Source organism: Mesoplodon densirostris, chromosome 7 (genome assembly GCF_025265405.1).
Source record: "Mesoplodon densirostris isolate mMesDen1 chromosome 7, mMesDen1 primary haplotype, whole genome shotgun sequence".
In the NCBI taxonomy this organism is placed as follows: Eukaryota; Metazoa; Chordata; class Mammalia; order Artiodactyla; family Ziphiidae; genus Mesoplodon; species Mesoplodon densirostris.
In genome coordinates this window covers 10,561,347-10,630,642 of record NC_082667.1, presented here as the reverse complement: position 1 = coordinate 10,630,642, position 69,296 = coordinate 10,561,347, and the positions used below count along the sequence as shown (strand labels likewise).

The window sequence follows — 69,296 nt, the reverse complement described above, 5'->3', positions numbered from 1 at the left end:
TCTCACCCAAAGTCAAAGCCAAAGCCTTCACAGAGGCCACAGGCCTTCCGTGGTCTGCCCCCTGCCTTTCTCTCTCTGGCCTTGTCTGCTGCCAAGCTCCCCTTTCTCCCCGGGCTTTCTGTGGCTCCAGAACACCCAGGCACACTCCTGCCCTGGGGTCTTGGTATTGCCATCCCCTCTGCCTGGAATGCATTTTCCCCAGATGTCTGTCTGCTTGGTTTGTTCCCTCTTCCCGTCTTTGCTCAGATGCCATCCTGTTGGTGAGGCCTCCCTGGCCACTCTGTTTTAAATGGGGTCCTCATTCCTCCTCGTCTCTTCCTTGCTTTATCTCCTCCACAGCCTGATCATTGCCTGACACACCGAAATGCGTTTTCTTGATGATCTCCACTCACAGGAATGCAAGTTGCACAAAGGCAGGGTTGTTTGTCTATGATGTTCACATTCATAGCCATCCCCAGTGCCTGGGCACACAAGTAGGGGCTTAACGTTTGTTGAATGAATACCTGAATGATGGAGAAGACTCAAGTTCTGGCTGGTGCAGGTAAGGGGAGTGGGCCATGGCATGAAGGATATTGTCCCTTTCCTTTTTGGCCAAATGAGGGAGTTGGACTAGACCCTCAGGAGCTCACGAACCATGGGAATTGTGTGCATCACGGAGCGAGTTCCAGCCTCCATGCACTTTTCTGGGATTAAGGTCACTGGCTTCTTACAGACTTTTAACAGAGCATGTGATCTCCCAGAGGAGCTAAGCACCCTCCCAGCTCTGACATTTCGTTGTTGGCTCTAATACTTGCAAATCCTTGCTTTCTAAGAACCTACGAGGCCAGCATTCCATGATCTTATTCAAGTCTCAGCAGCCACAGTGGCTCCAAAGATCAGTAGGGGGGCATGGGCGGGGATGGGGAACCAGAGGGGCCTTGGCAGGGTCAGTGGGTCAGGTGGCTGGGGTGCTTGTGGGGGCACGGGAGGGGCGACAAAGGAGACTTCTACATTACACGTGCTGTTTTCATCCTTTTATTTAAAAGAAAATAGATTTAAAGCAAGTATGACAAAATGTGAGCCATTGTCAGCGCTGGATTCTGGGCACAGGGGTGTTTATCACAGAGAGCTTTGTACTTTTTCTATATTTCAAAAATTTATTTTAAAAATAAAGATTTGGAGGTGGGCAGGACAGTTACAGCTCATGATTAGGAATGGAGAGGCCGTTTTGGGGGGCCGAGGGGCCTGTTCTTTGGACATTTTTCCAGTGTATGTGAGCAGAGGGGCTGGCCGGGATCTGGGCCCATTCCTGGAGCTGTCAGAGCCCCTCCCTGCTCCAGGTTTCAGTTTCCTGCCTTCCTGGGGAGTGGGGAAAGGTTGAGAGGCCCCGTGCTGAGGGTGAAGCTAATTCATTAGTGACGCCTTGACAAGGACTAGGCGCCCGCAGTGACAGTGTGATTCATCAACACGATTGCCCCACTGCCAGCCTGCGTGGGCCCGGAACGGCAGTACATTTTACCTTTACTCACTGAGAAGGGCCTGGTGGGAGGCGAAGGTACAGCATCTACCCAGAGCAAGAAAAAGACTCGGAGAAAGAAGAGGGCTGGTCCCCTGTACCCTTGAACCCAGGAAGCTCTGCCAAGCCTGGTGCTGGCGTTGCAGGGGCTCATGCAGTTCCTGCCCATGCTGGCAGAGCCCAAGAGGGTTGCCTGGTGCTGGAGCGCCAGCTCCGAGCATGTGGTGAGCGGGGCTGGCTGGGCTTCCTCCTCCACAGCAAATGTTCCCTTGGGGAAACTGCTGGGGGGAGGGTGGGCAGGAGGGGGGCGGGAGGTGCTCATTCTTATCCCGGCTGCCTGGCTGGGTTTTCCTCAGCTTTCTGGTGTCTGAGGTGTCACCTTTTCCCAGTTCTCCCAAAAGAGTAGAAGGGAGAAAGTTGGATTGGGGCTTAGGTGGGGTCTGGAAGGAGCTTCAAGTTCCTCTGGCTGGGGCTCAGAACTCTCCTACATCCCAGATCTGGTGTCTGGGCCCCACTTATTTTCTGCCCGGGTCTTCTACCTCAGCTTGCATCTTATCAGTCTTCGTTCCAGGATAGGGGTCCAAGGCTAGTTCCTGGCTCAGACCAGTACCCGTCTCTGTGTTCACCCCATGACACCCCTTGCCTGATTACAACTACTATTGCTCTGGTTTGTTTACTTATCCAACACACAGATATCGAGTATCTGAGAAAAAGATGCCAGGAGCAAAAAAAGGTACACACTGAATAATTCCATTTATATGAAATTCAAGAGCAGGCAAAACTGATCCATGATGATAGAGGTCAAGATCATGGTTGCCTCTGGGATTGACTGGAAGAGGCAGGTGTGAGGGAACTCCGAGTGATGGAAATATTACAAGGGTGTTTACATTCGTCAAAACTCACCAGACTGAAAAAACAAAAACAAAACAGACAAACAAAAAAACTCACCAGACTGTACACTTATGACCTATGCATTTCACTCTATGTAAAGTTTGCCTCCATCTTTTAAAATGTTGATAATTTTCATGGAACGACTACTATGTGCCAGACCCTGTGCCAGCAGGGAAGGAGACAAGCTTACCTGCCCCAGCCAGCTTACATTTCAGGGGTCATAGTTTTCATCCTCTCCTTGCACTGGCCCCTGCTGTCTGCCCTTGGGCTGGCCTCCTTCCCAGATTGTAGTGGAGATGGGAGTGGGGGTGGGTCAGAGGGCAAGATGCTGTCTAGAGGTCTGTCCCTGCAGCCAATTACATGGTCACACCCACCAAGGTGGGAAGGCAGGATGGAGGAGGCCTGGAGCCTGCAGACTTGACTTCCTGGCTGTACACTCTACTCACTGTGTGACCTTCAGCAAGTTGCCTGCCTAGTCCCTCTGGGGCCACTTTCCTCATCTTTCTTATGGGATTAATAATGCCTTTGTCATAAGAGTTAGACTGAGGCTCTGCTGTGAGAAAATTCATGGACAGAGGTGGAGTCATTGTTTCCATTTATTGGAGTGGTACTTGGTTAAGAGCAAAAGTTGGAGAGTCAGACTGCCTGGTTTCAAATCCCAGCCACCAGCCAGCAGGGTGACCTTGGGCAAGTCACCCAGCTTACATCAAACCTCTCAGAGCCTCAGTTTCTCCATCTTTAAAATTGGGGCAATGAGGGTACCTACCTCATAGACTGTGGCAAGGACTCAGCGCAATGCTTTTAGCATAGTGCTGGGCACATGGCAGGCTGGCAATAAACCAGAGGGAGTGTTTCGACTGGCAGCTCTGGCAGGAGGGCTCGGAGCAGGAGGGGAGAAGTCATGGGCAAAAAGCTGTTGGTGGGAGCGTGTGCAAGAGGAACAGTTCCAGAATGAGCGTGGTCATCACTGGTGGTGCTCAAAGGCGCTCGTGTGCGCCAGTCCTCCGTCCACCGCAGCCACACACCGAACTTGAGCATAGCTGGAAGGACTCGGCAGGAGAGCGGGGTGTGAGTGCACGAACCAGGAACCTGCTGTGCACTGCGGGTGCACTGGGCGGGGAGGGGGGCGGAGCCAAGCTTGGGTCCCCGCAGATCCTCAGCTGTGACCCAGTCTGAAAAAGCCCAGAAAGGAACAACGGTCTGAGTTACTATCCTAAAGTGACCCCAGCGGGAAGACTGGGCGCACGCCGCTGGACACGAACGGCCGGCAATGACGGCGCCCCTCAGTCCCTCCTCAAGAGCCACTTGTCCAGAGTCCTGGGTCGTGCGCCGGCGTTTCCTCGGTCCTTGGTTCCTTCTTCTTGGACTTGCAGCTCTGGACGCACACAACCGCACACCAAACGGCTCGCTGTGGCTGGAAGTGTAGACAGCGTCTGTCGTCGGGTCTGTTCTGGCACGGTGCCAGGCTTGCGGACAGCGGATCTTGGGTTCCCTCGGCGAGCGCTGGCTCCGGGGCTGGTCGGGTGGGAACGCGGGGCGCGAGCCCCGGCGCCCGGACCCCGCTCTGGTGGCACCTTGGCCCCGCCCCGCCCTCCCTCCGCCTCATTGGCAGCCGCACGCGCGTCGGGGGTTGCCAGGGCAACGGGTCTCAGCGTTGCGAGTCAGTGCTAACCTGAGCCAGTCGGCCTCCGGCGGAGGGAGCAGGGGAGGCCGGAGGGCGGACGGCGGAGCGCGGCGCGTGGCGCGCGGCGCGCGGCGGCTGGGCCGCAGGAGGGCGCCTCCTCCCGGCCAGGCACGGCCCCCCTCCCGGCGCAGGGGCAGGCCGGGGCGGGGGGCCCCGGAGCCGGCGCGGCCTTGGCCCCGTCGAGGAGGCCGGGGGGTCGCGGGGGCGGGGCGATGCCGGGCGGCGGCGGAGGCCCCGGCCGGGGCCCGTGACCATGGGCATAGCCGAGTCCACGCAGGACGAGCTGCCATCGGACGCGGAGGAGCAACTGCGCAATGGCGAGCAGCAGTTGGAGCTGAGCGGGAGGCGGCTGCGGCGGCTGCCCAGCGCCGTGTTCGCGCTGAGCCGCCTGCAGAAGCTGTACGTGAGCGGCACGGGGCTGCGCGAGCTGCCCGATGAGATCGAGGAGCTGCGCGAGCTGCGCATCCTGGCGCTCGACTTCAACAAACTCGAGCGCCTGCCCGACGGTCTGTGTCGCCTGCCGCGCCTCACGCGCCTCTACCTGGGCAGCAACCGGCTGCCGGCACTGCCCGCCGACTTCGCGCAGCTGCAGAGCCTGCGCTGCCTCTGGATCGAGGGCAACTTCCTGCGGCGTTTCCCGCGGCCGCTGCTGCGCTTGGTGGCGCTGCAGTCGCTGCAGATGGGCGACAACCGGTTGCGTGCGCTGCCCGCGGAGCTGCCGCGCATGACGGGCCTGCGCGGCCTCTGGCTCTACGGCAACCGTTTCGAGGAGTTCCCGCCCGCATTGCTGCGCATGGGCCGCCTGCACATCCTCGACCTAGACCGCAACCGCCTGGGCGGCTTCCCCGACCTGCACCCGCTGCGCGCCCTGCGCGTTTTCTCCTACGACCACAACCCGGTCACTGGGCCCCCCCGCGTCGCCGACACGGTCTTCCTTGTGGGCGAGGGCGCCGTCGAGCGCATGGCCGAGCGCGACGAACCCACGGCCCGGCCGCCGCCCCGGCGCCCAGCGCGGGCCTTTGAGGATGAGGAGGAAGAAGACCTGCTCATAGGGGGCGGGAGCTCCCGGGCTCTGGGGCCCCCCGTGGACAGCCTCTGCGCCCTGGAAGCAGCTCCAGGACTGGGCACCTGAGCCTGTGCTCTGGGTGTTGGGCCTCCGCCACTCTGGGAGGAGGGCCTCTGGGAAGGTTTGTGGGAACGGTGGGTCCCTACTTGAGGCAGAGAAGGGGTCTCTTTGGGCAAGCTGCCGGGGACAGGCAGGCCTGGGGGCCGTCTTCAGACATTCCAGGGTAGTGAAAAGACTGCCTACTGGCTGGTCTCTGGGCGGATTTCAGGCCAAGAAGTCCCGGTTCCGTCCAGTTCTTATAGCTCCGTCTGGTCCCTGATAGAGTCACTGACAACACAGTAGTAAAGGCACCAGCTTCTTCCTGGAACCAGGGTCACACTGACCATGGAATCATCCCCTTGGCTGAGTCTGGAAGCTCAGGGCACCCAGCAACCTCCCTCCTCCTGGAGTCTGGGTCTTCTAGGTCCACCCTTTCTGGTGCAGGAGCCGCTACCTCTGGAGTGGACCACATGCCTGCTTGAGGCAGAACTGCCCCCAGAAGAAGGCCTGGCCCAGGGGCAGGGGCTTGGCGTTGGGGCTGGTGCCCAGGACAGACAGGTGTGGGAAGCCGGGATTGGGGCCCTAACACCATAGCTGCCCTGTTCCTCCACCAGGGCTCACGGTACATACCTCCCTCCCCAGGTCCCCTAAATTTTGTGTGGGGAAGGGGGGACTCAGAAGGCAAGGTCTCTGCCCTTGCTTTTTATTCTGTTCTCTTCTTCCAGCTTGTGCCTGGAATCTTGCTGGGAAAGAGAACATTCCCTCCCTTCCCCACAGCCTGAGCCTTCCAGCTGTCAAGTTTGAAAAGAAGCCACTGTGCCTCTAGGGCCTCGTGCACTGGAGAGAGAGGCTCTCTACTCTGGGCGGCTGCTCCAGTGTAGCCACTGCCTGTACTCTCCATTCCCTTAAATGGGCACCATCAGGGTGGCTGGCATGGCGCGGGGCATGGGACGATCACTGTGTGCCTCCACTCCGTCACCAGGACAGCCTCCGGGGCTGAGGAGTGAGGCCTTGCTCTGCAGTTCCCAGGGCCAGATCTTTCCCGTCCAAGCAATAATGGGAGGAGGGCCCAGGGCCAGGGCCACTCAGGGACACTGTCGGGGGCAGGGCCCCCCCAGGGTAGCATTTTCTTTAGGAAGAAAAAAAAAACTGGCTGTAAACATAAATTATATTTCTCGGAGAAAGAATGTGCGTTTCCCACATGCCTGTTTATTTATAAGCCCTGGGAGCACTGGGTCCCGTTGCTGTGGGGACTGTGGGCTCCCTCTGGCACTGCCCTCTGTCCATGTGCTCCAGCTCTATGTCACAGTGGCCCCGGCCAACTGTTGTGTCCTGTCTGGGGAACAAGAGCTTGTCTTCAGTCACAAATGGCTTTGGCTGCTCAAGACTGCTCTCTCATATGGCTGTATCTTACTCTCTGCTACCTGGCCACCGCCCCTCACCCCCAGTCCCCCTTCCTTGGTCTTCTCCAGCTCAATTCTCAAATTCCTGACTCTTAATATGTTTCTGAATCTCAAGCTTGGCTGACCTTTCTTTATTCTTTCACTGGCACTGACCCCCATCCTCCCTGTCTGACTCTGTTCTTCCCTCCTTCCATCTCCCTGGCTCCATTTTCCTCTCTCTGTCTCTCCCTCTTAGTCTTTTTTTTTTTTTTTTTTACTCAGTCATTACTTTCTTCCCTCATTGTTCAGGAAAAAAAAGAAAGTATAAATATTTAAAGAAAGAGAGAAAATTGTAAACCCGCAAGCCTAGAGGCCCATCTCCCTTGAGAAGATGCTGCCAGGACACCATCACCATGGCAACAGGGATGATGTCATGCAAGGCCCAAAGGTCAGGCCTGGCCCAGCAGCTCTGCTGGCCACTGGGCTGGACCTGGGGGTTAGGAGGAGGCTGGGGATAGATCTGAAGGAGTCAGCTTGGGAGAGTGAAGGCCTCCAATGGACAGAAAGTGCTCTTAGGGTGGGAAAGATTGGAGGCTGCCTCCTTCTCAAGGAGGAAGAGAAAAAAAAAAAAAAAAGGGCTTCCCTGGTGGCGCAGTGGTTGAGAGTCCGCCTGCCAATGCAGGGGACACGGGTTCGTGCCCCGGTCCGGGAGGATCCCACATGCCGCGGAGCGGCTGGGCCCGTGAGCCATGGCCGCTGAGCCTGTGCGTCCGGAGCCTGTTCTCCGCAACGGGAGAGGCCACAACAGTGAGAGGCTCACATACCGCAAAAAAAAAAAAAAAAAAAAGGAGGAAGAGGAGTGTGGGGGTTGGCTGCAGACCTTGTCCCTCCCAGGGCTCCTCAGGTGCCCATGCTCCCCATGTTGAGGCTCCATCAGGGCCAGTGGTCCCTCCTGGGGTCTTGGAACTTGCAGGAAGGAACTTGAGTTCTTAGTCACTCAGGTGGGGTAGGAGTGTCAGCCATCCAGACTGTCCTCTTGCCCTGTGAGTCCTATGATGGCATATTCCCCTGGGCCTAGAATCAGAAGGCATGGATTTCAGTCCTGGGACTTCCCCGGTGGCACAGTGGTTAGGAATCTTCCTGCCAGTGCAGGGTACCTGGGTTCGATTCCTGGTCCGGGAAGATCCCACATGCCGTGGAGCAACTAAGCCCATGCGCCACAAAAGCCACAACTACTGAGCCTGCGTGCCACAACTACTGAAGCCTGCGCACCTAGATCCCGTGCTCCGCAACAAGAGAAACCACCGCAATGAGAAGCCCTTGCTTGCCGCAACTAGAGAAAGTCTGTGTGCAGAAACGAAGACCTAACACAGCCAAAAATAAATAAATAAAAATTAATTTAAAAAAAAAAGAAAGCATGGATTTCAGTCCTAGTTCTACTATTGACCGAGAGATCTTAAGCAAGTCATGCCCCTCCCTGCCCCCCAGGCCTCAGTTTATCCATCTGCACACAAGGAGCTGGGTTTATTTAGAGCTGATGCTGCAGCTCAGCACTCCATGCAACCTGGTGTTTGTCCACCTTCCCTTTATGCAAATCTCAGAGGTAGGGGAGGGGGTTGCAGGGGAGCCACAGTTATCCTGGAATAACTGCCAGCCCAGATTCCCTTCCCCTCTCTGGTCTGTTTCCCTGTGCCTCTTCCCCCGTTGCACTCGTGCGAGGACTCTAGGTCCCGGCAAAGGCCCTGTGATAAGTCCCCCTGGGCCCTCCCGAGGCACACAGGGCTGTGCCTTTTTGCATTGTCAAGGACGGCACCCTTAGCCACAGCCGCTCGCCAGCCAAGCAGGGCTGCTGAGGCTGAGTTTCTCTGCAGGGAAAGAGGAGAGAAATGTGTTAGAGGCCCGGGAACCAGCTCTGCTGCTTGCTTGCTCTTCACATCAGGAGCCGCTTTCTCTTGGGAAGTTAGAGAGTTGGGTTAAAGTGGGTGCTGATGCCTGGTTTGAGAGCGCTATTGAGGGTCTCTGTCTCCATGTAGAAATGGGGGAGACTAGGATAGGAAAGGAGCTGTTGCCAGGGAAGCTGGGCGTCACAGCTCTCCTTGGTGATGAAGAGAGAACTGTATTAGGAGTCTTAGCTCGCCTGCTCCCCACCCCCATCCGCCTGCTGGGGACTTCTCACGTGGCCTTGGGGGAGCAGGGAGAAAGGGAGACGACTTTTGTAGGGGCACTTGTTAACAGTGACCACATCGATAGCTCCGCACGTTGTTGGGGGGACGGTCAGGGGTGGGCGGGCCATGGGGGAGCAGGGCAGAGGCCAAGGGAGTTGGCAGATCAGACCAGGAAGGCAGGCTGTGGGGACTGTGATGAGACCAGAGCAGAGGCAGCGATGGGGCAAGGGACAGGCCTGGGGAGGTAAGTGACTTGCCCATAAATGGGTGTTAGGTCTCCTAACCCAATGCTCAATCCGTGCCACAGGAGATCCTCTCTGTCCATGGCTGGTGGTCAGGTCTGGGTGTGGAATAAGTGGGAATCGTAGCCTGTCTTCCTCCCGGGGCCTCCCAACAGCCAGATCTGCTGGCCGGCGGAGCAGCAGAGATTGGATCCTTTCCTGGCTTCATTACCGCCATCCCCCTCTTCCCGTCCACACTCAGGGGCTTCGGAAAGCCGGAGAACAAGGTGCTCGGGACCTGGGGGCCCTGCCCAGAAGCATCTCCCTCGCATCCAATGCCACCACATCAGCTTGCTCAGCCATCACCCCAGAGCTTCCTTAAGACACCTGGGCACTCTTGTTCTGAGGATGGACATTTATTAGCACACCCGAGTGTGCTGCACGGAACATGTATTCAGACAGGGATCCCTGCCCAGGGGGGCTCACAATCTAAAGGTGACACCACACATACACACAGGACACAGACACAGAGAGCGGGGCATCTTCAAGGGACACAGATGGTTGGGGAGACACGCGCTGGGGCATATGGGGCGTGTTCAAGCGTTGTCCTTCTGGTTGTCTTTGTTGGGGAGGGAGAGGGAAGCAGGACGTGGCCTTCCAGAAAGCAGCGGAATCCAGGAGGGACTTGCAGGAGAAAGAACACCAGAGGGCACTGGTCCCAGACACAGGGAGGGATGGGGAGTCTCTGCAGGCATGGATGAAGAGAGACCCCACGAAGTGAAGGCAGGAGAAGGCAAAAAAGGCCAGGAGGAGGCCTGGAGCCCATGGCATGGGGCTGCCACCTCTGCCAGGCCGAACTGTCCTGCTTTCAAGCCTAGTTTTTCCAGAGCGAGCCTGAACAGAAGTCCTGGCAAGGAGTGCTCGTGTGAGGCTACCTCCCAGACCCTAGGGCTCCCTCCAGTCTCTGAGCCAGAGATCAGAACCTTTTAACAGGACACTGAAACCAGGCTGTCGGAAATTCATAGGGCAGAAGGGGAGAGGGCGGGCAGCTTCAGGTGGGGGTACTTAGTGCAGGAGGCACCGTGGCCCCTTCACTCGGAGTGGGCAGGGGACACACGACAACAGAGGGCACTCATTTCTTGGGTGCCTGTAACAGATGTAGCACCTTCCTTCTGAAGCACCCCGAGAGCCGCCAGGCCTCAGCTTCTCCTGGGCTGTGTGTGGGAGGGAAGGGGAAAGGGCTGGGATGGTTATTGCTCTTTTGTGGATGGAGGGAACTGACACCAGGAGGAAGGAACTAGCTTGCCCGGGGCCACTGTGTCTGGAGAAGGAAGACACTGGGGCCCAGCTTCCCAGGTCCTCAGGTTAGGACTGGCCTTGGGTGTTTTTGAGTTGGAGAGACTTTTACAATCCTAAAGGATGAAACCAGAAAAGGATGGAGAGAAGCCACAGGTCCAGCCAACAGACCCAGAGCTTCGCAGGGAACAGAAGGGGGAGGACGTGCTGGCCTGAAACCACAGTGGCCCAGCCAGTGTTCGGGTGGTGGTGGGGAAGGTGGAGGGTCTCCCTTTGGTTTGTCTGACCTGCCTTGGAGAGGGCACTCTCCAAGTGCCTTGGAGGGTGGTTCCCCTGGGAACTGAGGAAGGGGATGTCGGGCTGGGTGAGCTAAAGGGGCACCCCTCAGGCCCCGAGGAGACTCCACTCCCAATAAGCCTTGCTTGAGGCCTCATCCAGGGGGTATGGCTGCTCCTCTGCTTTCTGGGTAGCTGGTGGGCTCATATGCTCAGCCTGAGGATAGGCTGGAAGGGCCTCTTCACCCGTGAAGCCAAATCCCAAAGGTGACAGGTGAGGGGAGATGCAGCCCCAGGCTCCCCATCCCCTCACCCCACTGCTTCTTCCCCTGGAAGGAGAGGGAGAGCTAGGACCCACGGAGGAAACAGCCAAGGCCCTACTTTTTCACGATCCTTTATTAATCAGAACAGGCCTTGCCACAAAAAGCACGGCCCATTCCCACAAAAATATGATTTTGCAAAGAGGAAATCTTGCTGGCTTAGAGGGTGCGTGTGGTGGAAAAATTTTGTATGATTCTTTTTTTCCTTTTTTTTCTTCAGTTTTCCTTCATTTCTCTTCGCTGCAAATTTTTTTGTGATAGTGGGTTTTTGTTGTTGTTGTTGTTTTTATAAAACACTTGCACTCAAGGACTCAAACACAATACAAACAGCGACCACCAATCCCCACCCCTGGGACCCCAGAGGGGCTGGGGACTCTGGGGGCTTCCCTTGGCTTTTTTTGTGGCTGTTTTCCTTGTCCCTTCCCTGGCGTCTGGCGCCGGTGGGCAGGTGCGGGGCTCTGGAGCAGGTGGAATCTGTACAGCAATTACGTGGGGAGATGGTCACAAGAAAGGATACCTGAATAAGATAACGACTAAGTCCAGGGTGCCCACAAAGATGGCAGATGACCGCTCATGAAGGGACCGGGGACACAGTGGAGAAGAGATAGATGGGCCCAGGCGGGCCTCAGCTATCCCTGGAGGCTCTGTGGGGGGAGGGGAAGGCGGGCCTTGCCTTCAGGCTACGGTAATAATACTTTACTCACGGGTAGCACCTTCAGAATCCTCCTGCCTCCACCCCGAGGTCAGGTGACAGCGGCCTTACAACCTCCCCTATGAGGTAGGTGAAGTATTATTACCATCATTTTACAGATGGGGAAACTGAGGCCCCGGAAGTGTGGGTGATTTGTCCAAGGTCCTAGGATGGTGACAGGGCACGAGGGCCCTCCCCCCACCCTCAAGTTCCCCCTTTCCTTGTTCTTCTATAGCCTTAGACCGCCCCCGCCCTCACCCCATACCGGTAACCCGCTGCTTCCCTTGCTAGCCCACCCAGCCCTTGGCCCACTACTTGCCACCCCTCCCCCGCATCCCGGAGCTCAGGGTGCCCGTCGCGGTTGGAGAACCGCAGGCCCGGTTCATCGACGTGCCTGGGTGGGGTCAGATTTGGAACAGGCACGGCCTGGAGACGCTCTCTTCGTGTGTGATTGGCTAAGAGCTTCGGGGACCGGGCTCGGAAACCGGGGATGCAGTTGCCCCGCCCACTCAATGCCAGTTGGTTCAACCCCCGACTGCTCTGTAGCAGACACCGAGGCCTGCGACTGGGCTCGCTCTCCCAGTCCGGCGTGGAGGGGCACAGGATTCCAGCGAGGGATGGAGGATGGCGGATCCCCTCCGCTTCTCAAAGCTTCCAACAACACCCTTTCTTCGCTTCCACTGTCTCCGGGGTCGCTGCCCTCCCGTCCCCGCTGGGGGCTGGTTCCCCAGCCTGCCCGATAAGGACTGTGCCGTTGGGGCAGACCCCCATTTTAAGCAAAGCTACAATATGGAAAAATTGGGATTTACAAGGAATGTGGGTGACTATTTGCTTTACGTTAGCACTCTTCACTCTACAAAATGATTCACCTACTTTGTATGATATTCCTCTAGATCCTTGGGGTTAGGGAGTAGGGGCGGTGGGGGGTGGTGAGATTCTAGGTTAAGAAACTTTTGATACGGGCAAAAATGTGAGCGTCTACTGCACAGAGCAGAACGCTCAGCTAAAAGGGAAGTCTACTTAAGGAAAATGTTTCCCGACTGCCTATGCTTTTGCCGTGCTCAGTGGGGGACCCTTTCCAGAGTCTCCTTCCTGGGGTGTCAGACCCATCTGGGGTTGAACTGTGCCCCCAGACCTCGTCCACAGACTGTAGTGTCAGGGCGCCACCTCGCGGTGTGTGCCAGGAATGTCAGGCCCAGGCTCGCGGACCCCTGGATTTGAGGCTGTCACCAGCTGTCTTGCATCAATACCGGGACCGGCGTGGGGGTGAGTGGGCTTAAGCAGGGATCATACCGAAACCTGCTGCCTCCACGGGGATGCCAGTTCTCGTCTCTGCAGTAGCTGAGGCAGAGGAACCGCAGCTTCTTTGTGTGGGGGCAACCTCAGAACTCACAGAATCCTGGAATGTTCCCTGCTTCCTCTGCCTGAAGGGACCAGGAGGGAAGGTGAAAGGAAAGTCCTGGAGAAGGTCAAGTGATGGAAGATCAGAGACCACGACGGAATGAAAGGGAAGGTCTATGAGCACAGGGGATGGAGGGGTGGAGGTGCGTGGCTGGGGAGGTCTGCACAGAGACGAGGAAAGGGAAGGAAGCTGGAAGGCGTGGCAAACGTTGCCAGCATGGCTGGGATACAACATCTGGGAAGGCTGAGGGTACCTTTGGATGAGGGTGTTAGGGAAGAGACCTAGCGGGGGCTTGGGACCCCTGAGACAGAAGGGAGCAGGGGAGTCCTGGTGGAATGTGATACACACAGTGGGTGCCTAAAAGGCATGAACTGATGTTCAAGAGATGAAATTGCTGGGGAAGGAGCTAGTGGAGAGTTCTGGGGAGGCGGGGGTGGGGGAGGAGGAGGCAGCCCAGCTCTCAGCCCAGCCCCTGTCGGCCCCCTCTTCCCCACCCCACCCTTCCTCCATCCCTGCCTCTCCTCTCCCACCCCCCGGCTCTGTGCACTGGCTTCTCAGCCTCCAGCCCTAACTCACTTCATGAAACCCTACCCTCTCTGCATCGTCTTCAGCACTGCGGGCCCCAGGGAAACAGGGAGCGAGTTCCCCCACCCGCACACACGCACACGTACACACACACGGTGGACACAACACAAGTACACAGGGCTGCGGCTCCAGGACCCCGGAGCGGGCTATATACTATCCTCGGCATTCAGGGCCCAGCCGGCACCTGAAACTGCCCTGGAACAGGCCTCTCTTGGTCGGGCCGGGGCCAAACGCCTCGACCTCCCCTCTCCTGGGCCCACGTTGGGAGCTGGGGAGGGGGCGGCCTTTCTCCACTCCAGGCACTGCCTTAAAGAAAACGGGGGACCGTGCCCACCTGGCGGGCCTCTGGAGGGATCTGCTCGTCTGCCCGTCTGGCTCTCGTGCTCCGCCCCCCACTTCTTTAGTATCGGCAAGTCAGGAAGGAAAGGGGCAAAGCAGGAAAATGGCTCCCAGAGCCCCTCCACCAGAGCTGGACCGGTGGGGAATGGGGTTGGTTCTCCCTAGAAATGGGGCTGGATTCCTGGGACCCCTCCCTGGCCGAGCCCTCAGGATCCTTCCCTCACCCACGGCAGGGGGGCCAGGCCAGGCATTGTGCATAAAGTGGTGAGGGCATGATGGGGACCCAGGCCCTTGGCCCCCTGGGCCTCCCTTGGCCCCATTCAGGCCTTCAGCTGGTGCCACTGAGCCACAGGCTGCCGGGGACGGGCAATCATGTCCTTCCAGTGTTTCACCTCCCCGGGCCCACTCTTCCAGGACAGGTAGATCTGGGGAGAAAGGGAAGAGGACGGCATTAGTGGCATTCTCTGAGGTGTTGCCCCTGTGTCATTGTGGAAATGGAATGTCAATGGTGGTGACACTCCATTTCCACAATGGCCTGTGATCATGGGGACCAAGGGGCTTCTGCCTGCAGTGACATCCTACCCCACAGAGGCCACCCTCTCTTCCTTGTTGTGCTTCCCCTCGGGAGCCTGGGTATGCCTGGCCCTTCCGAATTAGACTCCCAGACTCTTTTGTGGTTTGGGATTGATGGGGATGGAGGCAGTTCTCTCCCACACCCTTCCCTCCCCCACCTGTTGGGCACGGCCTATCTCTCCTTACTGACAATCACTCCCACCTCCTGGGCACTTACTACACACCAGACACTGAGCTAGGGACTTTATATACATAGATCATCAAATCCTTACCTGTGAGGCAGGTATGTTATTATCCCCATTTTACAGATGGAGAAACTAAGGTACAGAGAGTTAAGAGACTGACCCATAGTCACAGGATTTATGAGTGGTGCAGAGGGATTTAAATCTAGGTCTTTTGGGCTCTATACTATCGGCCCAAGCCTACCTCCCTCTGTGTTAGGGGCCTCACAACCTCGGAGGGCTGTGTGCATGATCCCCGGGCTGACACCAGCCTTGTGACTGGCGATTAGCTAAGAGCACAGGGCTCTCTAAGCTACCCAGACCAAAGTGAGAACAAATCCACCTTCACCATGGTTCAGCCAACAGAAGGTAGGACTGTTTCAAAGGGAGCTATAAGTGGTATCCAAAGAATACCCAACTCCAAAAGGCTAAGCTTCAGAAGAGCTTAGAAGGAGGTATGGTTACTTGGCCTGAGCTCATCAAGGAAGGGCTCAGCAGGTCCTGCTAAGAACACATAGTCCCACTGGGGTGTAGGTGATGCTGTCCTGGGGACCTGTCCCACTTGTGACCACAGGTCGGCAAGTCATACTCCCTGGGCCTTGCTAGATGGCGGGCAGGGCCAGCTCTCCTCTTTGGGGCCAGCTGCTTCTCTCCCACCCCCAGTAGCTAGGTTCTCCATTCCTATCTGTCTGAGAGGTGTCTCCACCTCGGCCCCCTTCCCTGTGGGTGCCCAGGTCACCCCTTCCCATTTCCCTCATACAGGGCTGTGCCCTGAGTGATCCATGTTCTCCCTTCACTTGCTCCTGGCATCTACCCTTCCCCTCCGCCTGCCCTGATCACTGGCTTCCTGCACTGTTCCTGGTCAAACTTCCAAGCCTAAATGGACACACATGCCCTTACTAAGAACTTTTCAAAAACAACTTTCATTATAATAGTAGCTAACATATATGTTCCAAGTTCTGAGCTAAGCATCTCACCTGTGTTATTTAATCCTCCCAGCACACTGTGAGGTTAGGATTGTCTTACTCTCATTTCAAGAGGAGGAAATGAGGCTCATAAAGGTTATGACTGTTAAGAGGTGGAACTGGCACCTGGATCCAGGTAGTATGACTATCAAGCACATACTCTCAACACTAAGCCATAAACAAACACAGGAATAGACATTTCAAAGTAGAAAAGTGGATGCGTTTATGTCACAGAATCGTATCCTGCAAAAACTCAAGGCCAGGCATGGATTTGGGGTTAAAATAGGATGAGGAGAGGTTACTTTCTACAAGGAGAATGTCCATGTATCTCAGGCAATTCTTACGCCACCCTGTGAGGGGCTGTAGGGTTGGTATTAGTAGCTCCATTTATAAATGAGAATGCTGAAGCTCACAGAGGCAAGTGACTTGCCCAAGGTCACTTAGGCAAGTGACCTTGGGGAACCAAGATGAGGTGGGAACCAAAGCCAGGTCTTTGGAGCCTGACTACAGCTCTCAATACTTGCCTCACGCAGCTCGCCCTCTACAGATGGGACGCTGGGTGACATTGCTCCGATGTCCTTACCCTGTCAGAGGGTCCTGTCCAGAAAACCCTCTTCTGGGGATCCAGGGCACTTTTTCCTACCACTTCCTTCTTTCCCTGCTCTTCCAGTGGTCTGTCCTGAAGTAGTGGACCCACAGTAGGACACTTAGGGATAATCTCGTCAAATCCTCTCATTTTGAGATGAAACGGAGGTCCTGACAGGGGAAGGGACTGACCCTCTCTCTCCTGCTGTCCAGCCCTGTGCTCACCCACTACCCCGGCTGCTTCTTTGGAGAACAGACCCTTGCTGGGTGGCCCCCTACCTTGCCAATGACGTCGTTGCGGCTGAGCTTGTCCTTGTCCATGACGGTGATGATGATGGTCGTCTCCCTCAGCTTCTCCGTAGGGATGTCGAAGGCAAAGGACTCGTTGAAGATGGGGTTCAGGTTCCTCTTCATTGTCACCGTCTTCTTCTTCTCCACCCGCTTGTCCTTGTACATTAGCCACACCTTCACATAAGGGTCTGGGGGACAGGTGGGGGAAGGGTCAGAGGAGCGGCGGGGGGAAGCTGGGGCAGGAGGGGTTGCGTGTTTTCCCCAGAGGGTGAGGAAAGCCCTAAGGAAGGAGGAGGGGGATCTGGGGGGTCAGCAGATGGAGGGGCCGCAAGGGGCCTTAGCCATCACCTAGTGCCCTTCCGTGAACACGAATGAGAAGACTGAGAGGCCAGGTCTCACCCGAGGTCACGGACGAGTAGTGTTGGTGCTGGGACTAGAACCCAGGTCTCCCCACCATCGTGCTCGTTTTCTTCCTGATTCTGGGAAGGACAGTATCCAAGGTGATGCTGACCCTGAGGGTGCTCCAGAGACAGCACCAGGGCTCTAGGGTAAAGGAGTTGGGACTGGAGGTGGGGCACGGGGGACAAGGGTGAGGGCCACAGCCAGGACCCTGACGTCCACATGCAGTGAGACTCCCGTGCACCAGGACCTCCCTGGCCCGTCTGCCCTCTGCTGCGAGAAGCGCCAGCACCTGACGTGCCCCCGATGTCCATGGCTTTGAGGTTCCGGGCTTTGATGATGTTCACGATGATGGAGTTGGCAGAAGGGTTGTAGCAGAGAGATAGGAGCAGCTCCCCTCGGCTCCCCTGGGAGGGACAAGTGGAGGGGTGAGGCTGGGCCACTCCTCTCAGCTCCCCTGGGAGGGAGAACAAGAGGGCTGTGGGGACAAGGGGAGCCCCCCACCACCCCAGGACCCCTCCACTTGGACCTGGGTGCTTACCCGCCCCCTCTGTCTGGCACGGATGCGCACCTGGTCTCCCCTCATCCGGCAGGTTTGGGCCCTGCTCCCCAGGTTCTTTATCACAGCCCAGCCTCCCCTGAGATTGCGGGTGGGAACTCTGCTCCATCAGGCCCGCCCACCTGCCCGGCCCCACCCATAACCCTCCCAATTCCCTGAGCTTGTGAAGGGACTAGGACCGGGCCAGGATCTGCCAGCCTCCCAGCCAGGACCTGCAGGTGGGGCCTTACACTCCCATCGCTGCATGGCTTCAGATCCTTCCAGAAGGTCTGCATCTGGGTCAGGTCCACCTTGTTGAGGGGGATGGACACCTCCCCGATGGGGTCATTGCGGCTGAAGCGGTCGTAGTCCAGGACCTGGAGGTAGAGGACTCTCTGCACCACCTTCTCGTAGGGGAAACCTGGGAGACAGACAGCACAGGGGAAGAGCAGGACAGAGTGGCCACACGGGGCCGGGGCAGGGCAACGCGCCTGGGCAGGAAGGCCCTGGGAGGAAGGGGAGGGCTGGCCCCGTGTCTTCTTGCTGCCACCCCACCTGGGTGCAGCCGGCAACGCCCACGTTCAGACCTTCCTGAAATGTTAGCAAGGACTGTCATGGTCTCATCTGTCTCCCTTGACAGTTCCGCGAGGTGGATGGGATCTTGTCCATTTTATGGATGAGGAGATTGAGGCTCCGATGGCTTAACTTACCTGCCCAAAGTCCCACAGCCAATAAAGAGCAGACTGGGACGATTCATTCACTGGTTCATCACGTGTCCGTCTTGGCGACTGGGCACTGGCCCCCTTGCTCTCTGGGCAGCCCTGCCACTGCCAATCATCCTGAGACAAGTCTGGGCAAGTGGCCCTGCCTGAGATGGCCACCGCTGGCAGAAAGCAAGCCCCAGGAGGACTCAGGGCAGAGGGAAATGGCAAAGGCAAAGAAAAAGCAGTAGACGCCTGTCCTAGGACTCCGCGCTTCCCCTTCCTCCTCCTGCTGATGCATCAGCCAGTCCTTCCGTCCTTCCTCATCGACCGGCAGCTGTCCCTGTCTCCACTGCCGCCTCCCCATCCAAGCCGCCGGCACCTCTTGCCTAGAGAGTTGCAAGAGTTTCCAAACAGCCCTCCCCGCTTGTGTACTTTCTCCTACAGTCCCTTTTCAACACGGCAGCCAGAGTGATCTTTTAAAAATAGAAATCACATTATGATACTCTCCTGCCGAAAGCCTTTCAGTGGCTCCCAGTGCACTTAGAATAAAAGCCGTGCGCCTTGTCTTGGCTTCAAGTCCTTCCACAACTTGGCCCGCTGTCCTCTCCCTGCTCATCTTGTGACCGCTCTTCACTCAATGACTGAACTCCAGCCACCCTGGCTTTTCCTGCCCTGGCCCCACCATGCCCCGTCCTGGCCTATCCTCTTCCATCAGGTCTCAGCTTTCTTTCCTGACGTCCCAGATGGGGTCAGATCCCCTGTTTTATACACTAGCACTTTCCTTTCGCAGCACTTATCACAGGCTGTACTAGAGATTTATGTTTCCTTGAGTCTGACTCTCCCACTAGGCCAGAATTTCCAGGAAGGCATCTCTGTCCTCAACCACCGGATCCCAGCATCTAACACTGTTTCTGGCACATAGCAGGCACTCGATTAAATATTTGTTAAGTGAATCAATAATTAAACAAATGAATAAATGCCCATGAAAGGGCATGGAGTGTGCTGGGCTGGAGCAGGAGATGAGGCCAGAGCGGAGAGCCAGGGGAAGGAGCTTGGATGGGATGGTAAATACTAGGGAGCCGGGGAAGGTCTGAAGCTGGAGTCACGGCCTTGGGAGGCTTAGTCAGAGGAGGGGCTGGCCTGGGGGGACAGTGGGTGCAGGCCAGCCTGGAGGCCTGAGGTGCTGAGATCCTGAACCAGGGTGTGAGCAGGAAGAAGAGAGGATACTTACTACCTTAGCTCAACTGGTGGAGAAGATGAAGGGAGAGGAAGGGTTCTGGAGGATTCTCGCACCTTTTGCAAAAGACGCTGGAAGCACAGTTACCTCTCACCAGAGCAGGTGCACTGGAAGAGGAAATCCTATGCTCCTTCAGCCCCCAGACCCTGAATTCCTTCAGGGCCTCTTCCTCATATTGAGGGGGGTTATGGGCCATGTCTTGCTCACCTCGGAGTACCCCAGGGACCTGTCCAGGTGACTTTTTTTTTTTTTTTTGCCACGCTGTGTGGCTTGTGGGATCTTAGTTCCCTGACCAAGGATTGAACCCGGGTCCTTGGCAGTAAAAGCACGGAGTCGTAACCACTGGACTGCCAGGGAATTCCCCAGGTGACCTTTGGCATCCCTTCAGGTAAAATGCATGAGGACAAGTGTTCTGGAAAGGTTGAAGGCTCCAAGAGGTCCCTGTGCCTGAGTCAGCTCTTTCAACACCAGAGGAGGCAGTCTCTTATCTGGCAAACTCCTATTCATCCATCAGAACCCATCATGAATGGCCTCTCTTCTGGGAAATGTTTTTCAGTGCCACCAAGGGGAGTTTATATTGGGTTCTTGCAGCATCTGTCATGCAATGTATGGCTTAATTATCTACACATCTGTGTCCTCCAAGGAATGCCTTGAGGGTCACAATGGTGCCTCATTCTTTTCTGTACCCCAAGTACCCAGGACAGTGCCCAGCCCATACTTGATGCTGGGTAAATGTTTGCAGAAGGGATCAGTGGATTGGGGCTCTGCCCATGAATTTCACCCCACCAGCTGGCTACATACACCTGCACACAGACAGCCAAGCCTCTCACTGGTTGTGCCATCTCTAAACCTGTTCCCATGCAGAACTGAGGAGGGAGAAAACGAACAAGCACTCACTAGCTCACCCTCAATGATTTATTTAGTGGGTGAACTGGCTGTCACTGTGCCAGCTGAAGGGGTGAGGTATCAAGTGGCTGGTACACCAGATGGGGAAGATTCCTGATTCCCTGGGGCACACACTGTAGGTTCTGAAGAGCCAGGGCACCAGGCATTTGGTGTTGTAGGGATTTATTCTCACTGGTTGAACACAGCTGTCAGGAAAGGGTAATGGTTTCTCTAAGTGGGGTCCAGGCACCCAAAGGGCCTGAGACAGAAATCACTCCCTGATCACACACCCAGTCTCCTGGTTACCTTGAATCCTCAGAGACAAGAGATAAAGATGGGACTGCAGGAGAGAGGAAGGATATTTGCCTCTAGGACCCCGGGGCATGGTTCAGAGCTCTTGTTCCTGTGCATCTGGAGGGGCCTGTCCCAAATAGGGGGAGGGGTCAGAGAAGGGGAGCCGATGGAGTGTTTAACAAACTGGTATAAAGTGTTTTCTGGGTGTTGTAAGTGCTTTTACAATTCACTGAGTTGTTTAACCCTCACTAGTATCTTTATTTTACAGATGGGGAAACCACGGCACAGAGAGGTTCAGGAACTTGCCCCTGGTCACACAGCTGGTAAGTGGCAGAGCTGAGATTCAAACTCAGGCAGCCGGGGCCATGGGAAGAGCCTGGGCTCTTACCCACTACGCTATGGTCGCTGCAGGTGCCCCACCCCTGGATCCTGTGGCTGCCTCCCTTCCTTCCTGCACGCCTGAGGATGGGTCCTGTGTCCGGGCCGTGGCCCAGCTTCCCTCCTCGGCCTCTGGCTGTGATGCTGGCCCCACTCAGCCCTGTCCTCTCATCCCAGCTGGACACGGTACGCAGCAGGTTAACCGGGCCGAGTTACTCGCCCGTGTGTGTTGGAACGCGCGTGTGCGCGCGCCTGTACGTGTGCGTTTGTGCATGTGGCCACGTGGAGTGGGGAGGTTTGGGCGGGGGGGGTGGAGGAGGGGAAGAGGGGGACTCTGGGGGCAGGGGCAGCACAGCCTCACCTTCAAAGAGGAAGGTCTCATTCCAGTGGGGGTTCAGGTTCTTCCGCTTCACCTTGGTCTCTAGCTTGTGCTTCTTGTCTGGCAGCAGGTAGATCTTGACGAAGGGGTCGCTGGTGCCGCTGAAGTCCTTGGCTGGCAGCTCCTGGGCCTTCATGATCTTCACGGTGAGCGTGGACTCCTGGAAGTTGTAGCCGACGCTGAACTGGATCCGGCCCAGGTTCTCTCGGCTGCAGCCCTCGTGGACCTCGTCCTCCTCAGAGCCTGGGGAGAGCTGGGGGCGGGGGGAGAGGCAGGCAGCGCTGGGGAGGATTCTGCTTCCCTGAAGCCCCCTCTGCAGCCCAGCAGGGTTGGGAGGCCCCGCTGTGCCCAGGGCCAGTCCAGCCGCCTCCTCCCCCTGGTCACCACGCGGGGCTGGTGGTGGCACATCCCACATTCAGATCTGGGTGAGGATGCTGAGGTGGAGGGCAGGTGCCTTGACCAGGGTCACACAGGGAGGGAGGGGCAGAGCCGGGACAGCCCCTGAACCCCAGAGCAGTGCGCACCCCGCTTCCCAGCCTCTCCTCGGAGCCCCGGGTCTGCTTCACCTCCCCTGGTGCATGCTGGGACCCCCCCCCCAGCCCCCTCGTCCATCTTTCCACTCTTCCAACAGCCCTGCGGGGTCCCCTGTGAAATACACCGACACAAAAACCTGGGCTACAAAACAGATGAGGGCGATTGTTCTCACCTCAAAAGAGTTTACCACGGTATTTCTTTGGAAAGTGACTCTGGGGTTCTGAGGATGATGTGATTTACAAAATGAGAGAGGCGAGTTTTCAGAAGCAACGTCTGTTTGTGTAAGGCAGGGACACTAAGAGTACAGATTCCCAGGCCCCATCCCTGGGGAGCCTCATTTGATGGGGCTGGGGTGGCCCTGGGCGGCAGAATTGTGTAATAGGAGCCTCAGATGACAGTACTGCAAACCAAGGCTGAGGACCACTGGAAGGGAGGCTACACGTGCATTCAGTCCTCATCCCCCGGTGGCGGCACTTGAGGCGACCCAGCAACCGACAGACGTGGGGGGTTGCATGGTGTCCCATTCCCAGGAGGATGTTGAAAAAATAGGAGGTAATTCGGGGGAGGGCCTCCCAGCCAAGTGTTTCCAGCTGTGTTTGCTCGTTGGGGACACCTGGTTAGGTTTTAGAATCTTGCCCATCCCCCAGCCACCTGGTGGTTAATAGATAACTAATAAGGACCTACCGTATAGCACAGGGAACTCTACTCAGTACCCTGTAATGACCTATATGGGAAAAGAAGCTAAAAAAGAGTGGAGATATGTATACATACAACTGATTCACTTTCCTGTACACATGAAACTAACACAACACTGTAAATCAACTATACCCCAATTAAAAAAAAAAAAAAAAAAAAAAAAAAAGCTCCTGGGCTTCCCTGGTGGCGCAGTGGTTGAAAATCTGCATGCCAATGCAGGGGACATGGGTTCGAGCCCTGGTCTGGGAGGATCCCACATGCCGCAGAGCAACTAGGCCCGTGAGCCACAACTACTGAGCCTGCGCGTCTGGAGCCTGTGCTCTGCAACAAGAGAGGCCGCGATAGTGAGAGGCCCGCGCACCGCGATGAAGAGTGGCCCCCACTTCCCACAACTAGAGAAAGTCCTCGCACAGAAACGAAGACCCAACACAGCCAAAAATAAATAAATAAATTAAAAAAAAAAAAAAAAAAAAAAAAGCTCCTGAGGTGATTGGGTAAGAGCCAGGGTAGGACTCAGGGTACCATATTTATGACAAAACCGCTGGTACCGGTTTGCTTTCCCTCCTTCCCCTGCAGGAGACTTCTCTGTGCCCTCCCCCTTCATCCTGGAGAGGTGACCCCAGGCTCTGAAATACTACCTAATATAGATGATAAGAATGTGTATAGTGTGCCCCAACCGCGGCGGAAGACTCTTACATCACCTCTTCTTACTGAATCCTGACAACAGCCGGGAGAGGCAGTTATCACCGCTCTCCAGCTGAGGAGACTGGCTCAGAGAGGTTAAGTCACACGTCCAAGATTACACAGCAGTATGGACTCTCTCTGACTTGAAAGCCCACCCTTTCCACCAAAACAGGCCCACATCCCAAGAAATTTTGAGACTTCCTCCTGCAAGCCAGTGAGGACTCAACTGCCCTAGACGAGGAGCATGCAAATCACACTAACGGTCGTAACTACCCTGCTCCTTGGACTGTGTGCTTTGCCCTCCTCCACTCCCTACAACATCCTGATGAGGCAGGCACTACCGTGCTCCAACTTGGTTGGGGGCACAGAGAGATAACTGCCTCAAGTCGCCTGTGACTAAGAGATGAGCCCGGAGTTCGAAACCAAGTCAGCGCCCAGCCACCATGAGTGCCCTTCCAGCTGCCCTCACTCTCACACTCAGATCTGGGGCTTCACTAGCCACACCCCTGGTCCTGCCTGGAGGTGGAAGAGGGGCTGAGCTGCCTCCCTTGCTCTTCTCACAGTGGAAGTGGGTCCCTCAAGCCCTGCCCCTTGGCGGGATCCAGGCAGCCCTGCAAGCTCCACCCAGGCCCGCTGAGAATCTGGCTTTCCGACCCAGATCCAGTTTTCCCCTGGTGCTCCTTCCTTCTCCTCCTACCAGCCCCACTCTCTTTTAACCTCAGTTTTTGCATCTGTAGAATGGGACCATGAGACAGACCTATGTTATGGGGTTCCAGGGAAGGTTAAGGGGGGGGTCTACATCACTTTCATGGTCCTGCTCTGTGGCCTGGCGCCTGCCACTGCTGGCCATGGACTGAGAGTCTGGGCATGCAGTCCCTGCCACGACCACTTGCCCCTCCACATTCCTTCTAAAGTTGGGGTGGAGACCTTGGTGACTGGAGCTCAGGTGGCCCCAGCCTCACCTGAGGCTGGTCACTTGGATCTTGGTTCCCAAACAAGGTAGTCTTGGGTGAGAGGCCCAAGCTGGGCCAGTGGACTTCACCTCAGAAGTGGGCAGTGGCTCTGTGCCCACCCCCAGCCTTCCCAAACCACAGCCCTGAGCCTTAATTAACCAGCTGGGGCGGGGCCTGGATCTGTTTCCATGGAAACCAGGCTAGCCACCCCCACCAAGGGCTGGAGGAGGTGCTGCCTGAGCCCCAGCTCCAGCAGAAGTAAGCAGGGCAGGAGTAACTCAGATGGGGATGCGGCCCAGCCTCCTCTCGGACCCCTCTCTGTCCCCTCGGTCCCTTTGTCTGTAAGGCTGCGGGTGCCTGACTCCTGTTTCTCCACGCCTGGGGCAGGGAGATCAGCCGATGGTTTACTTCTGCCCTGTTCATCTTCATCATCACTATTAATGCCAGTGACCCAGCTTTGGCCTAGGGCTAGGCAATTAGACCCTGCCTGCCCACCTCTGAGCATCTGCTGAGCACGTGAGAGGGCGCTGGGGCCTGCATTTCCTCCTTCTGCCTGCGGCTCTTGGCTCCCCGCCGGGGGCAGCAAGGGGGAGGCAAGCTGGCTGGGAAAGGACTGTCCCTTCTGGGAACCTGGCTACCAGGAAGCTGTAGCCAATTAAGAGGCTGCACAGAGAGGCAGGATGGACTGTGGCGATGGCCCGTCCAGAGGAGGATGGCCGGGCTGATCTACATGGATGGGGGAAGACAGAGAGGAGGTGGTGGAGGACCAGGCACTCAGGGCCCAGGGGGCAAGGAGAAGGGGAGAGGTGGGGAGGCCCAAGGGAGACCAGATCTGGAACATGGAAAATCTGATGCTCTAATCTGCATCCGAGAGAAACGCAGATTTGGGGGCTCGTAGCAGGCTTGCTGACTGGGAATCTGCATTTTAACAAGATCCCCCAGTGATTCGTGTGTCTATCACAATTTGAGAGGCACTGGGCTAGAAAAGAGGAGTGCGGATGGATGGTTAGAGCCGGCCGAGCCCTGAATGGCAGGAGGGTGGGGCCTGGGGGTTCCGGGGGCTCCGGGGAAGCTGGGGGCTGCGGTGTCAGAGCAGTGGGCAAGGGGCCTCTGAACTGAATGTCAGGTCTGGCGAGGGCCTGAGAGCCCACCGAGCCCCCTTGCCTCTCTCTTTGGGAGGAAGGGGGGAGACTGAGAGGAGGGAAGGGGGAAGAGGAAGGGGGGCCCAGGTCCCAGTAGGAACCTAGCAGGCACCGGGTTCCCACCCTCACGTCCTCGCCCAGCCTTCCTGGAAACTCTGGGCTGCCAAGCCTGTGACTGACTCTCGCCTGAAATTTCCAGCTGCCAAATCACAGAGTGCTCGCTCGCCCTGGGGCCTTGGTCCCTCCAGGAGCTCTTTGGAAAGTACAGATGAGGCAAATGGCTGTGACTCACTCCTGCCACCAGGGGGCGCCATGTGAAGCCACAACCTCTCCCGTGGTGAAAACACCCCAGATCCATAAGACAGGGATCCCGGGAGGCTGGGGTGTGGACAGGAGAACCCCAGCACAGCTGTCCCCTCATAGGGACTAGGACCAGAGGGGTTCTCCTCTCCTGTTCTCTTTGGGCCTCAGCTGGCACCCCAGCCATGAGGATTGGGAATGGTCCCTGGGATGGGGATATGAGACCCGCTCCACTGGGAGCGCCACCTGAGACCACTACTCAGTGAGATGCCACTCCAAGAGAGGGGACACCTTCCGCCCCCAAGTCCTCGCTCCACTAGCCTTTCCTTCTAGGATCACATAGCAGGTTTCCTGGGCCCCTGCTCAATCCAGAGACTGGAGGAGGATGGGAATTCTTAGTCTCTCTTGACAGATGACCATGCTGGTTCCCCTGCAGGACTCCCACGCTGTCACCCATCTCCACACCTGCCCCTCCCCCTGCCCCGGGCCTCCTGCCCTTCTCACCATGAGCATCTCACTGGTGAGGGAGTTGACGAGATCTGAGACGGAGGAGTGAGGCTCGGTCCGGCGGTCGGATTCATCGTGGGGCGTCTGGCCCGGCACTGCGGCTGTGTTCACTGCCTTCCCTCCCGTAGGCAACCTGGGGGCGGGAGGAATCCGAATGAGCATGGACCTAGAGGTGGGCTGGGCTGGGCGCCACGGGTCTGGGTGGCAGCAGAACCTTCTGAGACCCAAGTAGCTGCCACCTCCTGAGGGCCAGCAGGAGCTACGCTTTTGTCCATGGGGAGCAGGGCCGTCCCCCTCGCCTCTGCCCCAGCGTGATCCGGCTTTGACTTCCCCCGGCAGGTGCTTTTTCGGCCAGTGTTCCCACTCCTCCTGTTCCCCAGAAAATCCCCCACCCTTCAGCCCCTGCTTGCATGGTGGTCTCTGAGCATCCTCCCTCCCCAGAGGCTCCATCCATCCCTGCTTGACCCAGCCTGGGAGGCCGGAGGGGAGGCTGCCAAGACAGCGTGTCCTCTCTCCGCATCATTACCCTAGGCAAACACGCCCAGAGCACCTGTCTCCTGGAGGCCCCACCTGTTTGTTCAGGCTCAGCGGGAACACGGGTGCCCTTTAGACACGAGACTGACCAGGTGAGCTCAGGACCACTGTCCGCACAGCTCTGTCCAATAGAACTTTCTATGTCCACCCATGGTTATTGAGCATTTGAAATGTGGCCAGTATGACCGAGAACTGAATTTTCACGTTTGTTTGACTTAAACGAATTTAGATTTAAATAGCCACCTATTGGACAGGGCAAATCTACATCCACTTGCCCAAACCCGACCCTTCTCCCACTCTGAGGACTACACATTTGATAAGGCTCTCGCCCAGGGTCAGAGAAAGACAGGGTCCCACCGAAAAACCCAAGATCTGACAACTCCACTACAGGCCCTGTGTGCACCCCGGCTCCACGCTGTCCCCGGCAAGCTGGGCTCTCTGGCCCAGGGGCTGGGTGGTGAGCCCAGTCTCCGTCTAGCTGGGGTTCAGGAAGGGGGCATTAAAAGCCTGCCCAGGGACCAGGCTGGAACACCCCATGAGGAGGAGAGATGGGGGCAGGCAGCGAGTAAGACAGGGTGATGGAGAGCACAGGGCTCGGAATGGGCTACAATAGAACAGCTTCAAGAGTACCCGAGCCACAGACTCAGAGACACACACAGGCTGGACACAAGCCGTGGCCCTCGGAATGGACCAGCCGCCAGCACACGGTTGACTACGACAGGCAGACAGACATGTGCAGGATATGCCAGGCCCTGGAGGAGAGACACCAGGACCTAACAGCAGGGTGTATGCACGCTCACGCACACACGCACACACACACACACACACACACACACGAGTGCACACAAGCCTGACAGACACCCAGGGCAACAGGGAGAGAATGGCAGGGGCAACCAGGCAGGTCAACCAGAGCAGCAAGATGACAGACATAGAGCGATGTGCACACTTAGATCCTGAGAGGACACACGTTCAGGGAGGCCCCGGCATGCTAAGGTGCGCGTGTGAATTGGGAAACGCTGAAACAAAAAAGCAGGGAGCGGTTTCAGGGACAGACACTCTGAGAATCAGAGGCACGGCGCACCTGCTGTGAGGGCCTGGCCTTGCCCGGACGACACGGAAACGCCCCACCCCACCCGGGAGGCGCGGGGCGCCCTCCCAGAGGTGCGGCCAGAGCAGAGCACGCACACATATACACACACGGACACGTGCTCACACAGACGGGCACGGGGAGGAGGAGGAGACTGAAATAGCTGGAGAGGTAAAGTCAGGTTAAAAATAGAGTGGGAGAGGAGGAGAGAGCCGAGATTGACTGCTGAAGGTATGAGAAAGTCGGAGTTATTTTGGCCACACCACAGCGTCAGCACAGCTGCAAAGCAGCCTGGGAAGAGATGGTCAGCACCACTGAAGCTATCGGAGGTCACGGGACAGAAAGAGACAGAGAGACAGGAGCACAGAGGCAGAGGGAGAGGCGGAGGGCCCGTCACTGGCCCAGGGACAACCCTGTGAGGAGCAGATGGGAGGAAGGAGACGGGGAGGGAGGGAGAGAGAGGGAGGCCGAGAAAGGTTAGTCGGAGGCGAGTGAGGAGGCTGCGGGGTGGACGAGGGGACGAGGAGAGTAGAGGCAGAGAGGAGGCCGGGGACACACACCGGGACAGAAGAAACATGGTGGCTTCGGAGCGAGGGCAGCGTGGGGGTGGCCAGGTCCCGCCCGGCCCCGCCCCCGACTCCAGTGGGGGTGGGGCCACGGGGGAAACCATTCGGATCCCAAGGAGCAAGGGTGAGAGGGTGGCTGAGAGCATGAGGTGCGCATGGGTGCAGGGCAGCATGGGCGAGGTGGAACGGGCACAGCACGGCGTGGGAGCCAGGGTGGCTTTGGCCTCCTTCCCTCCCTCCTGGGCCCAGCAGCATTCTGAAGTTCTTGGGGCCCGGCGCTGAGGCCCAGGGGCTTGGGGGATCCTGGATGCGGGGCTTCAGGTCCACCAAGGACCCTGGGAGTGGGGGGCAGCGACTTACTAGATGCACCCCACTTTACTTGGACCTGGAGTGGCCACTCCTCCTCCCAGGGCCCTCCTGTCTCCCAGGAGCCTGCTGCTAATAGACCTCGGGGGCAGAACATCCTCCCCAACAACAGCCAAGGGCCACCCACCCGTTACCCTGGTGACATCCGGCCAAGGGGTCAGCTGGGTGGAGAAGGGGGCACTGGGGCCGAAGGGCAGACCCTGGGTCTGGAGGCAGAAGCTGAGGAGCAAGGGACAGCTGGCCCAAGCCCACCATTCCAAGATTCATGCAGCCAGGAACCCAGAGGGGTGGAGCCTTAAAGCGCCTTGTGGGTGGTGCTAATGCCAAGCTTGGGGATGGGGAGAGCGCTGAGCAGGAAGCACCCTTGCAGTGGCCGATCACCTGGGAAACCCCCCAAGAGCCACGAGAAATGAGCTTCCAGGATGGGGTGGGCGTGACCGGGTGGGAATGGCCTGTGTCCACTGGGAAAGTCGGGCTGGGCTGGGGCGTGGGCCCAGGGCCTCCAGCTCCACACCCACCTTTCCCAGGAAGGCAGGGGACAACTGATGTAATGATCAGAAGGGGTGAGTGTGTTAAAATATGGAGTGAGACCTGAGTGGCAAGGAGGTAAAAATAGGCTGTGGGTGAAAATGGAGCCACAGCTAATTAACACACGGGTGACATGAAATCTCGTTTCCAGCCTGCATCTGCTCCCTCACGCTTCACACCTTTCCTTAGCAGGTTTTCAGAGGGCTCCAGCCCTGCTCCTGCAGCCTCTGGCCCATGGTCCCTGGCCCTCTCCCCACGGCCCTCTGGCCCGCCTGCAGCCCAGCTCTGAGCCCTGAGCTCAGGAAGCCAGGACCCCGGTGGCTCCAGTGGGCTGGAGGTGGCAGACTCCGTTCCTCCCGCACCCCAGGACTCGGGCTCAGGGTGTGACACCATCTGTACCACTGAGTGAAAGAGCTGGTCCCACTCTCCCCTCCCACTCTCTGGGGACTTCTGGCTTTGTCCACCATAGACATGCAACTGTGAACTCGGGATGGGAAGGAAATAAGAGAGTTGGTTTCCAGAAGCCACCAGAGGGACAGGCAGGTCAGCTAACTCGGCCTGCGCTCCCCTAACACACAGGCCCCTGGCAGCAGCCCGGGACAGTCCCTTCCTGCACCTTCAGGCCTCTTAATAAGCAAGTGTCAGGGTCTCCGCCTGGCTGACAGACTCTGACAAGTGCCCCAGTCTGAGGGTCTGCTCCCTCATTAGAGGCTTAGCATGTCCGAGCTCGAAGGGGTCACCCTGTCCAATCCTTCACGTGGCAGGTGAGGAAGCAGAGGCCCAGAGAAGGGCTGTGACTTGCCTGAGGTTGCAGAACGAGGCTCTGGTAGCAGAGCTACAAGGAGGCAGCCTGGCTGCCAGCCCACACTCTCCTGTAGCCCTTTTCTGATGAAAAGTACACCTGACCAAGGTGATGAGCCCTCCTCCCACATCACAGGTGTGTGGCTGGCCCAGCCCAAGGCCAGGTGGGCAAAAGCGGCCAGACCAGGTGCAGGATCATCCCACCTTAGTGATGCTGCCTGAACCCTGGGACCTCTGATCTTTCCCCGTCCCCTTCCCCGTGAGAGCGCTTCTAACGGGGGCATCAGAAGATGCCTCCCTGCATTCCTGGTGGCCAGGGCCATGGATGGTTGAATGCCCAGGCCTCGGCTCAGCCTGTGCTGTGGCCACACAGGCTACTCCTGAGGGCCAGCAGCAGGGCTCCCGGTGACAGAGGGCCTGACCAGCCCCTGCTGGCTGCTCTCACCACCCCCCCCCACCCCCTATCCCATTTCCTCCTCCTGGTACCTCGGGCTCAGGGGCTGCCTTTCTGGTCACCAGGCCTCTCCCAGGCCCCAGACTCTCCCCACCAGGGGCTCCCCTTCCATCAGCCGAGAGCAGCCGTATCACATCTCTGCAGGGGTGTGTGTGTGTGTGTGTGTGTGTGTGTGTGTGTGTGACCATCACCCCAGCGGGACCTCCAGGCAAGAGGGAGGTTGAGGTGGCGGGGATGAGGGAGAACAGGCTGGCGCCCCTTCCCTAACATCCCCGCCGCCCACCAACCACCTGAGAAACTGGGATTTCTGGGTCGGGGTGGGGCAGAGATGAAAGATGAGGGTGCAGCAGAGGGGAGCCAAGCGGGAAGATGGGGCAGAAAGGCTGGCTTGCTCCGGGCGAGGGCAGGCATGCCCGGGGAGCAGGCTTGATCCAGAATGGTCCCAGGACAGCCACACGGGCCTCAGACCTGAGGGACACCACCAGGGTGGCATGTGTGAGGGCACCGGCTGGGGAGGGGGCTGTCCTCCCGCTCCAGCATCCGCTGAAGGTGCCGCCGCCTCGTCCAGCGACCGGCGGTCAAGGCTGGTGGCCTCTCCACGCCTCCTTCTCTGCCGCCGCCGCCGCAGGCCCTCGCCTGTGCTCATACCTCTTGTCCCCCTGAGCGTTCTGGTTCTGCTGGGTTCCTGGGTTTTGCAGGTCAGGGATATTGGCAAAGTCATCCTGTTCCGAAAGCCCTAAGACCAAGGATAGCACCACCATCCGGCCTTCCCTGCCAGGGGTGGGCAGCCCACCAGCCAGGGTGAAAGGAGGAGGCCCCAGGGGCGGAGGCGGGAAGGGGAAGGAGAGAGAGACAGAGACAGAGACAAAGAGAGAGAAGAAACAAGCGTAAGAAACTGGCCCTGCAGAAGAGAAACCAAACTTCAGCACTGTCAACAGTTGTAGAGCAGAGCGGGAGGCGGCAGGGGACAGAGGGGAGGTGTCCACGGCCTGAGACCCAGCTAGCCACGGGGAAGGGGCTGGGCAGAGGCCTGCGAGGTGGCGTGCGACCGGGACGTCCCCAGGAAACACACGGGGAAGGCTGCGGGGAGTGGAGCCCAGGCCCTGGGACATGGTCCCTTTCCAAGGTTGGTTCACCTCCGGCTGAACAAAGGCCAGAGGCTACTGGCTCAGACCATCTGGGGCCCTGGGAGGAGAGGGAGGGCTGTGCTGCCATCTTGCTTGGGGACCGCGTGGGTGGGTTTGGGCTCCCAGGCGGGAGGTTCTCAGAAGGTTTGGAAATCCAGTGGGCACTGCACCCAGTTAAGCCCCTCATAAAGACATCTCTGGGTCCTTTGGTCAGCCAGGGTGTGCTTGATGCCAGGAGGGGGGTCTCAGGAGCTCCCTCCCCCAGGTCCCTGGACACACGGCCCATTGGAGGAGAATGCAAGTCTCTTCCGGCGTAGGGCGTGCTGGCCGTCGCGGGCCTCCTCCTGCGTCCACCTTCCTGGAGATCCGGGGAGTAACCACCGAGGCTTTGGGGGCCAGTTCAGGGGCCTTTCCTTAGAGGAGCAGTCCAGAAGTCATCAAAAGGCAAAGGCGGAGAGAGAGAAAGTGCAGGAAGCTGGCAAAGTCTGGAGACGTCCCGGCAGGACTCGAGGTAGCCTGTGTCTGTGGTGAGGACAGTCTGGAGGAGGCTGGAGGGGTCCTGCTCTGAGGGAGGCTCAGTCCAGGTGGACATGGAGTCGCCATGCGGGCAGCAGTGTGCGGCCAGAGGTCAAGGTGAGACATCTTTAGTGTGAGGCTCTCTCGGGGAACCGCTGGGCAACTGCAGGGCTGCCTGCACTTTCCGGGGTGAAAAGTGACCCTCTGCCTCTCAAAAGCATCTGAGTTCGTGGGTGTTTTCTGGGTGCTTTGCTGGGCTCCTCCAGTGTTGAGCTCTCATCTGAACAAGGGGCAGACATGAAAGCATGTCTCAGGAAGGGCCAAGGGAAAGACGGTAAACCTGATGGAAGGTTCTGGAGGGTGGGAGATCCTGGGTTAGGAAGTCTGCGACTTCAACCACCATCCAAGAGGGCGAGGTTCAGAGAGGAACCGCTAGCTATGGCTGTTTTTCCAGAGAAGTTGTCAATGAGAAATGATAACCGAGGGGAGGGGCGGGGGTCCGGGGGTCTTGGAAAATGGGAGATGGCCATGGGGTCCGAAGCTAGGTGGACGCTGCCTTCTTTGTCTTTGCATCTTTGTCCTGGGCACGGTTGCTCCAGGCTGACACTTGCAGCGGCATCTAACTTTTGGGAAACAACTCCCCCCTTCCCTCAGGACGAATCCTCATTTTCTTTGTTCCCTGCCCACCGGTACTGTTTCAGAGTTGGTAAAATTCCATTTGGCTCCTAGGGAGCTGGCTGTGCTGGGGGAAGGCAAACCCGACGAAAACAACCTGTTTTTCCCTGGTTAATGCATTTTTCGGATACTCCTTTTGCTCTTCTTAAAAACAAAACAGCTCCTCTGCATAAGTTCCCGATTTGTCGTTCTCCGTGGCATCACGGGGCGCAGGGGCGAGAATGAAGGGCAAGAGGTGGAGATTTGGGGGAGAAGCTAGTGGTGTTGAGAGGAGTCACACCCACGAAGCAGGAGGAATGCCTTCTCCCTGCAAGGGGTGGGGGTGGGATCTCGGGGGGCCCTGGCTAGCCTTCTCACCCTGACTCTCTACCTGGGCCACCAGCATTTGGGGCAAGAGGAGGGCGTCAGAAGCACGCCAGCTAAACTGTAAGGCGGGGGTCAGGGGCCGGCAAACTACAGCTGGTGGCCTGATTTTGTACAGCCCACAAGCTAAGAATGGTTTGTACCTTTTTAAAGGATTGTTTAAAAAAAAATGTGATTGAGACCACATGTGTCCCTCAGAGCCTAAATTGTTTAGAATCTGGTCCTTTACAGAAAAAGTTTGCTGACCCCTGCTGTGAGGGACTACAGGTGGAAGAGGTAGGGGGGTGAGGAGAGCTCTGGAGGTGGCCAGCAGGTGAGGGGCACGAAAGCTGCGGTGGGCAGAAGAAGCGCAGACAAAGATGCTGGCACATGAGTGATGCTAGCAAATCTTCGCCAGCTAGAGAGGCGGGGAAGAGTGGGTACCCTGGGGCTTTCCTGCCGCTGGTTCTTTTCTTCCCAGAGCCCAGGCACAGCCCTTGCCCCCATGTGATGGCTGCTAGAATGCAAGGCAGGCGGATGGCTGTGCAGAGAGCAGCCTGCAGTCAGGAGGAGCAGAGGGTTGCAGGCTTCTGGCTGGTTCTCAGCTCTGTTCAAGCCACAGCAGAACCAATGCCCACCACTCTCCTAATCCACGCTGGTGCCATGGCATCCGTCCCGGGACAAACCGCCACCTGGAGGCCAGGAGGCTCTGCTGGGCATCTTGTCTCATGCAGGCATCCAGCTGGATTCACAAGGGTCCTTGGCTGGGGTAAAGCCCCAACAGATGCACTGCCCGGTTTTGCCAAGTAGAGTCACAGGCAGCATGTCCTGCCTGGCCAGGGCCACAGGCCACTTGCACGGGTATGGGAAGCTGGCGTGGTGGGGTGTCTTCCGTTGGGGCGCTCCTTCCAGGGGCAGCACTCCCGACCACCCTTTCGGGCTGGGGTCTCAGCCAGAGAGGCAGGATGCTCTGGGGACTTGTTTGCCTTCAGAATCCCCACATCTTGCCAATGAGCTGGGCCTTGACCTTGGCCTTCCCCTTCCTCCTCCCTTTCTCCTCTCCCAGGCTTAGTGTGCTGGTCTCCTGCTCCGTGAAAAGTGCTCCCAGGAAAGACCTGGGTGATGAGAATAATCCCCAGAGCCTGGAAGGAAGGTCACGTTAGGCCAGAGGAAGGAGGTGATGTCAGGGACTGAAGCCCAGGCCTGTCCTGGGCTCTGAGAGTGAGTGTAGATGCCCAGAGGGACACTAGGGAGAGGGCACCCTGGGCAGGGCTCTACCAGTGAGGGCGGGGCACGTGGGGCACACGGTGGGGGGCTGGGGTAACACACACAGCAGAGGGGAATGGCTAAGGCCAGACACCGAGGGTGTCTTGTTACTTCTCTGACCTGTACACGCGAAAGAGGGCTCTGATTCAGAAACATTTTCTAAAGCTTCGGGGGAACATCCGAGGTTTGTCCTCAGGGAATGGGTCATGGCGGGAGCCAGGGAGGGAGCTGGAGGGCAGGTGGCTACAAAAGGTCAGAGAGGCAGAGGACAGGGCCCACAGCAGGGACAGGGGAAGTGGGAGGGAGGGAGGGAGGAAGTGGCGGCAGGAAGATGAGCAGAGTTGGGTTACAGGGAAGACGGAAACTGGAGGGGAGGAGGCGAGGCCTGACGGATGGAGTGAAGGAGGCCAGGTTTGGGAGGAGAGGAGGAGAGAGGTCACAGGAGAGCAGGGAGGGGAGGGAGGCCAGGCGAGCCTGGGACTGGCTGGGAAGGGGAGAGACAGACGCGGGGACCTCAGCAACATCCCCTAGTGTCTCCACTGACTTCAGGGAGGAACTTCTCCAAGCCCTGGGGGCACCAAGCGGGGCTGGAGTCCTCAGAGGGGTGGCTCAGATACAAGTCCTTCCACGGGGGGGCTTTAGGCACGAGCCGCAAGCCACAGGAGGCTGGGGAGGGGGCAGCGGAGTCTGCTGGGCACCCTGCCTCGGAGATGGAGGGCTAAGATCGTTCTGGGCCAGCCACTCCCAAGGAGACAGGGAGGAAAGAGGCTGGGTCGGGGAGCGGGGGGTGGGGGGCCGGGCCACTCAAGGGGGGGACTTACAGGAAGGATTTCATGTCCAAGCCTCGGTTTCGAATCTGCCCCACCACGTGGTCCCAGCTGCCTGGGTTGGAGCGGCTGCGGCCGCCGGCCGGCCGGTACTTGGAGCCGGCCGAGGAGCCCTGCCGAGCCTGGCCCCGGCCGTAGGCCCGAGAGTTGGCGCCCGGCACGGAGGCCGCGTGGGCCTGCAGCTGGCCCAGGCTCTGGCTGGTGGTGGGCTGGCTGGTCTGCCGGCCCCGCTGGTGCTGGCTTAGCGGCTGCTGCAGGCTCTGCTGCCGCATCAGAGTGCAGGGTCGCTGGCATTTCGGCTCTCCCGTGGAGCTGGGGATAGACTCAAGGGTAGTGGTCGTGGACAGGGTGGAGTCCTCGAAACTTGGGGCGGGTGGAGGAGAGGAGAGAAAGGAGAAGCAGGTGAAGGGATCACAGTGGAGGAGAAAGAAGCCTAGAGCCAGGACGAGGAGGCCCCAGGATGGGGCGCGCTCTGCCGGCCCTCGCCGGGCCTCCATCGGAGTTGTCGCCACTGCCGTCGCCGCTGCCACCCCCTCAGCCAGGCGGCTGCGGAGCCCCGCGCCCACCCTGAGGCCCCGCCCAGCAGACCCGCCCCCCCACCCCCCACCCCCGCGCCCGCCCTGGCCCTGGCTCAGCTAGTGCCCGATACCTCCTGTCTGATGGTCTGGGTGGGGCCGCGGGAGATGCGGAGGCTGCGTGGTGAAGGTAGGTCCCAGGGCCCTGCGGCTGCCTGTCATGTTGGCCTGGGAGGGGGTGGAGGGAGCTGGGCCACCCCCTCCCGCTGTCTCACTGGGGGACCCCGGGAAAGTCTGCCTCTGCGTTCTAAGTACTACTGGCGTTTGGGGACGCGAGGAAATCCAGGCCAGCCCAGAGCTGGCCTAGTAATGCGTGGTGAGTCAGCGGAAGCCAACGATTCTCATGCTTTGTCCTCAGACGCTGGGGCGCGTCCTCGGGCTCCCGGACCTCTGCCCTGTGGCTGGCGCTGACTTAGGGTTCAGGCTCTGGCGCAGATCTTTGCCCTCCTTCTGGGGTTCCTTGTTTCTGAGGCTTAGTGTCAATTCCCGGGATCTTGGGAATGACTCCCAGTCAGAGGAGGGGACGCAGGGAAACCACCTGGCTGGCCACTTTACCACGGTTCTGACAAAGAACAGGGTAATTATCCTGTCCTCTGTGCACCTGCCTAATGGGCCACCAGGATCTCTGAAACACGCTGGGAACAGGGCAAGGACAGACAGGAGACAGGACACGGCTCATCAGAGGTGAGAGAGACCCAGGGTTCAAAGCCCATCTCTGCCGCTTCTTAACTGTGGGACTTTGGAAAAGGGAGTCCACCTCTCCGTTTCCTCTTCTGTAAAACGGGGTAAAAATTCTTGAGTTGCCTCCATCACACGGTTGCCACGGGGACCAATGAGGTCAGGCCCAGGGAAGGATGCTCCCTTGCCAGTGGAAGCTGCAAATGTCTCAGGAGGTGGAGATAGAAGGAGTCAGAGACCCCTGGCCTCCCCAGGCAACCTGTCTGCTTTGTCTCCTGGCCAGAGATTTCAGCGCATGCAGGGCCACAGCCTCAGAGGGCCCAACCTCCACTTCTTCTGTTCCTTCCCTCCATCTTCCATTCCAGTTGTCTAGGGCAGGGATTGGCAAGCTATAGCCTGTGGGCCAAATCTGGACCGTCACTTGTTTTTGTAAATAAAGTTTTACTGGAATACAGCCATTGTCATTAATTTACATCCTGTCTGTGGCTGTTTTGGGGCTACAAGGCTGGGGTTGAGTAGTCATAAAAGAGACTATGTGACTTGCAAAGCCTCTTCCCTATCAGGCCTTTTATAGAGATAGCTTGCTACCTCCTGGTCTAGAGCCACAGGGCAGCCGTGGTACCCCCGAGCTGCCCGAGGGAGGCCCCAGGGCCCTTGGAGCCACTTTCACCACTGCAACCAGACCTCAGCCTGGCTCACTCCCTGAGCCTATCCTGGGAATCAAAAGGACAACAGTTAGGCTGCCCCTGTGCGCTGAGAGAGAGAAAGAGAGAAGAAGAGTGAGAGCAAAAGAGGGAGAGAAAGTCGGAGAATAGTAAAGAGAAAAAGAAAGAAAGAAAAGAAAAAGAAACAAAGAAAGAAAGAAAGAAAAGAAAAGGAAAGAAGGAAGGAAGGAAGAAAGAGAGAACAGCAAAACAGGGCTTTAGCTGGGGTCTTGGAAGGAGCAGCAGCCTTGCCTGGCTCAGGCCTGGAATCAGGGCGACCACCAGAGGCAGGCGCAGGCCTGGCTGGCCAGGGAGGCCCACAGCTCCCGGGGGTCAGGCCGAGGAAGCGGGTGGATGGCACTTGGGCTGCCGTCTCCTCCTCCGTGCTTGACCTCATTTTGGTTTTCTGTCACATCCCAAATTAGTCCAACTTACAACCTCTCAGTCACAGGAAAGTAAAATCGGTTCCTCCAGGCCTGGAGCCAGTGGATGGCGGGGAGGCCTCAGCCAGCCTGGAGTCTGTGGCCAAAGCCACCTGGCGTGGGTGGGGCACCGGGCCTGGTTCTCTGAGGGGGTGTGGGGCTTCCCTCTGGGGTTCTCCGGAGGCTCAGTGTCGGGGAGAAATCTGCTCGTGCTCCCTCAGGCCAACAAGCAAATGAGGTCTCAGCATGGTGGCCCTTGGTGGTCCCAATGGCGGGAACCACAGGCTTTCTAAAGAGAACCAGCCCAGCCGCTAAGAAGGGGTCAGGGCTGTTGGCCTTCTAAGTGAGAGGCTTCTCCACTAGCTGGGAACGAGGCAGTTCTAAAAGCTGAAAATGGAACCTAGATCCCAATGGGTGAGAACGGTCATAGTTCAAAGGATTTAGAGCCCGGAAGGCTCAGCTATGGGGAAATGGAAGGTTCTAAGAGCCAAGATGAGAACAAGGCTGCCCCATGGTGGGAGGGGAGAACATACTGTCTGCTGAGAACAGGAGCCAACCCTATGTCTGCTGCTCCCAGGGAGGGACTGACTGTTTGGCCAGCTCAGACAGTTACTAAAAAGGAAACAGCTCTTCTGTCTGATGTCCAGACCACCTTCGTCAGAAAAGAGAAGTTAGCTAGGGCTCAACAACCCAACCTCCAAGAACACACAATCCCAACAGCTGAGAGAGGGACCGCTCACTGACCAAGACTGGGACAGCCAATGGGGATGGCCGAGATGAGGATGAGCCAATGGGGACATCCCGGCTGCTCAGGGTTGCCCTGTGGAACAGATGGTGTCACGGTGCAAGCAAGACTGGGACAAGCCAATGGAGTCGCCTGAGAGTCAAAATGAAATGGCTTAACCCCTGGGTCTAGAGCCATCTGCTGGCTGCAAGAGGGAAAGCCCGGTGGCAGATGAGTGGCAGAAAACAGGCTGAGAGCGGGCCAGCTCCCCAGGGATGGATGGTCCAATGGCTAACAACAGCAGCCTGATGCCCATGGAGGCTGAGATGGAGCGGCCAATCAAAGAGGATGGGATGACCCAAGGACTGAAATGAAGCTGCCCTGGGGGCAGAAAATGGAATGACCTGGTCACTGGCAAAGAAAGAAACTGATGGGGCAGCAGCCGGAGGCTGAGATGCACAGTGCATGGCTGAGTTAGTCGTGCCCGATGGCAAGGATGATGGGAGTCTCGTGAAGGGATGAGATGAGCCAGGGGCCGAGGACGGCACCTCTGGGGGCAGCAGCGGGCATGCCAGGGGTCCTGCTGTCCACGCTGGCGGGGGCAGGCCTGAGCTCACGGCTCTGGCGGCCGTGGGGCCATCACTCACTTGGACAAGTTGAGCTTCCCGGCGGCCAGGTGGCTCTGCACCATCCGCCAGCGGCCTCTCCCCGCCTTGCCACCGCTGCCCGGCTCGCTGGGGGCAGCGCCGCCGCTTCTCAAGGCGTCCTCTCCGGGTGGCGGCACCGGCGCCAGCTTCTCCCCCAGCCGGCCTTCCCGCTCCACTGCCAGCCCCGCAGCGGCAGCCACTTTGGCGCCAGCCAGGAGGGTGCCACTGGAGGCACCACGAGGCAGCCGGTCCAGAGGGGCACCGGGGGTGGCGGTAGGGGGACAGAGGGCAGGCCACACGTGGGGGTGGGGATGGGGGGGTAAGAGGGGGAAAAACAACGACAGATAAAAGGAAGAAAGAGACAGTGAGAGAGGAGGAGGAGAGAGACAGACGGACAAGAGACGACAGAGAGAGAGAGAGAGAGAGAGAGAGAGAGAGAGACATCAGCACTGCAGATGGGTCACCAGCGGAGCCTGCAGAGAGGAGAGAGGGGACCGGGCGGGCTGGGGTCGGAGAGCAACGCACCACGACAGTGGAGGGGGGCCCCTCCCCACCGCCTGGGGCTGGGGCGGCGGGGGTGGGGGGAGGACAGCCACCTCCAAGTCTATCCCACAGGACAACGAAGGGTTAACGACGGAGGAAGAGCGGGCTGTCCAGGCCAGGAGGCCCCAAGGCAGGGAGAGAGAGAAAGCTGTGTTAGTCAGAGTCCATCAGCACCACCACCATCACCGCTACCACCGCCACGACCACCGACCACCGCCAGAGCAGCCAGGGCAGCAGCACACAGCAGGGAGGAGGAAGCGAGCCACACCGAGAGGGAGGGACCAAAAACGGGCAACCCCATCCTGACTGCACAGAATGGGCCGGGGGCCACGGGGACCAGCTGGGGGGCCGGGTGTGGCCGCGGAAGGGGTGCTCCTGGTGGCTAGCCCTGGGGGAGGGGACAGGGGAGGGGCAGGCAGGCGAGGGGGGTCAGGAGGGGTTGCTCGTCTCCATGGTCAGCCTGCCCATGGGGTGCGCGGGTGGGGAGGGGGGCAGGAGCAGGAGAAGTGAGGGGCCGGGTGGGATGGGGGGAAGGAGGGCGTGCGCGGATACTCGGATACTCGGTACATATGATCAAACCAGGTAAAGTCACTCACTTGAGGGACAGTCGTGGGTCGCCATAAGGGGCGTAGGGTGAAATGTTTAGAATAAACTCCTTGGGAGGGTAGGAGCTCCATTTCTGCTGCACTGTGCTCTCATTGTTATTCCAAAAGTCTCTGTCTAGATCACTGGAGGGGCAGAGAGAGAGGGGAGAAAACAGGGAGATACAAGAAGAAACAAGAACTGCAAGTCCTGTGTGGCGGGCAGAGGGGCCGGGCCCGGGGCACGGAGGGTGGGGCTGGCCGGGGTCGGCTCCTGTGAGGGGAAGAGAGGCGGGTGGCACACGCACGGGCGCACGCGCACACACACACGCGCACACGCTCCAGGGCGGGAGAAGCCGCGTGCAAGGAGGCGAGCTGCAGGCGGGCAGACTGGAGCCTCGCACCGGGAAGCTGGTGGGAGAGAGAAAGATGGTGAGAGAAGAGGGGAGGGGGAGCGGAGGGGGAGGGGGGGCCGGGGACACGGCCTGGGCTGGGATGGCGATGGCGTGGGGAGTGGGCGGAGGACAGGGTGCTGGCTTCTGGCTGGAGATTGCTGAAAGGTAGATCAGACCCTGCTGCCCACGTGCTGGGCCTCAGTCTCCCTGCCTGTCGAACCCGAAGGCTGGCTGTAACCGCTGAGCCATCCGCTCTCCCATGCCGGGGTTGAGGCCCCAGTTCTGGAAGACCTGAAGTTCTGCCCCCTTCCAGCTACCTAACGGAGCCACTCTTGGGACAGGCCCAGCTCCCTGCCAGGCTCTCTTCCTCCCACTGGCCTGAGGTCCCCCTGGCCTCCTCTGTTCTCTCCCGGCCTCGGGAAAGCCTGGGATGCGGCCTTCACAGAAGATTGGCCAGATCTCAGCTGAACAGAAGGCATTCTCTGCTCATTGCAAAAGTGGTGGCTGGGTCACCCCAGCAAAGGGAAGCGTCTCCAGGCCTCTGACCTGGTGGTTGTCTGCAGGTCACGGGGGGGCCCTTCACGTGGAGGCCTGGGCCTGTGCAGAGGAAGCCTGCCTTTCTCTGGGGGGACTGATGGGCAGACTCAGCCTCCAGCCCTTGGCATGCACCTGGCCTGCCCCTGTCCTTTTCCAAACTGGAGCTGCTGGGTCTGGAAGGGAACGTGTACCCCAGTCTCCCCACCCCCTCCTGTTCTGTGACATGTCCTACCAAAGAAGCAGATATGCTAGAAGCACAGAGAAGGCAGGGACCTCCAATGGAGGAGGGCAACAGAAGCCTCAGCAGAAGGCATGGCCTGGAAACCCCAGGAGGACCAGGGGCTTCACCAGCTCGTCAGGCTCCTGGGACCCCGAAGAGCAGAACTGGGAGCACAGGGAAAGGAGGGCAACTCCCAGGCCAAAGGAACATTCTGGAAAGGAGCCACGCCTGAGCCCTCAGGAATGCGTCTATGGGAAGGGGCCTGGGGAGGAGAGTCAGGGGTGGGCCTGGCGTGTGCTGAGGCCATGCCACTGCTCAAGGGCAAGGTGAGAGCCCTGCTCGGGAGAGGCCACTGTCGGGAGGCACACCCCCTGAGGATGGAGGAAACGTGTTCTTGGGGGACCTGCTTCTCCCCCACACCACCCCCAGAGTTTGACCTCAACCTTGGTTCTCAGCCTGAGACTCGGGAACAAAGGAGAGAAAGAGGGAGAGAAGCTGAGCTGTCCCCACAGGCCAGGAGGAGACAGTGGCCCTGGGCTGAGGGTGGGCAGGGCCCCCTTGGGCCTCCCTGGTGTGGTCAGTCTCTGCCAGTCCAGAGAGCACCTTGGAAACATCTCACAGGAGACTCTGTGCACAGGGTCCAAGGCTAAAGCCCTGAGCCAGCTCACAGGGGCAGTGGGTGCCGGAGGTGGGAGAGGCAGAACAGTCCACTGGGATGGAACCCTACTGGGGGGGGGTCTCCCTGGGGAGGCCCCCTCCACAGAAGAGCCTATTCCCTATTTCCACCAGAGACATCCTTTGGCCCCCTCCCCTAGTGTAACAGAGAGACGGAGCAGTTGGAAGGCCTCTCTCCCCCTGCCCGCTCCAGATCTCCAAAATCGAGGGCCATCCAACCCTAGAATATAAGTGTTTCCCAAACTTAGTTGGTCATGGAACCCTTAATTCATGGGATCACTATTAATCTTTTATGGGGCACAAGCGCTCTGAGGAACACAGTTTGAGAAACAGTATTAAAGAATGCAGCTTCGCAGAATCCTTGATAACACGATCCTTTTGGAGGAGGTCCTAAGCCCAGGGGGAGATTGTGCAGCAGGTAAACCCTGCTTCCTGCCACTCGACTGGCTTTGGGCCCAGGGAAGAGGCAAAGGCCTAGGAACCTGGGGGCATATAGACAAGAAAGGTGGCGTCCTTCCCTTGGGGCAGAGGGTCTGAAAGCTCGGCAGGGTAGGAGGGGGCAGGGACTGCAGGGCCACAGAGAGGCAGGGGACGACCTACTGTTGCCCTCACTTTCTCTTAGAGAGCCTGCAGAGCCTGCTCCCCGCCCCACTGCCCCCTCTCCGCTTCTCTTGTGGGCCCTTTTTAGGTCTATCTAGTACACACACAGCCTTATCCAGGAAGCTGATGGTCAGCTGGCAGAGACAGGCTCTCTGGCCCAGACCGTGGCTGCAAACTCGGTTAGAGGCCTGGCCTGGAGGTGGCAGGTGCCGGGCTGGCCCCGTGCTCCCGCCATGTGGTCCCTCCCCTCTTCAGAAAGCCTGGGGCCTGGGCTCTGCCACAGCCCCTGAGACCTGCCAGCTCTCGGCTTTGAAGACTGGAGAGCCTGCAACCAAACCGAGCTTCAAAGGCTCCCCGCAGCCTCCTCCCAAGCCCAGCCTCAGCCTGGCCCACCCCTTCACTTACCCGCCCCCCAAGAGGCACACACCCACAGCTTCTGCGAAGGCCCCAAACAGGGTCAGAGCAAGAGATGCAAAAAGAGGAGGGGGGCCGACGAGGGGCAGGGAGGGAGCCCTCAGGAGAAGGGGAGAGGAAGGAGGGAAGTAGGAAGAGGGGAAGATGGACCAGGGGAAGGGCAGGAGGGAAGGCATGGGCAGGCGCGGCTGGGGCCTTGAGTTGAAGGAGGCAGGGTGGGGCAGGGAGGCTGGGGGAGGCCCCGCTTCCAGGCGGAGCCCTTGGCTGGCAGGCTAAGATGGAGGGGCGTCCAGCAGCCTCCCCGTGAAGGCCTAGGCCAAGAAGCAGAGAGGAAAGGGCCAAGCCATTGGCCAAAGGGTACAGAGCCCTCTAGGGAGAGCCCCACCCCTACTGCCCTGTTCCCAGAGCCCCCAACCAGGTGAGAACCTTCTCCCAGCGTCTTCCAGTGACCCTCAGCAGGGGTCTGCAGGTGGTCTGCAGTGCAAGGCAGACCTGCCGACCTGAAGACGGATCTCAGAGCCAAATGGGGAAACCGGGGCGAGCCAGAGGCAGCAAGATGTGCAGTGGGGACCGGGCGTGACAGGGGAGGGGAGTGTCCCCATCGCTCTGCTTTCCCTGAGCAGACCAACACTGGGTCCTGCTGGGGTCCCCAGGGTTTTTGCCCGTCCTTCCTCCAGGTTACCCTCAGAACATTGGTGGGGTCTGAGGAAAGAGTCTGAGCCGCCACCACCCACCCCCAGAGAGGGGCTCCCCAGCCCCAGGGCTGGGGGAGGAGCTCGGAGGTGCAGGGGAGTTAGGCAGGGCTTGGGGACAGCATGTGTGTGATGTGAGGGTTGGAAGGAGGAAGCGGCACCCGGGGTTGAGGGAAGAGGCAGACGGTGCTGGGAGCGAGAGCAGCCAGAACACAGGGCTGGGGGCCCTGGAACACTGTGAGGGTCTGGGAGGCACAGGCAGGAAAGGCGGAGCCCTGGGCCACCCTGAGGTGCTGGGAGTGGGTGTATGGGACTGGGCTGGGGAGAGAGCAAGGCAGCAGGTTGTGAGGGGGAAACGTGTGTGTGGCCAGATCTGCGGGGGTGGTCCTCCCACTTGGGTTGCCTGCGTGCCCCACCCCAAACTCGAAGCCTGGCACCTACTTGATGGCCTTCTTCTCGCTGCGCCCGCGCCCTGAGTCTGGCGTGCCCACCGTCTCCAAGGAGTTCTTGTAGCGTTTGCCCTGTGGAGACAGCACCAGGGTCACCCCTGGGAGACAGGGCTGGACTCTCCCTGCCTCCCCAGAACGGGGCCCTGGGAGGAGGGGAGTACATTGGAGCCCAGCCTTGGCAACAAGGTCTGGGGCCAATGTGTGAGGGTGTCACCGCCTTGGGGTGCCAGCCCTACCAATCCCTGATCCCTGGTGGGCAACTCCTGGGCCCCATCGGGCTCTAGGACTTGGCCTGCCCCCTTGACCTGCACCCCATCCCTGACCCCTAGGGATGAGGTCCCTCCCATCTGCCTGTCTCCTGGGGCTCTGGCTCGCCTCCCAGAAGCATATCTCCCTCTGCCGTGGACAGACGGCTCTCAGGTGCCTGGCCACGTCCCACTGGCCACGTCACTGCCCCCAGATGGTGGGGTGGCATCCTGCAGGGCAAGGTTGGCAGTGGCCAGTGACGTGAGTGGCAGGGGTGGGGAGAGGGCCTGTGCCCAGTCCTGCCGGGGCCATGTCCGTCACTGTCTGGGGGCTCCCTGGGGTCCCTCCTGCCCTGGGCCCGTGAGGCAGGGCAGGGCCTGAGCACCCTCCTTCACAGGAAGGCAGCCTTGGGAAGCGAGGCTGCCCACTGACGCTGGGGCCGGGGGCAGCCTGGCTCTTCCTCAACCCGCGCGAGTGGAGGGTGCGGCAGGGCAGGATGACGGACGGGGTGGGCGTGCCAGGTGCCCTGGCTAGAGGAAGGGCTGCGGCGGTGACAGGGCCTGCTGCCAGGAAGGGGAGCACCGTTCACCTTTTCGGTTTGGGTTTCTAAATTTAGCTCACACAGAGCCCGGCACCATTAGCATTCCTGGCTACAACCAAACGTCCTCACGCACACCCAGGGGCCACGGGCCTGGGCGGGGGAAGGGGGCTGTGCAGGGGCCGGAACTGTCTCCCACTGGGCGCTGGCCTGCCCCTGCCCAGCCGAGTGGGGTCAGAGACACACACACATGCACACGCACATGCACACGCACGCGCACACGCAGGCACACATTCCTCCAACATCCCGTCATGTGAGCCAAGACCACAGCCACAACAGTCAATTATTGCATCCTCCCTAAAGCAAAATAAAAGCCGCACAGCCGCGTTCCCCGACGCTCCTGCCAGCTGCAGCCCCTTCCGGGGACTGGAGCCGCCTGTTTAGGGAGAACAACAGCGGAGCTCCCAGGAAGGGGGTGGAGGTGGGGGGAGGGCCCTCATGCCACCTCCAGTACCCCTATGTCTCAGGGGTGCCAGGGTCCTGTCCCAGCAGTGCCCCACATTCTCCAGGTCACCCTGCTCACGTCCCTTGCCCTCTGCAGCCTCCCTTTCCCCTCCTGTCCGAAATGGTGTGATGTCACTGGATCAGCCCTGGGTCCCTCACCCTTCAAGCTTCTCATCACAGATATTATTACTCTGCTTACCTACTTCAGCTCCCACCCCTGGGAACGTAGGCCCCAGTGGCAGGGACTGTATGGGCTCTGGTACTTGGTGTGGAACCTGGTACCCGGCAGTTCCCCAAATCCATTAACTGGAAGCCCCACCCACCCAGGGGTCCAAGCCTCAGGCCGTTACCTCTGAGCCAGAACTTTAAGAGTTAAAAAACAGGGCTGCTGGATCCCCTGGGTCCACAAAAGCTGCCCTCTCTCAGCTCAACTCCGGTCCCTCCCATCATTACCCAGAAGTTCAAATCCCAAACAATTCCTAGTTCCAGCTGGGAAGATCAGGAGCCTGGAGCCCCTCCCTGGTGGCCAAGGGCCCTTCTTGGGCAGGACCCTCAGGCAGGAGCCCCGCACCCCGTTCTCCAGCAGATGCGGCAGCGTGGGGCAGGGAGCACCCAGCTGAGAGCCCCCCTGTCCCACCCCTCACCCCTTCTCCTCTTTCTTCCTCGTCTTCAGGGAACTTGCTCTGGTCAGCAGCCTCTTCGAAGGCTGGACCGTTGCCCCTTCCCCAAGGCCCGGCACCTGGTTCACCCAGGGCGTTCTGGGAGCTTCTGCCTGTCCCTCTTCCTTCCACAGCTCAGAGAGGCTTCCCCCCCAGCTGCAAGGACCCCTTTGCAGAGGAGCTGGGGCACACGGGGGACAGAAACCAGGGCAGGACTTGCCTTGGGGGTCAGGGGAAGTTAATGGGGTAACGATAGGAACCCCAGGTGGGGTCCAGGAGACATAAAACAGCTCCAAAGGAGGCCAATCCCCCAAGCCTGCTTATCAGGGAGGGGGTTGGCCAGGCTGATCCGGAAAAAGCCAGTTGGAGATTAAGGAAGTTATTAATGTTTGGAAATGGGATCTGGGCTGTCAGGTATCACGTCACTGCTGCTGAGGGGACAGGCAGGCAAGGAGAGCCCAGCAACTGTGCAGGGGGAGCATTTCAAAGCCCCTTCCACGGAGCATGGAGACAGCCTGGACAAAAAGCTCCCTGGCTTCTGAGACCAGGGGTTGGAAGGGGGTGGCAGGATTGGGGTGTCCTAGGCAAAGTAACGTTCTATCAACAGCTCAGAGGAGCAAGTCAAGAGGGACATACTGTGGTCTGGACCCCTGAGGAAGTTCTGGCTGGAGGCTGGGAGGAGGGGCTGGGCCAGGGAAGGTTCTGCAGCTCTCAGCTTCCCAAGGCACTTACTGCACTGACAGCCCCCCACCTGCTACAAAAGCTGTCATCTCTGAACTCCTGTCTCCAGGTGAGTGGGGGTAGGGCTCTCAACAAACACACACACACACACTGCAGCACTTAACGTGGGGATCTGATGAGATGATCCACATCCCACCATACAGGGCCAAACAGACAGACACACACACACACACACACACACACACTGTACCAATGCCCTCGAAGTCGACACCCTTAGCCCAAAAGACCCCCACTCAAGGTCACCAGCAGCGCCTGTTCATACAACCCTCCCCTGCCTTCAAATACAGACAGACAGACAGCCGAACGGGCCCTGCAACGAGACGCACAGGGCTGCAGTGCACGCTCAGCCACTCCCAAGCCTCTGAGGACATTCGCACACACAAGCACGTGGCCAAGCCCCTCCTCCACCTCCCCTGAAATTCTGAGACAGACAGAGAGACAGGAAATCCAGGAACAATGCAGGGCAGCCAGTCTGGCACCTGCATGCAAGCAGTGGGCCCGAGTCACACACACACTCGCACACACTCACACGTGGGGCAGGGCTGGCCTTCTCCCTGGCTCGTCTCCAGGGAAAGGAGCTGCCTGAAGCTGAGCATCCCGGGATGAAGGATCACACTCCCATTTCCCGGGTTTGCCTTTCCTGAAGGAAGCACGTCGTGTTATGGGCCTCTTGGGCCCTCCCCAGGAGCATCCGCCCCCTTCTCTTCTTTAGGACTAAGGCACTGAGCCCCCGCCTACACAGCACCCATGGCCACAGCCCTTCCCCCCACCGCGCCCCCCGCCCCTCTGTGGCCGGGCAGGGAGAGAATGGGGCTCCCAGATGCGGCACCCTGCCCTCACTCCCACCGTTCTCAATCTGGGGCATGGAAGGTGCCTGCCAGGGACCCTTCTTCACCTAAGCCCGCAAAGGCCCCACACCTGGGACACCTCTGGGCCCACCTTCGGGGGTCCCCCCTGCAGTCCCCAAAGTCCCCATCGCACTTCTAAGCTGGGGCAGCAGGACGGGGGTTGAGTAGGGCTCTCGAGGCTCAGCCCCACTCCGGGAGCTGCCGGGGCGCAGGGAGGGCGGCTCAGCCCAGCTCCTCCGGTGATGAATGCCCCTCCTGATGGTCTCCTTACTTACTGATGGCCTAATCCTGCTCGTTAATTTCCCAGCCCTCGTTAAAAATGAAAAGAAGTCATTTGTGCTTGTACAAACCCTCAGAACCAGGATGGATGTGCGGGCGCGGGGGGGGGGGGGGGGGGCGGGTCAGGCGGAGCCTCCTCATTGGACAGGAGGCCCAGCTCGGCCACGCCCAGCCCTGTGCTGGGGGCCGCGGGCGGAGGGCACGGGGCGCTCGGAGCTGTGTGGGAGGGGGCCTCGATTCTCAGTCTGCGCGGGCGTGCGTGTGGTGTGAGTTTCCACGGAAGTGTGCCTATGTGGGCAAGTGGGTCATCTGCGCGCGCCCTTGAGAGTGTTCACGAGGCTGTAATTGAGGGGGGGTGGGGGCAGGGCCAGGCCCCGTCCCCGTCCCCGGGGCCCTTGGGAGCCTCACCAGTTTGCGCTGACACCAGTAGCAGAGGCCGCAGAGGACGACAGTGACGCTAAGGCTGACGGTGATGATGGCAGAGACCAGCAGGACATCGCGGGTGGGCGCCCCTGGAGAGGACACACACAGGTCAGACCCTCACTGGCCAGGGCCAGCTACCTTTCCTCAGCCCAGAGCCCCCGGGGACAACCACCCTGCCCACACGGGGAGCTCTGCGCCCCAAGTTCTACTCCCGGCTCTGCCTTGCTGGCTGACCTTGGGAAGTCTCTTCCTCTCTCTCCATCTCACTTTCCTCATCTGTAAAATGGGAGTCTCCAGGCAGGTCTCTCCCAGTTCCTCACTGCACGAGCCCTGCGTGGGGTCCGCACCATCCCCCAAACTTCCCACCCTCGAAGGGAGAGGCCAAGTGTGCCCTTGGCCTAGCCAGGCCTCACCCACCGGGCTTTCAAATGCCTCTAAAAGAGCCACCGCTTCTGCGTGGCATGCTTCCATCCCCCAGCCCCCCACACATACCCGGAGCTACAACCCCAATCGAATTTGCCCAAAGCGTTAGTTCCCATAGACCCTCTGAGGACATCTGCCCCACAGGCACTGACAGACCCTCTTAAGTGTTGCCCAAGGCTCAACAGCTACATTTATAGTCAAAGAGGGAATCTCGGGAACGCTCTGACCTGTTCTCATCCCCTTTAGCTCAGCATTTTTTGGGCTGCAAGTCCACCCAACTGGCCTCTGCACACCCTGTCCTCCCATGCCCTAGCCCCTGAGCTCGCCTCCAGTCCTCCCACCCCATCGGCTCAGCCCCACCTTTGTTGGCTGGCAATGTCCTAAATGTTCCCAGGGGCTGCCCCACAGCTTCCATTCTAACAGCTCGGGGGTCCTATGCTTTCGGAGTGGAAACCTTGATGGACTTGCCCTGGGAGCAAAACCCCGGGTTTCTGTGCCAATCCCACCACTTGCTAGCTGTGTGGCTTTAGTCTCCTAACAGCTCAGTTTTCTCCCCCCGTAAATGCAGATTGAACCTCCTCCCTCCCTCCTCACAGGTGGCTGTAAACAGGAGCCCAAAGCAAATGTAAGGAAGGCAAAACTTGACCGGAAATTGTCATGTGGGGGAGAGTCGACAGAGACCGGCATAGATCACATGTGCTTTGTAAATATGTGTACGGTGGGGATGCGTCTTAAAGTCAAGGAGACTCTGTTTATTTACAGAGGAGCCTGCTTAGGCTTTTCGGTTTCAGCGATGGTGGTAATTAAGAGTTGACAAGATCTGTCTGGTCCTGGTTCCTTCGGTTTTAGCTTCTGGGCGTCTGGGTGTCTCATGCTTTTGCTGCGGGGCCTCATGAAGGAGGGCCAGGCAGTCATCCCCTGTTCTCAGGGCCCTCGGGCCACCTCCCACCACCACTCCAGTGCCCTGGGCAGCCAGTCTGCTGCCCGCTCTCCCCAGAATCCTGATTGGGCCCCACCCCTCCCTCCGCAACCTCCAGAGCCTCTGAGCTGTGGGAAAAAGCCACCCTTGCTGGGCGCCTCCCTGTCCACCTGCCAGGCCAACTAAGCTTCCTCCCATCCCAGGTCCACAGCCTCGGTCCCCAGAAAGCCACTGCACCAGTTCACTGTCAACCTCAGGGCCCACAGCACCAGGGAGCTCTGATCCAGACAGTCCACAGACACCGAGGAACTGGTCCTGCCTTTCCCTTCCTCGGGTGGAGGAGCACAGCTCGGCAAGGCTGGAGGGGCCACATTTGTCACAGTTCTCAGGCCAAATGGGAGGCCTCTATCTTTAACCTCCAGGCTTCTGGGCGTGGGGGGGGCATGCATAATACCACAGGGCACACCACCAGGGCCCCCAGACCCAGGCCTGTGGTAAAGAGGTGTGCGAACGTACCTTCCGAGAATGGGGCCGGCGCTTTTTCTAGCTCTCTTCATGGAAGCTGCCCCTGCCCCACGGGGAGGGTCTGGGAGGCAGGGTGCTAAGTGGGCTGGGGGAGCAGACCTTCCCTTGTTGAACTCACTTTTATTGGCCTTTTTTTTTTTTTCCGCGGTATGTGGGCCTTTCACTGTTGTGGCCTCTCCCGTTGCGGAGCACAGGCTCCAGACGCGCAGGCTCGGCGGCCATGGCTCACGGGCCCAGCCGCTCCGCGGCATGTGGGATCTTCCCGGACCGGGGCACGAACCTGCATCCCCTGCATCGGCAGGCGGACTCTCAACCACTGCGCCACCAGGGGAGCCCTTGAACTCACTTTTAAATAAAGTAAATTCCATTCTTGGGCTGCGCTTTCTTCAACCACTCTCCATTAAGAACCTACCATGAGGCACAGGGGACAGGTGAGAATTCAGCTTATTATTTCTTAGCACGTCGGGTGTCCTGGAACCAGGACTGGCAGAGCACCCAGGCTGCGGCTCAAGAAAACACCCAAAATACCTGAGAAAAGACCCAAGTGTGACTGCAGCCTCTGCTTCTCAATAGCTGTGTGGCCTTGAATAAGTGTCTTAACCTCTCAGTGTCTCCACTTTCTCCTTTATAAAGTGAAGATAGGGGATTTCCCTGGCGGTCCAGTGGTTAAGAAGCTTCCACTGCAGAGGGCACGGGTTTGATCCCTGAGTGGGGAACTAAGATCCTGCATGCCGCGCGGCACGGCCAAAAATGAAAAAATAAAAAAATAGAGACTTCCCTGGTGGCGCAGTGGTTAAAAGTCCGCCTGCCAGTGCAGGGGGCCCAGGTTCGATCCCTGTCCCGGGAAGATCCCACATGCCACGGAGCACCTAAGCCTGTGCGCCACAACTACTGAGCCTGCGCTCTAGAGCCCGAGAGCCACAACTACTGAAGCCCACACGCCTAGAGCCCGTGCTCCGCAACAAGAGAAGCCACCACAGTGAGAAGCCCGCGCACCGCAACAAAGAGTATGCCCCCACCCCCGACCCCCGGCTCGCCGCAGCTAGAGGAAGCCCACACGCAGCAACGGAGACTCAACACAGCCAAAAATAAATAAATAAAATAGAAATTTATTTAAAAAAAACCCTACATTAAAAAAAAAAATAAAGTGAAGATAATAATGGCACCCACCCCATGGTAGTACTCAGTAGATACGGATTATTATTAAGGTTCTTGGGTTAGTTCCCTCTCAGGTGTACAGAGAGCTCTGGAAACACAGATGAAGAAGTGGTTGCTGGACTAGGGAGCTATCTGGGAAGGCTTTCCTGAGGAGGCGGTATTTGGTGTGGTCTGGGTCGGGGATGTGAGGCAAGGGTAGGACAGTCTGGGCAAGGGAACGGCGAGAGCAAAGGCATGAGAGGGGAAGAAGGGTCAGGCGTGTGGCTTGAGGAGCTGGACTAGGTTATGGGGAGTGAAGTGGCGAAGACCAGGCTGGGAATGAGAGTAGGGCCTGATGGCGAGGGGCTTTCTTTGTCTTCCAGGCCGAGGGGCTTCCTGTGGTTGCAGGCCGTAGGAGCCATGGAGGGTTTTTGAGCAGGGGAGGGGCAGGATCAGAGGGGGAGTTAGTGAGCTCAGGAGCTGGGAGCTGTGGCAGGAGGTCAGAGTCCAGGTGATTCCTCTGCCCTCGTGCCCTTTCTGCATGCACCCTCCCCCACATATCTCTGGCCATGGGGCAATTCTCCAAGGAATTCCCTCCCTGGAGCCTCTTCCTCTCTTTGCCAGACAAGATCCTCATCAAAAACTGCTCTTCAACCCCTGCTCTAGGCTGGACAGCCCCTGAGGACAGAGGCTGTCAATCCCAAAAGCCAGGGGTCCCTCTGAATGGTCCCCAGAGACCCAGGGAATGCCCATCTTAAGCAATTAGTATTCTGTGGGCATGGAGAATGAGCACTGGGCTTGGAGTCTAGGAGAATGAGGCTGAGGCCTTATTCTGGCCACTAACCAGCTGTGTGGCCACGAGCAAGGCACTCGACCTCTTGGAATCGGTGCCTTCATGTGTGGAGAGCTGATCCTTCCTCACTCTGATGAGGAGCAGGTGTTCTAGGTGTTCCATATGCAGCAACAAATTCGTCTTCACAACAATAACTGAGGTGAGCATTAAGATTGTCCCCATCTGTAAGATGGGGAAACTGAGGTACAGAGGGCTCAAGTACTTTGCCCAAGGTCATTCAGCTAGTAGGCGGTGGAGCCAGGGCTCGAACCCAGGCAGTCTGACTCACAGTCTACATTCTTTGTCTTGACATCACACCCACTGCAGAGGCGAGTGGTCAGTGGTTTTCCAGGTGTGTTCTTTGGAACACCTAGGGTTTCCAGGAATTTCTCAGGGGCCACAGAGGTGGATGCTGAGTAAATGGGGCTGTGTCCCCTCAAGCCCTGTTCAACCAAAGCAGCATGGTTTCCCTGTTTCACATCTTGGGCTTCCACAGAAAGTTCCATTTGAGGAAAGGGATGTGTTACTAAGGAAAGTTGAACCCTCCTGGATCAGTGACCCTAGGAACCCTACGGATTATTATTGAGTGAAATGGCGAAGACCAGGCTGGGAAGATGCAGCATGAATGGATGCTGTCATCTTCCAGCCAGCTGCCCCCTCCCCCAAAGATTCCCTGCCCCCTACCCCAAGCAACCCTTGGACAGCCCTTGAATCCAGGGTAAAACAACTGCTTGCCAGTGCAAATTGCATCGATGCTGTGAACAAAAGTGACACGATGTCCTCGGCCTGCACGCGATATTGCCGTCAAGGGAGGCAAGCCTGTTCTTGCCTGCCAGCCAGGGTGAAACCATTCCCAGAACACGGAGTCACTGTGTCTCGGGCTGCAAGGGACCTTGGAAGTCAGGCCTCGTCAATGAGCCAACGCCCTGGGCAGCCCTGTCAGGGGCAGGAAGCTGCTTCTGCAGGATGCAGACCCTCCACAAATGGGCATTGGTAGCTAGGGCTGCTGTGTCTTGAGCTGAGACACAATCTGTCTCCCTGTCTGTCTCCCTGGAACTTCCCCCCCAAGGTCCTAAGCTTGTCCTCTGGAGCTGCTGGGAACAAGCCGGCTCCCGCTGCCACCTGACAGGCCTCCAAATCCTTGCTGACAGCTCTCATGTCCCCTTCCAGCCTTCTCCAGGCAAAGCTGTCCCCGGCCCTTCTAACCCTTCCTCGGATGACATACATGGTTTCAAGTCCCCTTAGCGTCAGCAGTATTAACATTTGGGGAAAGAAAATATTGCAGCCCTAGTCAGCCTTTGACAGAGCTGAGTTCCACGACCTATCCTTGGGCAGAGCAGACATCTGGGTCCCAGGGATGAGACACAGACAAGGGCAGACAGATGACATGGGGAGACCTGGGAGGCTGGGTGAGCCAGGAACAAGGAGAGCTAGGCCTCTGGGGTCCAGTCCCAGGGGTGCCTGGAGGTGAGATGTAAACTCAGGCATGTCCCTGCCCCGCTGCCCAGGCCTTTGGTGGCCATGTCAACCGATGAGAGCCCAAGATTAATGACAATCCAGTAGAGTCCTGTGGGCTTTGCCAGGTGCTGTGGGCATAGCCCATGGTTCTGACCAGGCCACCCCACTGGGAGCTCTCAGGGTAAATAAAACCTGTGTGCTTGAGGAGGTGGCCCCCTTTTGAAGGTGGACAAGATGCCCACACACAGCCTTCCCTTCTAGAGCATCAACTCCATGAGGGCAGGGCTCAATCTCGTGTTCACCGCTGTCTTCCCAGCACCAAGGACAGAGCCAGGCATATAGTAGGTGCTCAATAAATGCTTGTGGAATGAATGAGTGAGGAGGAATCCCAAGCCTCTAGGAATGATAGTAATAGAGGCTACCATTTATTAAGTGCCTACTGTGTACCAGACTATGAAGGTAGGGGCTGTATCTGCTTTGTTCATTCTGATAACCTCTGTGACAGGCAAACCCACAGGAGGTGCTCAGTAAATATTTGTTGAATGCCCAGTGCTTGCATATGTTTTCTCACTTGTCACCCAAACAAGATGGGATAGAAGAGATGGGACGGGCTGCAGTGACAGAGTTTGAGAGCCTCTCTCTTTTAAACACACACACACACACACACACACACACACACACACACACACACACACACACACACACCAGGATCCCTTCTGGTCCTCCCCCATGCCCATCTTTGACTGACAAGTCCTGATTTTTCTAGACCCAGATGAAAAGCACCTCCTCCAGGAAGCCTTCCATAATCTCCCCAGTGGGAATTAATTTCACAGAGCTCCCGTCACACTGTGCCTGCACCCTTCTTTTAAGGTGCAGTGACTAAGTGCCAGGGCTCTGGAGCCAGACTGTCAGGCAATTCGGATTCTTATTCTTCCAAGCTGTGTGACCTCATCTCTGTGTGCCTTGGTTTCCCCATCTGTAAACAGGGATAGTACAGGCCCCATAGCACTACTGTGAGATTTAAAGGAATTAGCACAAAGAATGCACTTAGCACAGTGCCTGACACGGAATAAGTAGGCAGTAAATGCTAGCTATTATCGTAGCATTACCACGTCGAACCCTGCATTAGAGACATCTGAGGCATGGAGTTGGCCCTCAATGTGTTGAATGAAATACTGAATACACATTTAGTTTTCCCCACAGTATAGCGGAAGCCAGGGGTCACGTCTTATTCCATCTTGTGCACCCCTGATCCCTACCCCAGGACCTGGCCCAGGGCTTAACCAAGAGCAAGCATCAGTGAACACCTATGGCAAGGAATGGGGAGGGCTGAGGCATGGGGCTGGGGGGTGAAGGTGAGCAACAGTTGGAAGCCAGGCTGGGCTTCAGGTGTGAACTGCAGACCTGACCCCGTCCCTTGCCAGGGCTCTGCCCCCACTCCCAACTCCTTCTCATCTCCTCAGCAAGCCATGATTTATAGATGGACAGAATCAAACAGGGCCGCTGGCTGCTAAGATGCCCTGAGGAGCTGCCGGAGAGGGAATGGACTTCTGAGGGCAAGCTCACCAGCTGCCCAGGGTGGAACAGGAGGGGAGGGGGGAGTAGGTGCACACCTACAGGCCAGAGACATGGACACCCATGGCTCACATACACATACATGAGCCACGGAGACTCAGCCTTGGCACAGACGCCTATGCCCACCTTCCGCGTATAAACACACGTGCGTGCGTGCACACACACACACAAGCCATGCTGACTCACCCCTTGAATGGACACCCATGCTCACACTCACACACAAACATGCACACACACCCACGGTCACGGTCACGGTCACGGTCACGAACAGATGCCTAGACCACTCTGCTGTCCACGAGGTCTAAATGTTCATGCACTTCCTCTGGCCTGGAATTCTCTCCCCATGCACATCTGTCCTCTGGCGCAGAGCAGTGGGACAGGCAGCAGACTTGCAAATGACTTGGGTTCAAGACCCAACTCTGCTCCTGGCCAGTGACCCAGGGTGAGTCCCATTCTGGGCCTCAGTGTTTTACCTTCAAATGATGATAAGAACCCCTGACCTGCCCTGCTGGGGTGTTGTCAGGATCAAATAATAGCTAACACTCACTGAGCACGTACCTTTTGTGGCAGACACTGTGCCAGGAAGTCTACAGGCACCATCTCATGTGATCTCCGCAACCTTTACCATTATCGTCCCCATTTCACAGAGGAAGAAACAGGTGTGGAGAATTAAGGCAACTTGAACTTGTCCTTGACCCTGCTATGGCTGTCCCCCTCTGAGCTGAAGCACGTGACAGCACTCTGTAACATGCTACACTGCGTGACCCAGCCACACCCCACTTCCCTCCTTCCTTCAAGAAGGCCAGCCTCTTTCACACTTGAGACTTCACATAAGCTCTTCCCTCTGCCTGGAATGCCCTCCCTTCTATTCTCTTCTTTCTATTCTCAAGATCCCTAGACAAAGATGGTCTTCATTCCCTCCCACATTCCTTTCTGTTGCCCCTGTAACTATGACAATTCATCACTGTGGATGAATAATTAACATTTTGTATGTCTTTCCCCCACTGGGAACACTTGGAGGGCTAAGACCCCCCAGATCACTCATCTCTGTAGCCCAAGGTCTGGTACATAGGAGAGGCTGGATAAATATGTGCTAAACAAATGCATGAAATTATTCAAGGTCCACGTGAGCCTTCCTCCTCCAGGAAGCCCTCCCTGATGACAAGCGTTCACAGCAGTCTCCAAACTTGAATGAACTGCCTTCTGTCCAGCCTCCTTTTCTTGGGAGTAGGCCTGTCCTCCAAGCAGGGCCAAGAGGTTCTCCTCATTGCTCGATGTCTCCGACAGCCCATAGTCCAGGACACGATATAGAGGAGCCATCGGACATGCTGGAAATCTGGGCACATAGGCTCTTTTCCCCAGAATTCACTTGCTCTGACACTCTCAGATGGTGACACACACACTCCCCACATCTAGCCCGTCCAAAGTTGTCCCATCACCCCCACACCCTCCTAACGTCCTGGAGTCCTCCTCAGATCCCAGGCCCTTGCTTTCCTCACCAAGTGCCTTTAGTCATAGTAACTAATGTATGCTCAGCACTGAATCACGTTCAGTCCTTAGCACCCTCTGAAGGTAAATCCTCTTATCCTCATTTTACAAAGAAGGAAACTGAGGCTCAGAAGGGGTCAACACTTTCCCACACAGCAGAAGAGAGACAAAGCTAGGATTGAGCCTGGAGTCTGGAAGACCTCAACTCTGTGCCCCATAGAAGCTAAGCCTTAAAATAAGTTGCTCTGAGGATAGACGGAAGAGAAGAAAGCAATGGAGTGAAGACAAAACAAAACGCAGCCAGGGAAAGGGCTTCCACTTCCCCACGAACTTCCCCAAGCACTTTAGCGACCCCTCTTACCCACACACCTTTGCCACGGCTCCTTCCCACCTCCACCGCCCCAGCCCTTGGCCTCAGTAAAGCAGCCTCATTAGACAGATGCTCAGATGTTCTCAAAGTCTCAGAACAGGTTGGGGTTTGGGTGCCTGGGGCCGGGCAGGAGCAGGAAGAAGAGGCGGGTGGGGTACCTGAGGACTTTCCCAGGGCCATGTCTCTGGTGCGGACTAGGGTGCAACCACTATTCCAGAGACAAAGCAGTGATGCTGCGGATCACATTCCCATCCTGGTCCTGCCTCCTCCCACTTGATTCTGCACGACAGTGCATCATGCCCCAGCGCCTCCCCCCACCATCCTTCGGTGGCTGCGGGATGACGTTCGAGGTGGAAAACAGCGAAAGCTGGAGTCACAGGTTTCCACAGGAAGCACCCCTCCACGTGCACGGAGAGCAGATGGAAATGGGGGAAGGTGGGAGGGCAAGGGCAGAGCCTACCAGCCCCGGGGCTATTTGGGCACATGGGCAGGGAACATTTCTGGTGCCTATCCCACCTCCCTTCCTCTTCTCAACCCAACACGCACAAGAAAGCCAGAAAAAGGCAGAGTGTGGGAGAAAGCAACAGAAAACCCATGAGCTAAACTCTGAACCCCAGACAGCCGGGCAAAGCTCCAGGCCTCGAAAGCAGTGTTGGCCTTACCTGGGGCGGGAACAAGGCTGGCAAACAGGAGGCCTGAGGGGAATTGTTTCGGAAAGTTACAAGTAGCTGAAAATAGGGGCTTAGTGAGAGCAAGCCTCCTCAACCTTGACTGTAATAAAAACAGATAATGTGTGAGTGAGCTAGGGAGAGGGTGCTGGCAGGGGCCGCAGAGGCCGCCTGGATGCAGACGGTTTAGAATTCAGAGGAGATGCCAAGTGAGTAAACAGCGAATGAAGGATTATCCGGATGGGCCAGGAGCCGTTCCAGCAAGAAATTGGACGGGGACACGTCAGGATCCACAAGCGCTCCGACTCCTCATCAGGGAGCGGGGCCTGGTGAGCTACGAGGGCCTCATCCACACCTTCTCTACCTCTTCCAGCAGAGAGCGTGGCCTTGGTAATAACGGCTCAGGTTTGTTCAGTGCAGAACAGTTTACAAAGTGCTCCAGAGCCTACCGAGGGTTTTAAATCCATCGTCATTTTTTTTTTTTTTTTTTTTTTTTTTTTTTTTTTTGCGGTACGCGGGCCTCTCACTGTTGTGGCCTCTCCCGTTGCGGAGCACAGGCTCCGGATGCCCAGGCTCAGCGGCCATGGCTCACAGGCCCAGCCGCTCCACGGCATGTGGGATCTTCCCGGACCGGGGCACGAACCCGTGTCCCCTGCATCGGCAGGTGGACTGTCAACCACTGCGCCACCAGGGAAGCCCCATCGTCATATTTAATGGAGGTGATGGGGGCATCTTCTGCCTGGTGAGCCCCTCCTTTCACCATAGCCACCCCCCGCCAAAACTCCCACAATTCCTGGCTTAGGAAAGCCTGGTGCATCTGGCTTCAGTCTTCAGCCTCAAAAGAGGGGGTGCGGGGGTAATAGGCCATCTGTAGACCCCACAGAGCTGCTGAGTATGGAAGTCATCAGGGTCAAAGCCATTCAGGACAGACAGGGCCAGGTGCCAGCTCTGAGCAGGGAGCCCAGACTGAAGGGTGTCCAGCCAGAAGTTAGCCCGGAACATGCCACCCACCCTGATCCCAAAGCTGATGAGCTGTCTGGGCAGCCATGAAAACGATCATGTCTGTCAGGGCAACAGGACCCCAGGAAAAGGAGGAGCTCAGCTGGAGGGTCTCTCCAGCAGGAGTGCGGAGCGGCGGCAGAATCAGGGACGTGTGATGATTCAGTGCAGGCCTTGACCACTAGTTACTCTTATGAATAATGCACTGTTGTGCCTTGGCCTAAATCAGCATCTTAATGTTATTAATAATACATGGCTGCAAAGAAGCTGGGGTTGGAATGGTGTGCTGTATTTTATCTGGGGATCTCAGAGCACTTAAGACTTCCTCATGCTGATGACTCAACACTGCCTCCCCAAGTCATAGGCTTCCTTACAGGACAGGGCACCTGTCCTGCCCTGACGCCCTCCCACCTGAAGCTTGGAGCCATGAAAGCCACAGGGTCTAGGAATCTTCTATCCTGGGATTCAGATTCTTGACTTGAGCTTTTGGTGGCGGAGGGGGTCCACTTAATCTTCACCAGCTCAAGGGCTCTCGGGGATGCAACATAATGTGAAGCTGCTCTCAGAGATGGTCAGGAAGGAGGGATATCACCAGTGGGAATCCAGGTGTGGGAGAGATGGATGGAGAGAGACCACTGTGGATCTGAACCCAGTTCTGCCACCCACTGTCACTGTGGCTGTGTGACCTTAGTCAACTAACTCAACTGCCTGGCCCCAAGTCTCCTCGTTAGAATATAAGGTGTCTGAGACTCCCTCTTCGAGGTACCATTCTTCCATATTCTGGGGGTATTGTTTGCACCACAAATATTTGGATGGATCCACAGAGCCCGCAGCTCTGAACTCCGTCCGCGGTGCTGAAACAACGATCGGCCCGCGGCCTCTGTCCTTGGTGCTGAAACAGAAACTCAGTCCCGAGGCTGCCCCCTCCTCCAGGCCACCCCGTGCATTGCCCCGGGCGAGCGGAATTCAGGAAACCAGAACCTTTTTCAGGACTGCAGCGTAGCGGTCCTACCTTACTCTGCTAATCACTCCCTGATAAGTCCGAAGTTGAAGCCACAGCAGTGAGCAGCCCGACCCCAAGAGCCCCCTTTCTTGGATGAGGTCCGCATATACCAAGAACCCCAGTCAGCAGCCCTACTCCAGACAAAAAGAGTTTCCCCGCTAATGTAAATGCCGCATCCCATTCCCTCAGGGGACCCCGCCGCACTGCCTCCTGGCGGCTGGCGCGGGTACTGCGCTCAGAGCAGGAACACAGACGGTCCCCAGCGGTGGCGCTGGGCGTGTGGGGAAGGAGCGGCAGACGCCGCCCCCTCCCCACTCCCGGGGCAATCTGGAGCTCTGAGCTTGCAGTGCTGCCCAACACCCAAAAGCTCCAGGCTGTCTGACTGTTTTCCAGCCACCCTGGGGTGCCATGCTACCCCATTCAAGGCAAAGACTCAAACCACATTGCTGGACCCTACCAGGTGGAACGTCCTGTTCCCTCCTCCAAGGTGGGTGTGGTAGACCTGTTTAAACAAACCCAACCTTTTCTCCCGCTGCTGGGCCAGTCCTAACGAGATGAACACACAGACCTGTAATACGCCTCCACCGGGGCAGAGGCTATCTACCTCACACCCACCCACATAAGAAACTTGCCCACGGCTCTTGCCTAGGAAGAAGTGTGGGTTGGGGGAGAAGCCCACAGCTGCAGCCCACTCCTCTCCTCCCACCCCACCCCACGGGTAGGGGCACTTTGAGAAGCAGATCTGCTTGGTTAGCCTCACTGGGTGTAGAAATTCCCCTCTTCTAAAAACAAACAGCAAAACAAAACCACCTGAAGAACACCCCAAATCAGCTTCTCTGGATCCAGGCATGGAGTAAAGATAATATCCTTTAATTACAGTAGACATAGCTAATATCAAATATTGAGCACATACTGTAGGCCAAGCACTGTGCTAAAAGCTCTGCGAACATTATCTCATTTAGCCTTACCAAACCTCCCTCTCCCAGGAAAGCATCGTGATCAGCATCGTACAGATCGGGAAAGTGGAGCTCAGAGAGGTGAGGCGACCACTCAGGGTGGTGCAAGTGTTGAGACTGGCATGGGAAACCACATCTGTCTGCCCTTAATCTTGCAGCTCAGCTGGGTCTACCTCACCGTCCTTCCATGTTCTTCGGGAAGCCTCAGTGCCACTTAGGTGTTTCCAGGACTACCCCACCACTCCACGATCCTCACGTCTCAGCTGAGAGCCACATGGAGGAAGACAGTAGCACCTCACACTCCCACAGCACTTTGAAGCCTGCAAATTGCTTTCATAGCCACTGTCCAAATCAGCCCTCATGGCACTGAGGCCCTCCTTTGATTTTACAGGAGAGAAAAAACTAAGACTCAAAGGAGTAAGTTTTGTCCCAAGTCACACAATGAGCAGTGGAGCCAGAAGTCAGATGAAGATGGTGGGACTCCCAGCCCAGTGCTCTCTCTCGCCACTTCTTCAAGGCTGGGGTCCTGCAGGCAAGCCAGAAAGTGGGTCTTAAGGGCTTTCATCTCAGGTCAGGCTTCCTGAGGCCCTGACCTGAGCTGCTTCCCTTCTCCTGCTCTCTAGGGGCCATCTGTTGGCTCAGCTCTAACTTGGAGTCTCCAAGTCTCATGCTAAATGAAATTTTTTTCCAGGCAATTACTTCCTGCTAATTAGGAGGCAAGATTGACAGTCCCTGGGCCCTGGGCTGACCCCTTTACTCAACTCGCAGGGGTGGGGGGTTCTTGAGGTACTAGGTAGCAGCACCAGCCACAGAAACTGCCTGGATTGGCCCCATCCTTTGAAGGAGGCCAGGAAACTTATGAGGGCAGGGGGACTGGTGGTGGAGTAAGAGGCTCCAAGGAATGGGAAGAAGGGAGGTGGGGATGCTGAGGGGGGAGGGACTCTGAAGTGGAAGAGAGCCAGGGGACAAGAAGCTGGAAGGAGCCTAGACGTGCCATGCAGAGTAAGAGAGAGATCTAGGCTCAGGAGCAGCAGGGGGAGCCGGGAGGATCCAGAGAACCGGGGACACGTCACAGGGAAGAAAAAGGAGGCATCTCAGGAAGCAGGAAGACAGAAGAGGAGGGAGAGATCTCCCTTCTGCAGAGGGAGGAAAGAAGGCACCCTGGAAAATGGTCAAGATTACAGAAGTGGAAGAGGTAGAGGCGGGGGGATACTGGGAGCCTCCAGAAAGGGGAAGGAGAGAAGAAGGAGGAATTGCTAAAGGAAATCCCTGGGGAGAAGGGGAGGCGAGCGGGGGAGGACAACTGGAGTGGCGGCTCTCAGGGTCCCAGGAAGGGCCCTCTCTACATCATTGTCCTTGAGCCCCCCCCCGCAATGTCAGTGCCCAGCCAGTCGGGCCTGCACGCCCTCCTACGCAGCCACAGGTGTAGGCGGGCATGATGGCAGGCCACCAGCCGGCTCAGGCCCCAGATGCTCCACTCACCCAAGGCAGCCAGCAGACTTTCCTTCCTGCCAACCTGCCACCCCCTCCAGCAGGCTAAGCCAGGACCCTCCTGGGTCACAGAACCACATGACCAAGGGGCTCCGGGGCCGTGTGGTCCAGCCCCTCCACTTTACAGGGGGAGGATCAAGGCCCAGAGAGGGAAGAGTGCTTGTCCAAGGTCATAGAGCCAGTGAGTGATGAGGCCAGGTGACAAGGGATCAGGGGCTAAGCTGCAGTGGTGGGTCCTGTTCCCTCCTGGGCAAAGCCAATAACAGGAGGCAACACAGGTCTTGGTCGCCAGCAAGTCAGCCCCTGATCAGTCTAAGCTCTGTGGAGCGTGGGGTGGCAGGCAGAAGGGAGTGAGGGTGGCCAGGGGCTGGAAGGGAAGCAAAGGAAGTCACCATTTATGGAGCACTGGGTGGGAGGGTTCTGCAAGGGTTACAACTGCAGCTAACATTATTGAGCCCTTACTAGGTACAGTGTTCTCACCACTTAAGACATTACACGCAGATCTCATTTAATCCCCACGATAACCCTATAGAGTATGTATTACTGTTATTCTATCATAGGGAGGAAACTGAGACTCAGGAGGGTTGAGTAATTGGCAAAGTCCGCAGACTAACCAGTGGCCTGGTTCTAACTCAGGCGGCTGGCCACTGCTTTGAGGACCTCTCTACCCCAGCTCAGATCCCAGAGTTCCCAAGATCCCAGTCCAGCCCTGGCAGAATCTAGGCCCCAAATGCCAATGGGGTTACAGTTCTGTGTTGTGGAGGCTTCTTGTGGCCAAAAGGAGGTCTCCGACTTGAACAAGCTCTGTCTTAAGGTGCTGGAGTCTGGGTTCTAGTCCTGGCTCTGCCACTAACATACTGTGTGACCTTGGGCATGTCATTGGCCCTCTCTGGCCTGGTGCTCCCACCTACATCATCAGAAGGTAGGACCAGATAACAAGAGCTAGTATGCACTGTGCTAACTCTGTGACAGGCACGGTTCCAGGCAGTGTATGGACATTAACTCAGCGAACCCTCCCAGCAGCCCTCTGAACTAGGAGCTATTGTCTCCATTGGGGAAATGAGGCAATGAAAGGTTAAGTAACTTGCCCAAGGCCATAAAGCTAATCAATACGTGGCCGATCTGATATTCGCACCCCATTGCTTTTGATGCAGAGCCCCTGCTCTGGCTGCTACTCTGCATTGTTTCCCTAATGACTCTCTCAGCCCCTGCTTGGTGCCCCAGAGAAATCTGCCTATGTCCCTCTGCACAGGCACACATGCCATCATATTTCCACATGGGAAGCACGCACACCATCATGTGTCTGCATGACACGACATGCGTTTGCTCATGCTTCCACGCCCGCTCCTGTGCTTCCACCCAGTTTCTGTCTGGAATAGCCACACACGGCCATCCATGTCTACAAGAACAGGCCAGCTCCGGCAGGCCCACATGCACGCATACACACGGACGGCCCCCTTTTCTGGGCTGACTCGTGGAAGCCGTGTGCCAGGCTGCAGCACATGGCCATGTGGTAGTGATGTGGGCCGCCACACCCCTTCTCCTCTGCCCCCCTCCAGTGCCTGGGTGGCTCGCACGTCACATCCCGCACCTGCCGGCACCCCCATCCACGCTGCCTTCCTCACACCTCTCCCCTAACAGAAGCGGGCACCTTCTCCAGGAAGGAAGCAGGCACACGCCCAGCCTGGCTCCCACAGCCCAGAGATGCCAGCCAACCTGGGGGTGGAGAGGGAGAAAGAGGCATCGATCGGAGGTTCTGGGGGCCCGAGGTCCACGGTTCCTGTCTGAGACTAAGCCCTCCCTTAGGTCTGAGTGCCAGAGCTGAGCTCTCAAGACCCTAGAGATGCCAGCTCCCCTTTGCATTGCCAGATATGGAGCCAGACGGGGGACCAGGGGACAGTGGCTCTGCCCATCGCTCCCGAGCAGGACTGTGGTGCCGAGAGGGCTTCTCTGCCCAAGTTACCATCGCACCCCCTACAACCCCATCCCTGGTCCCTGCTCTCTCCTCTCTCTGCCCAAGCATCTCAAGAGTTCTGGGTATTTTTAGGCCTCAGCTGACAGGCTGTGAAATCGCTCCCTTCACACCTCCCTAACCAGGCGGGGGCTGGAGAGGGAGGAATGGGGTTCTGTGTGCGGGGGGTACACACACAGCCGATTCATCAGGCTCCTCCAGGGCTGGCAGGTGCCAAGCAGGGAGTAAGGGGTGCCTCCCCTTGAGTGAGAGGATCCTTCCATGGGGCCTGGAGAGAGGAAGAGGAGACAGGGTGGGAAGGAGGCTCCGCCCCATGCCAGGGACCTGAGAACAAAGCTTTAGGGGATACGGAGCGCTAAAGCAGGTGCTGGGGCCAATACTGATGCCCAGCCCTCCCTTCCGAGTGATGGGCCGAGAGACAGGCTGGCTCAGATCCTAGTGGGATAAGGGAGGCACAGGACAGTGTCGCCCAGTGGTTAAGACCTAGGTTTGGGAGTGAAGCTGACTTGCAATCTCATCCCCGCTCTACTGAGTGACCTGCTGAGACACGCCACCTCTCTGGGCCTCAGTTTCCTTATCTGTACGACAGTGGTAATGATATCTCCCTGAGGGACTGCTGTGAAGATTAAATGAAACATGTAGGTGAAGAACAAGACGCTCTGTGGACCCACCAGGCACTAAGAGATTCTCCTTTGCTGCTTTCCCTTACCGGCAAATCCTCCTAACTATTTCTTCTCTGGGCTTCCTTCCTTACCGTGATCCCTGAGGCAGGAGCCCATAGTTCAGCCTGGCTCTTTGGTGCCTGCTGGACCCTCTCCCGCAGGGGAATAAATCCCCAGCTAAGGTGGTTAGAAAACGTAGACCATCCCCACCCCCCTGCTTCCTGCTCCCTGTGCTGCAGGGCACACATACACATCACGTGTGCACACGGACCCAAATGCCAACATGCTTGCATGCTGCCAGTGCCTGGGTGTGAGAGCGTTTGCTCTGGGGTGGCCCCCTAGGGAAGTGGGAAGATGTACCCAGGCCCTGCTGTGAAAGGGCCCCTGTGCCAGGGGCCGTGGGCACAGGGAGGGGGGCGGCCTGCCTAGTTGCTGTGGAGACAGGTTGGCTCTGGCGGGGCTCTGGAGCTCAGGCCTGGCAGCTGGAACTTGAGCTGTGCGGCTCCTCCAGGGCTGGGCCCTGATGCCCATGGTGGGGGCAGCGGGTGCAGAGAGATTCTCAGGAACCTTAACCGCGTTCGCTGGGCCCTGGGCCTGTCCACCTTGGCTCTACATTTCTCCCCGGGAGGCTTTCTCTGATACCCCAGCCCCCTAGGTAAGCCCCCGGTGGGGAGGGAAAATCTGTGCCCACCTGCGCCAGGCTGTCCCCTTGACTGCCCATTACCCACCACAAGCTTTCGAAGGCCAGGGTCCCAGACCACCTGGTATGGGTGCTTTGGACACAGCCTTGTGCAGGTGAGGGACTGAGGAGGGTCTGGGCAGAGGTGGGAAAAGATATGTTAATGGCTGGGCCTCCGGCTCCAGATATGGGCCTGTCTCCAGGCTTCCCACCCTCCACACTGCCACCGAGTTAAAGTTCTTTATAGAGATATGCTTGAAAGCCATCCATGGCCCACCATTGCCCTAATTAAAAAAAAAAAATAAAGTCCAGCTTTCCTATTTCAGAATGCCAGGACCTTCATAATCTGGCCCAGCCCACCTCTCCCAACCCTCAACTCCTGCTATTTAAAGGACTCCCTTCCCGCCCCCCACGCTCAGACACTCACTGCTGCCTCGACTGGCCAAGACCTGTCACACCTCCGGGCCATTGCATGTGCTGTCCCCACCACGCAGAATGCCTCCTCCCTGCCTGCTCACATGGCAAGCTCTTATTCTTCCTCCAAGACCCAAAGCCCCGGACCCAACGCTCATGCTCCTGGGTCTGGTGGTGTGGCTGGAATCCCAAATCAACTTCTAACTGCAAGTGCCCCCGTCCCAGAGTGGTCTGAGGACGGACGAGCTAACGTACGTCGTGGCACCTAAGGAACGCTCCACACATCTTTGCTGTTTTGATGGTAACTGACAGACTCAGCCTCCGTGAAGCCCTCCCCAGGCCTCCTCCACCAGGGCTGAGGCAGGCCTATCCTCCTCAGAGCTTCCGGAACCCTCATCCCACACATCAATCACTCGGTGCAGGGTGATGTTGATAACAGCTGCCGTTGACTGAGTGTTTACTATGTGCAGGGCTTTCTGCTAAAGATGTTTTCTGCCTTATCTCATCCTCCAACCCCATGGGAGGTAAGAACCATCATCATACCCATTTAACAGAGGAGGAAACTGAGGCCAGGGTGGTGAGTAACTTGCTTCAGGGACACAGCCGCAAATGTCTCCGCCAGAAGCTGTTTGACCCCACAGACCTAGCTTAAGCAAGCCATCTCCTGCTTCGCGGACGTCAAGTTCGCAGCACATACTGCACGCTCCACAAATAAGAACTTGCTATTATTGTCCTATTGTTATTATCAGGGGAGGGAACAGGGTATGCTGGGTGACCTAAGAGGGGCTTCCTTAGGCTGAACCCCCTATAAAGCAGGGGACCCCCATTTTCCTGGAGAAAGAAAGTGAGGGCTCAGAGGGGCCCTTGGGCTGCCAGGGACTGGGGCTGGGATGGCAAGGATGTGTACAGGGAGCCCCGATATCTGGACCCGGTGGACCTGAGGAGCCTGAGAGAGGCTGGAGTGAGCGAGTGCACGAGGGTTTCACGGCAGGCCCAGGCTGGGCAGAGCAGGAGAGGGCCTGCCGTGCCACTGGTTGATCTGGCCACCACTCTCTGGCCCCACTGACACCACCCCGTGGTAATGAGACGGATCCAATTTGTACCCAGGGCCCCGCCGGGAGCATCTGCCACGGCAGGGTTTGAAGTAATTTAATTGGACACATTCGCCACACAGCTCTGTCCTCTGCTCCCCTCGTGGAGGGCCTCAAGCAGGCACCCCTCGGGGCCTCCCACACCCACCACCCCGCCTGGCTGGAGGCAGGGTGCTCGCTTCGCCAGCTAGCACTGTGAGACGGACCTGCTAGGACGGACCCCTTGGCACCCCACCTCTCTCATTTGGGGGGCTCCTGAGGGCTCTAGAACCACAGGGCTGGGGTTTTGGGGTTCTCTAGGCCCAAAGTTCTCCCCTTTCTCTGATGCAACCAGCAACTCCCAGCTGGGGCTCAGACATCTCCCGCCTGCCTCCTCCAATGGGCAGAAAGGGTCACCCCCTTTTCTCCCCGAGCCAGCTGGAGAACTGCAACTTCCTGCACTCCAGGAAGGGCATCGAAGAAGGAGGGCCACTACCAAGATTGGGGTTGGGTGGGCAGTTCTCTTAGGGCTCTGGGAAGGGGTACATACACACACACACACACACACACACACACACACACACACACACGCTATCGTGGACATGCCTGTATCTGTACAGGCCAAAGCTCCACCCCCCCCACCCCCCATCCACGCCCGTGCATGCCACACAGCCAGGTGAGGCCCTGCTCCCAGCAGATGGAACCCTCGGAGGTGGCCAAGCTGGCAGGTGGGAGGGTGTGGCAGGGGGCAGGCAGGGCCCCTGGAGGGCACAGGCCCCGCCTGGCTGGGTACAGGGCCAGGGGAGCTGCCCTCCCCCAACGCTTTCCGTCACAGCTCCCCGGGCACCTCGACGCACCTCGCTACAAATCCACTCATTAGCTGCTGTTTACAGCGGGCACGGAGCTCAGACGAGCACAGCGATTACAGTCGTCCAGGTGTCACCCGCGCACACACAGGTGCACACGCAGCGCAGCGCTTCTGTGCACCGGCCCCGCCCTCCCGCTCCCTGGGTGCTGCAGCCCCACACACTCAATCCCTTGGACATGTCAACTCCCCAAATGTCCCAGCTCACCATACCGGTCGGCTCCCAGCCCAGCCTCACAGGCGACACACCTCTTCCAAGGGGCTCCTCCAGGCAGAAGCTGCCGAGTCCCCCAGGGCAGGCCCGACATGCCAGCCCACTTTCTGACCATCTGGGTCCAGAGTTCCAGGCACAGGCTCTGGGCGCCGTCCAGCCCCTTCCACAGGTCCCATGCTGCCTGCCAACTCCATTCCAACCCCTGGGGAATTCTGCTGGGTGAGACCGAAGTCCTGCCCTCCAGACACAAGTTGGACAGGGCCCAGCAAGGCTGCCCCTGCTGCCCGGAAGGTCAGGGACATCCACATCCATGGAACTGGCAAGGTCCACCCGGCACCACTGGCTGGGGCCCCCTGGCAAGGCAGGTGGGCACCCGGGCTGGCCTGGCACAGGCTGGCTCTGGCACCTGGCCAGACCAGTGACAGCTCCAACAGAGAGCGCTGACCTTACCGGCGGCATGTGCCACCTGCCCGGCACTGCCCAGGGGACAGGGCGCCGGCTCCACGCAGGGCTGCCCGCGCCCACCTGAGATGCCTCCGTGCCTCCGAGGAGCCTGGGCAGCCAGCTGCTCTTCCAGCCAAGAGTCCTCTGCTCAGGACTGGGCCTCCCGCACGCCCCCCCGACCCCGAGGCCCCCCCCACACCACGAGGCCCCCCTTACCGCTCCTCTCCCTGCTGGTCCCAGCCTCACTCCCCTGTGCGAAGCAGTTATTGAGAACCGTCCATCAGATTCAATAAAGATTCAAAGCCCCTGAGAGAATGGGGGTGGGTGGGCGGGGAGTGCGGGTGGGGAAAGGAGGAGTGGGAAGGGGGGGCCCACACGCTCCTCCTCTGCCTGTGCCTCAGGCAGGGCTGGAGGGGGTAAGAAGGGGACAGTCCTCCACCGTCACTCTGTGTGGCCTGCAGTGCCCCTTGGGCCTGAGCTTGGGGTCAGCCAGGGGCAGGGCCCAGCTGTCCGGGGCCTGTCTTTGTTCGCCTGACACCCACCTGTTCCTCTGCCTTCCAGCTGCCCCTCACCTGTCACCTGCTGGCCTGTGGGTTCCCACCCCAGTCCAGCCTGCTCTAGCCCCTCTTCCCCAACCAGGAGGCGCTTTGAGGCTCTCTCCCTCTCCACCATCCCCCAGTCCTGAGCACCCAGCCTATCGGTCAAGCTGTCCCCACAAGGCCACTGAACAGCACGATCCAAGGCCGAGGGGCAGGGGGCAGTCCTGTCTCCCTGGAAATGCTACAGCTTGGAGGTACTGGCTACCCTGACCCAAACCCTGCACAAGTCATACG

The 69,296-nt window shown here is 58.1% G+C and overlaps 2 protein-coding genes across 2 annotated transcripts; one reads left to right on the top strand and one right to left on the bottom strand.

Moving 5' to 3' along the window:
• Window positions 1-4,323: 4,323 nt before the first annotated feature.
• Window positions 4,324-5,202, top strand: LRRC10B (leucine rich repeat containing 10B). Its single transcript, XM_060105503.1, has one exon. It carries the CDS (start codon window positions 4,324-4,326, stop codon window positions 5,200-5,202), a length of 879 nt encoding a protein of 292 aa, XP_059961486.1.
• Window positions 5,203-14,171: 8,969 nt separating this feature from the next.
• SYT7 (synaptotagmin 7) lies at window positions 14,172-56,488 on the bottom strand. The gene is made up of 13 exons (XM_060105138.1): window positions 56,356-56,488; window positions 48,285-48,388; window positions 44,054-44,133; window positions 40,095-40,226; window positions 38,956-39,180; window positions 35,200-35,568; window positions 31,101-31,223; window positions 26,114-26,249; window positions 21,283-21,553; window positions 17,675-17,844; window positions 17,178-17,292; window positions 16,475-16,674; window positions 14,172-14,276 (listed from the first exon to the last, which is right to left on the bottom strand). The coding sequence occupies exons 1-13, from the start codon at window positions 56,486-56,488 to the stop codon at window positions 14,172-14,174; spliced, it is 2,163 nt and encodes a 720-aa protein (XP_059961121.1).
• Between the last annotated feature and the right edge of the window lie 12,808 nt (window positions 56,489-69,296).

Bases quoted from the DNA above. Each gene is read 5' to 3' on its own strand.
- LRRC10B (XM_060105503.1), top strand. From the start codon at position 4,324: ATGGGCATAGCCGAGTCCACGCAGGACGAGCTGCCATCGGACGCGGAG.
- SYT7 (XM_060105138.1), bottom strand. From the start codon at position 56,488: ATGGCTCCTCTATATCGTGTCCTGGACTATGGGCTGTCGGAGACATCG. The intron at 31,224-35,199 runs GTAAGTCCCCCC...CACCCCTGGCAG, and splicing joins TTGGACATGAAATCCTTCCT to GGAAGGCCGGATGGTGGTGC. The intron at 14,277-16,474 runs GTAGGGGGCCAC...CTTTCTCCCCAG, and splicing joins GCAACGACGTCATTGGCAAG to ATCTACCTGTCCTGGAAGAG.